This window comes from Thunnus albacares, chromosome 2 (genome assembly GCF_914725855.1).
Source record: "Thunnus albacares chromosome 2, fThuAlb1.1, whole genome shotgun sequence".
NCBI lineage: Eukaryota > Metazoa > Chordata > Actinopteri > Scombriformes > Scombridae > Thunnus > Thunnus albacares.
In genome coordinates, this window is record NC_058107.1 from 3356859 (window position 1) to 3419745 (window position 62887).

General features: G+C 38.7%; 2 protein-coding genes and 1 long non-coding RNA gene across 4 annotated transcripts; 1 reads left to right on the top strand and 2 right to left on the bottom strand.

Moving 5' to 3' along the window:
- The first annotated feature begins 2368 nt into the window (after positions 1–2368).
- On the top strand, positions 2369–5036 carry LOC122990111. Its single transcript, XR_006405270.1, has 2 exons — positions 2369–2450; positions 2558–5036. It is a non-coding gene; the product is annotated as an uncharacterized LOC122990111 (long non-coding RNA).
- On the bottom strand, positions 4180–14218 carry ppm1f (protein phosphatase, Mg2+/Mn2+ dependent, 1F). Of its 2 annotated transcripts, none has more exons than XM_044363219.1 (8): positions 14027–14218; positions 12428–12651; positions 9870–10000; positions 9501–9697; positions 9175–9363; positions 8866–9009; positions 7918–8011; positions 4180–6192 (listed from the first exon to the last, which is right to left on the bottom strand). In XM_044363219.1, the coding sequence occupies exons 2-8, from the start codon at positions 12589–12591 to the stop codon at positions 5801–5803; spliced, it is 1311 nt and encodes a 436-aa protein (XP_044219154.1). In that variant the 5' UTR covers positions 12592–12651; positions 14027–14218; the 3' UTR covers positions 4180–5800. The 2 variants fall into 2 exon arrangements, with proteins under 2 accessions (XP_044219154.1, XP_044219161.1); XM_044363226.1 differs by lacking the exon at positions 14027–14218 and adding an exon at positions 13849–13984.
- Positions 14219–14793: 575 nt separating this feature from the next.
- On the bottom strand, positions 14794–35754 carry top3b (DNA topoisomerase III beta). Its single transcript, XM_044363208.1, has 18 exons — positions 35461–35754; positions 29576–29707; positions 29232–29338; positions 29032–29106; positions 26873–27069; positions 26279–26435; positions 26077–26190; positions 25113–25203; positions 24526–24680; positions 24248–24353; positions 22540–22686; positions 21900–22073; positions 21643–21771; positions 21246–21395; positions 19942–20042; positions 16751–16952; positions 16099–16286; positions 14794–15178 (listed from the first exon to the last, which is right to left on the bottom strand). The coding sequence occupies exons 1-18, from the start codon at positions 35528–35530 to the stop codon at positions 14897–14899; spliced, it is 2577 nt and encodes an 858-aa protein (XP_044219143.1). The 5' UTR covers positions 35531–35754; the 3' UTR covers positions 14794–14896.
- Between the last annotated feature and the right edge of the window lie 27133 nt (positions 35755–62887).

Genomic DNA, 62887 nt, shown 5'->3' on the forward strand with positions numbered 1-62887 from the left:
TCAAAGCCTGGGTGCAGTGTCAGACATGTTATGTCTGGTCTGGGGGTGAAGTTGTCCACTGGGACCCAGAAAGTATCCACCTCCCTGCAGCACATACGCCCCTCAGCTGAGGCCATGGGCTGGCATTTCCCACACAAGCACCCATCAAACAAAATGTTTATCAGGAAACCTTTTTCTTTCTCCCTCTAACCTTTGTGGTAGAGCATTGCAAACACAGTGTCGAGTTTCATCCAGGGGGTCCAGGAACAAGAATTTCAACTTAGTGTCTGGAAACATATTTCATATATTTCCAACCGATCTTTGACGTGAATAGTATGTTCTCTATACATGCTACATAATAATAAAGGGTTCAAGGTTGGACATTGGCACAGGGGTGTTCTCTGCCTTTTTGTGTCAGTTTCACATCCCATTTCTCTAGAAGTCTTGATGGCAATGCTTAAAATATAAGAAAGGGAACACATGCTGACAAAGCATGACAGAAGCTCCGGTTAAATCAGCCTCAAGAAGTACAAAATACTATAATGATGTGTTTCATTTCTCCAAAAAGGTCCTAACTCATAAATTACTTCATCATAAAGGTGCTGTTGCATTTCTTAATTCAGTGCACTCAAGCATTTAGTTGCTAAAGCCTTACTTGGCCTGGTGGCTATGGTGGCTAATGGCAGCAGACTGTAGATAATGTATTGCAATGTAATTGACTTAAGTAAGTCATTTGGCTGACTTGTGCTACTTTTACTACATATTTTATTGTAAATTGTAGTGAGGGTCTTAAAGTTTCCAGTGATTCCAAATGTGTCAAGTTGAATTTTGAGAATGTGTAAAGGTAATGCACAAGACATGTCTGTCTTTGATGGAATGGTGCAGGTATAAAGTCATGATATACTGACAAGACTATGTTGTTGCATGCAAGTATAATGATTGAATTAGTATAATTAATTGAATATATTTCCTCAAATACCTCTCTTCTTCATGTATACAATATTACAAAGAAGAAGCCATTCTGTAGAATGATTCTCAGAGCCAAAGCCTCTGGATAAGAAGTGTGAGTGATCCTGTGAAACAGGCTTGTTGGAGGAAAACGTAAGAAAGAGAAAGTAAGAGGCATACTGGAAAGTGAAACCACTGTGTCATGCTGCAAGGCAGCCCTGTGTGGGTGTTATTCTGTGTATAAAAGAGAGAAATCCTTTGAGACACAGCTATGAACTCAGCTGTCATTGCCTTTCTCACCTGCCTGCTTGTCCTCTACGTACAAAGTTAGTGTTCCGTGATTGTCTTCTCCTTTGTGATGGAGCTTGTTTTAGAAATGCTATGTAATAGAATTTTAAAGCTGCACTAAACAATGTTTTTATCTTCAAATGGATCAAGTGACTAAATGTTATGTTAAAGGGTTCGCTGATAGTGATGAACTCAGCTTGACACAGCATTTTATCATCTTTGAGCTCATTGTTTTGGTTTTAACACCTTTACTGTTTTACACTACCTGCCTAGCAACAAACAGCAGAAACTAGCTGGTGAACACAGTGCAGCATTTATAAAAGAGAGTGAATGTTATGTGATGATATGTCACATATTGTGTTTATATGATGTTCCACAGCCTACATGTGGCCTCAAAGGGGCCTCAGAATTTAATAGTTCATTATATTTTTTTATAATAATCTGAATATGTAAAGCTGTCAGATAAATGTGGTTGAGAGTAAGTGCAGTACTTGATAAATATACTTCAATTCCACCACTTTAAATATTATTAAATATTACAGACAGATAAAGTTTTGTAAAACCTTTTTATTAGCAGACAGCTGAATAATTTTAACTTACCGCTCAAAGTCCTTCAAGAAAACCAAAAAGGTTTAGTACATCTATACATCTGATATTTGGATAATACAATTAAATTTAGAGGAAAAAATTGGTTTGTACTTACATCTGAGAACCTTATGGAAACCAAATACCACTTTCAAGTAAATCTAAGAAAAACCATTTATATATTTTTCTTATATAATTTCTTTCATCTTTTTCATTGTCTGCAGTCTGATTTAATATGAATTTGAAGTTAAAATATTTCCATCTCCTGCCTGCCTCTGAAGTCTGGCTTAAACTGGCTTAAAAGATGATCAGCAGCTAATGAGGTTGTGTCTTTTCTTCCTGCAGGACAATCAGACCACAGTTCTAATAAATGCAAGTGATAACATGGTTATGTTGGCCGGATCAACACAAAGCTCATCGAGGCAGTGCCAGTTGTACACCACCCAAATATCTTCTGTCCACAGACAGAGATTATGTAAATTCATGAGCTGAATTAAGCCACATTGTGGACATGTCAATCTTCCGCATTACTCAGCTTCTCTCTAATGCGCCTCTTTCTTCTCTCCCAGCATCACAACAACAGCAGATAAGAGGAAGTGTGTGAATCCACAGTCACCACTTGGAAAAACCATTCTGAAAAACATGAAAAAGTAAGATCAGCTTGACCCCACTAACTTCAGACAACAAAACAGTGTTAATGCTAATGTTTCAGATCTCTGTTGCTTTATACTCATAGTGCAATGTCATGTTGATTCAGGCACAGGAAGAAGCTGTGAGCATGACAATGACTTCCAGTCAAACTAATACTCAGAGCTCAACAACTCTCCACACAACATCCACGCTGTAGAGCTGCTGTAGAGCTGCTGTAGAGCTGCTGTAGAGATGGTATTGTGTGTATATATGAAATAAATAATTTGTATATATATTGAATACTTTTTTAGCATTAAAAATAAAACCCCTGATTATAATGTTTGTGTTGTGTGTTTTGTTACAGAAACTGAACCCGCGCTTACCTTCACCTCTCAATAGAATGTGTTCACACTGTGTTCACAAGATTACAGAAAACTAGAGCACAGTAGATGTTAGACCACCAGCTAAATGTGATGAAATCACATCTGCACTCTATATGTTCTATACTGTACATTGCCAAAAGTATGTAGACACCCAAACATTCCCTCTGTGGGTGTTAGTTGAACATGTCAACAACAGCATTGATGAGGTCCGACACTGAGGTGGGGTGATGAGGTAGGTCTGCCTCACAGTCGGTGTTGCAGTTCATCCCGAAGGTGTTGGATGGGTTGAGGTCTTCACAACAAACTGAAAGAACTATTTCTGCAAGAGTTTGTTGAATTTACAGTATGTGAGCCTACGGTAACGTGTCAGATGTTTCATCAACCTTTTATATCTTCTGTTGCTCCAATCTCATATTCAGAATGTAGCTGAGGTCACTGCTTGTTGTAGTGCTGTTTTTAAACTCATTTGCTAGCACAATAAATTGTGCAAAAAGTAAATATTAGCTGGTGCACTCCACTCATGTCACAGGCTGCCCCATTGACTTCATTGAAATAACTACATGATGTGGAAGACTAGCCTCAGTGTATCTGTGCTCCATTCTTAGGCCATTATTATTCCTTATTCATATAAAGGATTTACTAAATGGATCTAAAGAGTTCTCCATTCAGGTTTGCAGAGGGTATACTCACTGATTAAAGAAGACAACTCTGGATTGAATGTGTTGAATGGCAACAAATTCCAACTATCAGCAAATCAAACTTTATTTTCAGTGATAAAATTGAGATTAATGAAAAATCTCACCTGAGACAAGTCTCAACCACTAAATTTCTTGAAATTATCATCAATGAGAACTTGAAGGGAACACGTTATGATTACGGCGATAACACTATAACAAAATATATTAGTGTAATATATTTGTGGAAAACAGTGACTTTTTATTTGCCCTTACTTCTCATACTGTACCATAGTACTGAAAACTACATGCAAATTTCTTCACCCCATCAGCTCCTTCATTTCAGGAGACTCAGCATCTTACAGTTTACATGAACGTGTTCCAAATATGTACTTTGATATATAAGATGCAATATAGATCATTTCATTTATGTTGAAGCTAATGCACTTCTACATCTTCAGTCTTCATCTTCCCTAACACCTCACAAACAGAAAAAAAGTTTTCAAGCAGACACAGAGGTCCTAACTTACAAAACTCTTCTTTCCGTTTCTTAATGCTAAAACATTTCTGTACAGTGTAAATAAGTTTTCTGTTATTTGGGAAGTAACCTGTGCAAATCAACAAATCAACAACCCTCACTTCCTTTTATGGATTCCCTTCCATTCACTTGCCTTAAAATATGAACACACATCTTCTTTTCTATCCTCATTGCTTTTAATCCAGCGGTTGAAGCATAAAAATCATACAAAACAGCATCTTGTCAGTGAAACAGAATATTACAGTGTGTTATTACAATCCAAAAATCATTACAGCTGAAATATTGATAATGTTCTCAATAACACATGGTTAAGAATGGTTATTTGAAGATATGAAAAATCAAACACAGGACTCAGAAATACTGTCAGGTGGTTCAGTAAATAAAATGTTCCACATCAATACTACCTCACCTAAGCATACCAAGCTCGTGTTTTGGCACACTTGTGCTCCTTTAAGACTAAAATACTGACTATACAGTTGCCTCTCTGATCACTGTGTCATTTTGTTCCCGTTTCTGCATGACGCTCAGAAATAGAAAAAAAAACAAACTGTGTCATTCTCCTATTCCTTCAAAATTACAGTTTAGGACCAGTTGCAAGATTTACTGACTTCATCCAAGTCATTTCCTACAGTGTGCACAGTGTAATTCTTTTAATAGTCACAGAGCTCGGCATTACAGATAGACTGATATAAGTTCTTGAAGGCATATTTGAGAATGAAGATGAAGGCAAAAGCTCCTCTAAGGATTCAGTTTCCCTCATGAAACACTAAAACTGTCCACTGCAACCCAACAACAACAAGAGCTTTCCAAGGCGTTTCACTGAGCTGTGACTGATGGAGGCACTGTTTGAGTTACTTGGGATGTCAGTGTGAATCCAATAACACTGCAGGTCCTGAGGTACTGAGACTTGTTTTTGCATCTATAAGCTCCACGATACAGAGTGCATACCAAAAAGCACATTTAATACTGACCATGCATCGAATATATGGATTAGATGACATGGATGAGAACTGAAGCTTGACAAAAAATACTAATACAAGAGCTTAAAAAAGGTAACAGACTGTAATGACATATGACAGTATAGAGGACAAGCTTGAGTTCCTGGCACAGACGATATAGAGGCAAAGAAAGGCAAAAAGATTTGAAATCTTATAAGCAGATTAACACTGATTGTGAAACTTCATCACTACTGAATACTTAATTCTCAAATTTAAATACAGCTGAATTAATTGACTATTTTAAAAAAAAGGCATTTCAAGAATTCATAATGGTTCAAAATTACAATTATTCAGTTTCTTATGAGATTCAAATGACCTTTCTTTGCTTCCATAAGAGAATCTCACACAAACACAAAGCTCTTTAGAAAGAGTCACTATCACATGAAACAGTCAATACTAAGGTTAAAACCAGAACATCATGTCTTTGAAAAGTCACAAAAAGGAACGGAGCTGAACTCAGTGAATGAATTCAGAGAATGAGACTAGTGAGGGTTAGTTTTCCAGTGTAATACTGGCTGGTTTCTGGGTTAAGGTAACAGGTTAAGTATGGGGCTCAGCTTGGTTTATCTGTCCCTGCATCAGCACCATCACACCTTTTCAAATGGTCATAATACGGTTGGATCAATACTTTCCCTCCGAAGCAGTTTGTTCGTGTGTTCTGTTAGATTCACATGAGCTTTGTCAATCTGCAGGTTTTCTGAAAAAAAAAAAAGTATGAAAAATGATGAGTCAGGCAGTAGCTTGGCACAGTGGTGTCTTGGCAGCAGACCTCCTCCTTCACTTCTGTGCTGCATCTTGGGAAGTGGAGTCCTGAGTTGCTTGTGCAGTTCCTGTGCTGGAGTGTTGAGCCAGCAGCTGCTCCAGTGGACGCAGGAACACCAGCATCACCGTGATGTTATCGCTGGAACCGGCTGCCTTTGCGTGACTCACCAACTGTTGAGCAACTCTCAGTCCAACAGCGTCCTCCGACAGTTCCGCTGGAGCGTTATCTCCTCCCTCGGGGTCACCGGGCTGCTGAAGTGCGTCCAGAACCAGATGTGGGACCTCTGAAGGTCTGACTGCATCGAAGAAGCCGTCACATGCCAGCAGCACATAGTCCTCGTCCCCCAACAGCTGGACTGTGGAGCAGTCAGCATCTCCAGACACGTAGGGCTTCTGGTCAAAGTCACCTGGAGGTGAGATGTGGATGTGTGGTTAGCAGCTGAAGCGAAAGACCTCATCAGACTGACAGGCAATGTAGTGAACCAGTGTAGCTGGTGAGTACAGTGCCAGCATCCAGCCATCAGAGGTCCTCCAGTGGCATTCCATCAAAATGGTAAATGGTAAATGAACTGCACTTATATAGCGCCTTTCCAGTCTTCTCAAAGCACTTTTACACTACAAGCAAAATTCACCCTTTTTTTAAAAAAAAGAAATAAAAGACAGTTCAAAGAAAGTTAAAACTCTCCAATAAAAGTATGTTTTAAGAAGAGACTTAAAAGAGATCACTGACTCAGCCGACGCCCCAGCGCCCTGCCTGAAAATACTCTGTCCCATTTAGTTGCTGAGCCTCTGGAACAGATAAAAGACCTCTGCCTGAGCATCTCAAAGTACGTACCGGTGTGTGCGGTACTAAGAGGACAGAGATATAGCAGGGAGAGAGGCTGTGAAGAGCCTTAAAAGCAAATCAGTAAGATCTTAAAATATATTCTAAAACATACTGGGAGCCAGTGTAAAGAGGCTAAAACAGGAGTAATGTGATCAAATCTCTTAGTTCTGGTATAAAGCCTGGCAGCTGAGTTCTGTACAGTGTAAAATGGCCCCTGTGTCTTTTAAAGTTCAAATAGATTGTATTTTTGAAATATTTCTAAGATGATAGAAACATGGTGTCACAGACTTTGTGGTGTGCTGCTCAAAACTACTACTATGAAACCAGACGTCAAGATTCCTTGAAACAGGCTTGATATGATCCAATAGGGAACCAGCAGATGTCCTCCAAATCTGAGGCCATGGTGGTCTGCCGGAAAAAGGTGGACTACTCCCTCTGGGTTGACAGTGAGTTGCTGCCCCAAGTGAAGGAGTTTAAGTATGTCGGGATCTTGTTCACAAGTGAGGGTCAGATGAAGCGTGAGGTTGACAGGCAGACTGGTGCGACATCAGCAGTAATGCGGGCGTTCAACTGGACTTCTGCGGTAAAGAAAGAGCCGAGTCAGAAGGCAAAGCTCTCAATCTACCAGTTGGTCTATGTTCCAACCTATGGTCATGAGCTTTGGGTAGAGACTGAAAGAATAAGATTACGGATACAAGCGGCCAAAATGAGTTTCCTCCAGAGAGTGTCTGGGCTCAGCCTTGGAAATAAGGTGAGAAGTTCGGACATCCGGGGAAAACTCAGAGTAGAGCCAGCTGAGGCGGTCTGGGCACCTGGTTAGGATGCCACCTGTATGCCTCCCTCTGGAGCTGTTCCGGGCAAGTCCAATTGGTAGGAGACCCCAGGGCAGACCCAAAACACGCTGGAGGGACCACATATCTCTCTTGGCCTGGGAACACCTTGGAGGATCACCCAGGAGGAGCTCAGTCTGATGCCACCACGACTGAGTCCCGGATAAGTGGCCAAAAACGGATGAATGGATTGAATTACCAGTTAAATATGTCCTCCTGCATGCATGGATCGCAAGTACGATGTTTCATGAGAGGAGTTAGTTAACATGTGAGGAAATTGTCATGAGAGGAAATTGCCTCATGTTGCAAGTCGCAGCTTGTATATGGAATTTTGGTGAAACAGGCCGCTGGTTGTCTCTGTATTTGAAGTAAATGAAGATCAGTATTTGAGAAATTCCTGTATTAACCCCAAAATGAAAATGGAAATACCTACACAGATGCATTGGCTCTCTTGTCGTTGGTTGAGATACACTTACCTATAGCTCTAGATACAGCATACGTGCCATTAACACGCCAGCAACCCATGAAGGTGATGCAGCCACCAAGATCCTCAATTCTCTGCTTCTCATCCTGGACAGATAAGGACAAAGGAGACGGTTACCATCTGACTGTCTTTAGCTCTCATCACACACAAATTCATATTATCTTGACATGTGCAGTAATTTGTTGTAACTGTAGTACTTTTTCCACTCCACATGTTATTCTCAGGAGACATAAATAAGCAACTATGTTCATGACAATCTGGCCAAAAATTCTTGCAATGTGTCACTTTGGACTTAAATGTTGCAAGAGCCCCGCAGGTCCCAAAAGTTTAGACCTTTTAATTTTTTATTGCGCAGGGCCGCGTTGGTGGGGTTGAGGGTGTGTTGCTTCAGGTACGGATGGGAAATGAAATACACTCCAGCAAGTCCAGTCTGAGAGGCTAATCAGACATAACAGTGCACCACGGTTTACCAATCTTTTATCTTAAGACACAGCAAAATTATGTTGATTTGTAATCCAGGCAAAAGTTAAGGCACGATGGTAGTGGTCTCAAATGAACAAGGACGCTGTGTTTGTTCTCACAGTCTGAACGCAGCCTCTGTGATGTAGTAACTAACTGCAGGTAAGGAAACATGTTACATCTTTGTTGTAGAGCAGTTCATACTCCAGCACAGCAGGGTGACCTAAGTCAGCAGCACCATTATGGATGGCTGACTGATGCCAAATTTCAGCATCTATCAAAGTCTATCAAGGTTTATCTCACCTTAATCTCCAGTGTTGCTGGGCTGAACCAGTCTAATGCAATAAATGTGTCAAACATGTTGGAAAATACATTCTGCTACATTTCTGAGTAATCCTTGTTTATATTCTCTGACCTTACCTTTCTGTATGTGTGTATGTGTGTGTGCATGTGTGTGTATGTGTGTGTGTGATATCCCTACCTCTCTGTCTGGTTTATGGGGTTCCATGAGAGTTACAGCTTGTCCCTCTCTAACCAGTATTGCTTGAGAGTCTCCCAGCCAGGACACTGTCAGCTCCTGACCCTGGATCAGCACCGCGACACCAGTAGTGCCACTCCGCAGACGCTGACAACACAAACAATTGCAATTCCATTTTAAAACTCAATTCATAATTCATCATTTAAAGACAGAATAAGTAAATAAAATAATTATTTGGTAAATTTAAGGGTCTTTTTTGTAGTTATAATGCAATAAAAAGATGAGAGCTGCGTGTTGAGGATGCTTCAGTACCTCTCTCTTGGCTTTGTCTCTGAACATGTCATCAGTGCATTTGAAGGCACTTTTAAAGGCAGTGGCTGCATCACTCTGCAGTGTCTGCTGTTTACTCAGAGCAACATGGAGGTGAGCGGCAGCGTAGGTGGCGGCATCCATCCCCCCATGGCCGTCAAATACAGCATAGTAGGCACGCTCCAACCCATCCTGGAGCATTGTGGAGAGACAGGAAGTGTTTGGTACATTTGAATCACTTTGACAGTGTTGTGATTTCTGGGTTTTCGGAACCATGAATAACAGGACAAAAACCTGATGAGCAGTGTTTGGGTTTACACTCGAGGTACCTTGATTCCAAAGAGCTGGTTGAACTCAGCCAGGGCCAGGTGTTTGTCCTCCATCTTCCTCCTCGTGTTCTTGATGGCGTGAACGGAGCAGCGGAGGAACCGGGAGGGAGGAAGCTCGGGGAGGTTTTCGTGCCATACCAGCGCTAAGTCTATCAGCTTGTTGAGGAAGAGACGTTGGACTGCGTCTGACTGAAGTACTGATGGTGACATACAGAAGAAATAAACAAGAAGTCAATCAGAGCCTTTTACTATTACTACTGATGCTACTGGAAATGAAGAAGACCAGAGTTTTCATAGCAGTAGGTTAAAACATCACAATACAATTCAACCTAACCAGCCTCCTACATGAGTGTGAAGTCAAACACTTACAGACTACTTGCTGTTCATCTTCCTGGTTGGCCTCAGCTTCCTGGGGACAGTGGAAAGGTGAAAGGTCGATGTGCAGCAGCTGGGACAGCGCCGCCTGGCACAGGAGGGCACTGAGGCCTGCAGGAGCACCCCTACACCAACAAACACAAGTAGGAATACACCATGAGTGGCTTATCAAGATCTGAGCCAGACAATGCAACCAAATAATAGACAACTGTACAGGCAGACCCGTGGACCATGCCCTGGATGGCTGAGGATCTTCACAGACCAGAGGTGACTGATCCACCTCAGCGCAGTAATGAGCAAGTCAACTCTAGCAAACACAAGCAGGTAAAATAAGACCGTGATCAGTGCTCATTTAATGAGTGCAGCTGGTACATGTGGGTTTAAATGTAACATCAAAACAACCCTTTACAGAATTATATTTCTGCTGCAGAGAGGACTTGGTTTAGGAATCAGGAAGTGGGGAGAACAATGATGTTTTTGCAGACAGGATGAGAGGACTTCCTGATGGGGCATGCCTCTGGAGAAAAACGTGAGCAGAAAAGAGAGCACATAAACCAATGATTCTTCATTACATTTGTAATGCTCCTCCTCTAAGTTTAGCTGATCGGTTCTAAGGCTCTTCACTGCAAGAAAGGGAGACAAATGATCTCAGACAATCACACATACTGTATGTGTAAACGTAAGCATTGTCAGCGTTCATCAAAACAAAAAGGATGAGACGTCCACATCCCGGTAGTCTCACCACACTCCATGACAAAAACATGTTCATCCTTCCTGGTTTGTAACGGTTTCCTCTGCATCTGGGCTGCAAATCACCTCACATCATGAATGTGTCATCTTCTAAAATACAAATCTCATTGTGTTCACTCACTGCCTGCCTGGATAGAGTTCCTCTGTCTGGAATAGATCTGCAATTGTATTATCAATTAATCTGATTATGAATACTCTGATTAATTATCTAGATAATAAAAATTAGTGAATTGCACATCAGAACTTCCTCGAGCCCAAGGTGGCAAACCAAAACATATGTGATATAATTACACATAATTACCCTTTATGATAATTACAGAGTAAAACTAACAATGTTAGTCCGTCTCTCTATGTTTTCAGACTTCTCTATTCTGTCTGTGGCTCTCAGCCCCTGAGCCCACTACTTCCTACTGAAGACTAAGCTTCACAAATATAGAATTTCAGTTTTTTAAAGGCTCAGTTATTTCCTAAAACAGCTGGTTGCTGTAGTTTTTAGCAAACATTACTCAGACAGCAGGAAATAGTGCATTTTGCTGGGGACTATTTTTACCAACCGGACCCTGTTCAGAACTGAAGCCTTTCAGATGAGAGGCCGAATATCTTCAAGAATCTACAAGTCCAGTTACTCAGTGAGCTCTATGACACAGAGGATGAAGATACAGTATATGAGGCTTTGACACTCACACATAGAACTATTAGATCAATTATTAGATCAATTCATTGTTGGGTCTTTTTTTTTGCCAGATTTATCCTTTAAAATTATATAAAGAGAAAAAGTGAATCCTCACATTCGAGAACTTGGAAACAGGTAAATGTCTGACATTTTTCTTGATCAATTACCAGCATTGCTGTGATTGAATGTTCAGTCAATGGATTCATTGACTAATTGTTTCAACACTAGCCAGGATTTCCATTAATGATGAAAACTTTGTCCGGCACCATTCTTACGCAAGTCTTAAAATCATCTGAAAATAAAAAAAAAACAGTAACTCTTGCAAATGATCGTTTGTAATAACAGCAGAGTGAGATGTGAGGGTTCAGTACTGTTGTTATGTTACAGCTCCCCGGTTTACTTTTATACTGTGCATCAGCAGCTTTTATTCTGTCCACCCCTGCAGAGTGAAGCTAACTGCAAAGCCAACCTCTGCATAGTGAATGAGCAGGGCAAGAGCAGAGCTGTCAGGAATGTGAGGAATGCACCCACACATGCACAAGTGTGCACGCACGCAAGATGGGCGGATAGTGCAAATACAACAAGTACTCTTGCACTAACTACACTAACAGTACAGCTCACTGTGTGATATATCAAATATGCTGTGATACAGAAAATACAATGATGTGAAAACAAACAAAAAACATGACTAGTGGAAGTGTTACAGCAATACAGTATCATTAGCTGCAGTCAGGTAAGACTGCTGTAGTTACTTTGAAGTAGAAATCACTAGAACGTTTATGTAACAAGGTGCAGAATGAATAAAGCCATAATGAACATTTGTGTAATGGACGCCTATGTCTGAATGATAAAAATACATGACTTTAATAGATAAATGAAATCAGCAATGTGACATATTTCATGTGTGAATAGGGTTATGTCCCCTGACTTCCTATGAGAACTGATAAAACTTATTATTTAGTTGGACTGCGATGAGATGTGATCAGATGGAAACAGCAATTTTAAGGCACACCGGAGTTTTCTAATATACATACAGCTTTCTCTTGATTCAATGTTTCTTACCCTAATTTATTGTGGCAATCCTTCAAACATGTAATACATTTTGTGAACTTCACCCTCCCAGTCATACCTGGCAGCCAGCAGCCTCAGGCCTAGTTCCAGGCTCTCTCCATGCAGCTCCTCCAGGGAGACTCTGCGGCTCAGAGGACTGACAGGCAGCGGACTGCCTTCCTCCAGAGCAGCTGGGAACTCCTCCACAAACCTCCCCAGGAAGCACCTCGCCTCCTCCTCCATCCTGCGGACTCTGGCTGTAGTAAGCTCTCAGGTGAAGACGGGGTCAGGGCCGACAGGTCACTAGTGGAGACATGAAGGGCAGAGAATGTCACTTTGAAAGCATGTGATGGGAAACGAACGGAGCGTTCAAATCACAGATGGAAAATTTGAATTGAACGCCTCTGAAGTTCTCTTCACAAATCGATAATATCATAGATAATATTGTTATAACCTGTCATAACAGCACACAATGAAATACCAGTAACCAAATCTATGACTTATGAGTCAAAAATATTATATAGGCCCACTAAGATAATTATGAGATAGTAAGTCAACAGTTTTACTATAATAATAAGCAAGTTGAAATTTTGGTTACTAGGCTATCTCATAATTTTGACTTACCATGAATATTATATGTAGCATAGCTAACTTTTCATGCTTCTTGTAATGTTATTTTTTAAGCGGAAATGGGCTTCCTTAAAGATCCCCTCCACATGTATTATGACATATAAAATACTCTACTTTTACCATGTAAAATCCTTAAAATGTCATCTACTCCTCTGAACTCATTAAAAATTCCAGAATCTATGAATATGTAAGTATATTTCATTTCAGAAGTTGAACTGCTGCACACATGATGTCTCCTGCTGATCTATAAAGTCCATTCACAGTATCTGTGCGGTGGAGGCTTCAAGTTTCCACATCACACTTGTGGAAGCTGCAAACTGGACCACTATCGGCTCTTAACTGGTTATGATGTCTCTTTCAATGGGTCTACTCTGATTATGGTTACAGGCCCATCCCTTCAAATCTGATTTTCAATGAACACAGGAACTTTCCACTTTCAGCAGATGAATGTGAAAACAGCCTTCTAGTGTCAAACTCTGCATATACATCATTCTGTACAGTGAAGGCCAAACATCCAACTGAAGGAACAAGAATAAAAACAGTTTTGAGTGGAGGGGGACCAGCTATCAACTTTGAAGTTAAAATACTGCTGAAACGACATTTCATACAAATAAAAACAACCAGAACGACATAGAAAGCAGTTAAGTAACTGTAGCTATAACAGCGAACATGTAGCCATTGTGTACATCATGAATTGTGCCTCATTATTTCTACATCAGAAGGAGGGAGAGGTATGTGCCAAAGCTATCTAGACATGCTATTTAACGTCACAATATGCTACTCAACTTTCTTAAAAACAGTTACTTTGTATTTTACTGCCTACAAACGGGCAGCGACACAGGTTAGCCGAACATGAGAAACTCGCTTTACTTTCCGTGTTGTGACATTGTTCACATGGTGTGCTCCACGTTACCATCCCTAGTGTTGACGGTACGACTGTCACAATGCAAGCATTAACGATACTGTATCATGTATGCAATCAGCGTAGTTAAATTGACCGAAATAACGCTAGTTTGTAACTTATAACGGTCCCGTTTGTTCATCTTACCTTGGGCTAGCTAAGTAGGAACAGTCCCTTCGTACGCCCACACAGACTACAGACCGACAGCTGAGGGAAAACACGCCCTTTAGCGACAAACAAAAGAGATTCATTGGGCTCATACATAAAACTGCGCTAGCACAGCTAATGGTAAAGAGACTGTTGGCGACGTCACCACCGTGATTTACACTATCAGCAGCGTATAGAGATCTGCGGTCAAACTCCTATTGGGCCACTTTCCTGTACGTCAACACGCACTTCCCGCTGTAGATTTAAAGGGCCATACCACTTCCATTCATTTAGCCATACCACTATAGATTATCACGCTATAGATAAATGTTAGAAGAAAACGGAAAAAAAGACATTTAATATCACAATGACAGTATTGTGAAGTGGTAATTTGAAAATGGAAAGCGAAAATGAAAAACCTGATATGGAAAAACCTCAGTGGAAATGATTCAATAAAATACTTAAATAGTAGAGCTTATACTGACATTTATCCTAAAAATGTAAAACAAAACTTCATGCTAACAGGCTAAAAGTTACTAGCTCAATGAACAACAGCATTATAGGATGCTAACACTGTAAATGGTACAATTGTTAATGACTTGTTAACTGTTAGTGTATTAGCATGTTAAGTTCAAAGCTCAAACTGTTGAAATTTCAAGTGTGTCATGGACACAATTTGGACATTATTTTCTATAATATTTCCTGGAAAATGCAGTTTTCAAGTTGGACATATTTCATGACAGTGAACAAACACACTTATAGCAAACTGTTTTTGCAAGACATATTTTACTTAGTGTAATTAAACACATGTAAAAACAGGAGTCAATTGAATGACATAGACACTACATACTAAGTAAATAATAGGACACACTACACAAAGTAAGCTGCTAAAGCAGCCATTTTGTCTTTAGGTTTTTTAGGATTGCCTCGACGTCCCCTGCCTCGCCCCCGTCCTCCTCGTCTTGCACCCCCACCCCGGTGCATGGGGTGCCTCATGGTGGCATGTTTAAGCTCCACAAGATCCTGGAAGACTGGATCACAGAAAACACAGCCAGTGTGTTGCGTCTCACCGGCAGGAAGTGGGGTGCGAGTCTTGTTGAAATCCACTGCAACCAGAGAGGCGTCACAGGCGTCACAGCTCTCCTGAGCAACCTGAGGAAAGAGAGAAGAACGTTATAGAGGCTGCATAAAGAGAGATCGCCAGAGTTGAAATGATAAAACCTTCAGGAAAACACAAGTCATACACAGAAAGATGGTGAACTAATGACCTAAATTCAAATCACTCCACAATTGATCTTTTGTCATACATGCTGTCTCTCACATTTGTGCTATAAGAAAGAGAATACCATTGAGTGCATTTCTTTGTTGTGTCTTCAGATAGCTGAAACATGGCCGAAACAAAAAAGAAGCTGCAACTTTATCAAACAAGTCTCAGGACTTCTGGGGCTAGGTGTTTTAATCTATTACAATACTTTATATTTTATAAGATCATCATATGTTTGAACTGTGTGTAAAATCTTCATTTGTAAAGGGACTACTAACTATAGCTGTATATGCTGTAGGTACTGTATTATAGAAGTACCGTATCTCACATTCATCACAGAGTAACCATGCCGGCACTGTCTCATAGCTCTAAGAAGTCAGAACAATCAAAAATGATCACTGCTACATTAGGTTTTTTTTTAGGTTTTTTTTACTTGTTATTGACAATTCCTATGAAAAGACCCAAACTAACAATGAATTTATCCTACTTACAAGTATTGTCTATGTTGCCAGAGCTCAAGTTAACCCCTCCTCCCCATCACCACCATGACCTTCATGATATCAACCACCACCAGTGTATAGAATTAACTTATTAGTACTTCATCTCTGGTTGATTAATATGAAATGTTTGATGCTACTCAAATGTTTGGGTGGAATGAAAACTTGCAGACTCTTGGATATTAAGGTCACTATGTGTTTGTTGTTCCATGCCTGTAAAGCATCATATAGGCCATGTATGAGATACTGGGCCGTATAAATAAGATAATGTCAACACAGGGCATTGTGTTGATGTAGGGCCGTTTTCTTACCTGCACTCTATGTGCATGTTCAAAGAAGTGCACCACCACGTTGCATTTATTACACGCCATCCTCCATTTTGGTCCAGAGGTGGGATCCAGCACCAAAACCCCACTATCACACTCCACACACTGTCCAATGCCCAAAGAGTTGAGAGAGTGCTGGCAGGACGGATGGGTACATTCATTGCATCCCATACCTGGAAAAACAGACATGAAGTAAAAGGAGTTGAGCGTAATCATGAGGATAGATATATCTCATGGTGAGCCATTTGTACGATGAAGAACAGAGCATTATCTAGTACTCTAAAAAAAAAAAGGCTCCAGCTACTCTCAGAAATGAATACAACACTTTTCTAAATATCTGGCAACTCTGTTTGACCTATATGGACACCTTGCCAACACCTCTATCAGATTTGATATAAAAATGTTATCAGAATTGATGCACCATTGGTCATCTATGAATAAGTCAGGATTGTTTACATTGTCTCTCTTTATTCTGTTTTATTTATTTTTTACTACTTTTACTAGCCACTCATTTTGAGTAAGCCATGTTTGTGTATGTATTTTGCATGTCTTATTATATCTAAAATTTGAATATTAAAAAAAAAGGCTCCAGCTCATTAATCACTATCCAAACACAAGAGTTAAGGTGTTGTCTTACCTTTCTTCATGTCCCGGAAAGGCGGGTTGCTGAAGCAGTAGGGGCACAGGGGGTAACTCTTGCCCCGGGCCCCAGACGTCCACAGCACCAGCTCAAAGTCATCCAGCGGACAGCGGAGCTCCTTGTACAGCTTGATGGCTCCGTTCTGGGGAAGACTGTACGTCTCGTCACAGTGGGAGCAGTGGAGTCTGCTGGGTTTGGCCTGCAGATACACAATAGGATCAGTGACGTGATGTCAGGATTATTCACTTTCATCGAGTTTAAATCTTCAATTTTTAAAGTGTACTTGTGATCACTCTATTTATTTGTACTTTAATACACTATGTGCACTGAATTAGATTGATACTTTTTACCAGTTATACTGTTACTGATATCATCTTGTACATCATTAGGGCCCTTTCTACTACAGGAACTTAATGACCTGTAACCTGGAGCCTCCCATAACCTGAACATGTGAGAACCCGTAAGCTCTTCTTTCTAGCTTCTGTCTTGTGTTTCCACTGTGGACATTTTGGATATACAGTAAGTCAATGAAAAGGCAACACTACAGCAAACAATGTCACTGTCAAGCACTGTTTGGTAGGCAAGTACAGTCATACAACAGACAACGACAGATGAAGTGTAGCTAATATTCTTTCATGTTTATAATTAATGACCCTTTAAACATCAGCGTCATTCATTTAATGGCAGTAGGAGGTGGACAGCATGGATCCATCCCATCAAACCAACATGCTGCTTGAGTCTCTCCTGAATCACAAGACATTGAGGTGATGCAGAAGAATCTGCTGGAGAGCATACTGCAAAAAATTAAATATAGCTTATTTGCTACTTAGTGGGAAAAAAATGTTTACTTCTGAAAATGTTACATGTTTTTGAAAATACTAGTGCAAAGGAAATGTAGTTAAAGTGGCCGTATTATGAAAAACTCACTTTTTCAGTGATTGTGTGTATATATGTGGCTACTAACACACAAGCTGTGAAATAAGACCCAGTCAGTTTGGTTCGGGCTGGCTTGCTCTGTACTCTTGTGATTTAAGCCATTCAGATTTGATGCCCCTTCTTACATCACTACGGGCTTCACTGAAATTCTACCACCCCCCCATCCATGTCTCTATCTGAGTCTCCACTCACTTAACTTCCTGAGGTCCAGCATGTTTTTCTCACATGCACCGGCCAGGACCCGACTAAACTAAGCAAAGCTAAGCTAAGCTAAGCTAAGCTAAGCTAAGCTAAGCTAAGCAAAGCTAAGCAAAGCTAAGCTAAGCTAAGCTGAGCTAAGGGTGAAAAATCTGCACACATTTATTTTGGGTTCATTCAGGCTGAGCTTCAGTAACATGATGGCTGTGTGGGGCGAATAAACACAAATAATCCTGTGGTCAAACTCGTGCGGGTTGGTGTGTTTGCTACATTCCTATGTTTCCTCTGGCAGCCATGTTTCTGTGGGGTTCACGCTCAACAGTTGTCACGGTAGCCGGCACACCCCACAGAAGAGGGGTTGAGGTGCGCGGGACAGACGCTCTGTTCTGTACACGGCTGTTTAGGCAGGATGAGAAGGCTGCTGTGGTGCATCAATATATCCTTGTTCTCATTTATAAGGCATTATGGGTTATCCATCTTAAATGAACTCTTAAACACAAAGCAGAGCGCAAAAAGTGAAGGGGTGTGCATACTTTCCAAAGAAAAGAAAATTCATTTTATCAAAGTCGCTGACAAAGTTCCCTGATATACTGTAATGAGGTGAAACAGACCAAACGTATATCCTCATTGTACACGGAGCAATACAAACACGTGACTTCCTAATCTTACATCACACACGACCCACTACACATATATTCAGATGCAATGGCAATGACCAAAATATCTGCAGCCTAATGATTCATTCATGAATTTCAAAGTGCTTCTGTCGTCAGATGGAAATGCTAATGAAGGGGACATGTCAGCATTTGCATTTTAAAGCTGAACTCTGAAGGCCGCACATCAAGTCAACCAGAAGGGAACATAAACGGTGACTTGATCATTTCAAAGTAAAAACCTGTTGTTAATATCTGTAACGACACAAAGCAACAACACCTGTAAAAAAAAGTGTTTGAGGGCTAAACAAGCACAAACTGATGATAATGTTTATGCAAGACGTCAATAAGGTTGCTGATCATCTATTGGCTGAGATTGCAAGATACCAAAACTCGCTCTCCAAGCTTTTGGAAGAAGAATGCAAGCAAAATATATATCAAAAGTTACAACTTCAAGACACCCTTTATCCTTTTACCCCTCCCTGCTGGGATTTTCAGCAACATAACAACATGCCAAATTATATTCTCAAACAGTAATCACTAAAATCACACTGGATCCTCTTCGGTGTGGGTTTTGGGTCAGGTTCAGGCCGTTTTGTTGCAAAAAACTAAAGATGAACCTACATACTCAAACAATGTCCAGACCTCATTAGTGCTATCAAGCTAAATGGTCCAGCTTTGAAAAGTAGTCATTTTCTTATCATGCTCATTTACTTTTCATGCTAAAATGGCTGCTTTAAGTCTAAAAATGAGGCAAAATATGTTCTAAAATATCATTTTTTGAGTATGTCAGTGAAGCTGAATTACACTGAACCACCTTCAAATACTATTTTAAGAAGAACTGTAGTTCAACTAAGAATATTACCACATAATCTCCTGTATATCGTAAAAGAACATCCGAAAAGTTTGATCAATTATCTGCAGTTCTCTGTTTGAACTCAAACTTCATAGTCAATAGTTGACAGATATAACTTCCCAGAAAGTAATAATTTAAAAAACCTTAAACCTTAATTCCTACTGGATGCAGAAGGAAGCTGATCAATATATCTGTTCCTTCATTTCTCTGTAAGATAACAGAATTAACTCATAGTTGGTGATGGAAACAAAGATAAATACATTATTTTAAGAAAATACATAGCTCACTTCCTGTCATATTATACAAAACCGAATAATAATATATAATAAAATCAATTAGTGGAGATGAATTTTGTCAGAGTGGGGGACATGACCATGATTCATTTTTTTTGTCTTTCACGTCATTCAGGCTTTCAGCTGCTGGATGCTGAGTTGCTTCACTAAGTGGACTCATTCATTCTAGACAGGTCATGGTCAGCTCATGATGGTTAAAGATGCATGGAAACGGAAGAGCGGTTGATCAATGGTACTTCTGACTGTGCTGACCTGGATGTACTTCATGAAGCGGTGGCACTTGCCACAACGAGACAGGGGCTTCCCGGTGGCAGCGATGGGGGAAAAGGAGACTTCCATCAACTCATCCATGCCTGTAAAACACAATAGAGAGTTACTGTCTTCTGGACTTGAACATGTCGAAATGATATTTCCTTTAAAACTTCAACTCTGTATCTCCTCTTGAATGCACTTCCACCTTCAAATCACTGCACACTGTCCTGTCATGTAGCCCCTGCTTTGGTTAAAAATTGAAAAGGAGATGCTTTATTTATTTATGATTTAAGCTGTTGCAATACACTCAGGTCAGTCAGTCTATGTCCTTCCATAAGTCAGTCTTAGAATCAACAAGGGAAAGCTTGAAAATGGTACACGGACCAAGATTTGAATAGCTTCAGGACGGACCATTCTGCTGCTACCAGCAGTTTTACGTAGGGTTCTTATGTTTGAAAGACCTATACAACGACGGTCACATGGTTAATTTTGATTATTTAAAACAAAATTATGTAATCTGGTAAACTCAGATTTCTATCCCAATTACTAAAATCCAGCAAGGTCAAAGTCTTAATTAAATATGCCTCTGAAAAAGACAATGGAGAAGATACCAAAGAGCAAAGTAAAGTCTATCATGTTGGAGTACCTCTGCTGGATATAATTAATCAATTATACATAAAATACATTAAAAGGACAAGCTCACATTAAGAAATCAAGATTTATGTTGGCGCTGTCATAACCAGGTTGGAACCATGGTGCACATGTCATATATCTGAAATCTTTTGTAAATGAGTTGTTTATCATTGTAAGACGATGAAAACCATTAACACCTCCATCATTTGAACAGCGGATAGAACTCCAACATAGCAAGTTATACCTAAGTTTTATTTAGACTCTCAGTGGTCAATTCACAAAGAATGTATTGTGGCCACTGATAGCACCAGGATGCAGCTGAGTGCAATTTCCACTGTTTTGCGTCTGAGTGCAATTATGCATATGGCAAAGTATACATTTTGCCTTTGTGCTAAGAACACAGTAGGAGGGACAATGGAAAAGAGAAAGAGAAAAATTTAATTTTCAGACCATAAGCTACAAGTCCTGAGCAGTCCTGTCTTCTGGTGACCACATTAACAACAGATAGTGACTGCACTCATAGTACCTGTCTAATAAAATCTTGTTCTAAGCAATGTTTATATTTCAGTTGTGACTGAATTGTTACAGCCCATCTTCTCTGGGATTAACATAATGTTCAGGCCCTTGAAAGAGCTTATCTCACAGTCCTTCTCTGGGTGCAGCAAACTTACTGGTGATGGAATCCACAAAATAGTGAAACTTCCTCTTGAAGATATCCAGTGCATGCTGCAGGACCTGCTGGAAGTTGGCTTTACCCTGTGCGATAAGGTTAAGCTGCTTCTCAACAGCGCTGCGTATGGTGGGCAGCACCAGCTCTGCATCTGCAACACACACACAGACTCAAGCATTAGTAATTTGACTGTAATAAAGTTACTCAGAAATTTTAATTGTGGAATGTGGCTGATGCATTTTAATGAGCTGGACCATTCTCACTGGTCCCTATCTAAAGGGACTGGTTATAAGGGACTGTTTGCAATAGAGTGTGCTACGATTATTTAGCATGTTCTAGAAATATGTACAAATCCATTATAAATGTAAGATAATGTGCAATAATATGAGGCAAATGACCTGTTTTGTAGTAGCCATGTACCAGGACAATGCCCAGATTGGTTGGCTTCAACTTGCGTCCGTTCTCTACTGTCACATAGTTCCTCTGGCAGATGTTGTTGATGTGGACGGGGATACTGGCATCAGTACCTGGAGAACGGAGGAAAGAAGACATGAAACATGAAGCTACAGCTTGAGGTAACACTATGCACACGGTGTTTCTTCTAGTTAGAAGATATAAACAGCCATTGTGTCCAGCAGGCAGCGCTGAGGTATACCGATGCCATGTTTCTCCATGAGAGTGATGAGCTCGGCCTCGGTCAGGTAGTCCGGGGGGCTGGTCTGCTTTTCCACTAGCTTGATCTCGTCTACTGTGAAAGTGTCTCCACGTTCACAAACTGGCATAGCCTCTTCCAGAGGGATGCCCTGCCACGGCATCACCTCTGTGTAACCTGGGAACGGAATAAACATTTAGCCAGGTCATTACAACGACACGGACGGACAAGTTCTCAAACCACCTCAAGAAACTTTTGCAAAGGAATTTTCATTGGCTCAAAAGTTTATATAAATACTGTAAATGTCTGTAGAAGACTGTGATGTAAAGAAGTTTACATCACACCCACCCAGAGATGGCCCAAGCCTCAATCTTTGCAGGCAATCCCTTACAAGCAAATCAGCTCTAACAACTGAGATGCTGGCAGTTAAACATATGACAAATCAATCATTGCTATCAACCAAGTAGATTAAAAAGAGCTTTACTCAACTCACAGTAACCTGAGCTCTTGGAAGCTTTTCTTGAGACTGAGATCCGACTTTCAAACTACTTCCTATAATTCTCGCTGTGCTACAAATGTGCAGAGTGCCAACTGCAGCTTGGCCCTCCAGAAGCCAGCTGAAGATGTGTCCAATAGGCTTTACCTGGTGATATCAGGGTTTTGCCACTACATGAGAAGGCCTCGCTGCCAATGCTGAAGTCAATGGTGGTCTGTAGGTACTTGCAGTCCTGACTGACAGTGGCGATGAAATGCCGTGTGATGTACTCGTATAGCCGCCAGCCATCACTTCCTGTGTAAAAAGCAGAAGAGGAAGAACCTGGGTTGGAAGCTGAATATGGAGAGGTCTGTGTAAAATTCTACAAATACTGTCATGTGTGTCCCAGTGGCCTGCAGGGAGACAAAAATAACTGATTTCTTGTTGTCCCCTCTTGCTGATTCCAAGTGAGTATAAGTACCTGTGTGATGGGGGCACAAGAAAGAAAACTAAAAATCTAATTCCACACCCAAGGTCTATTCAATCTAAGTTGATCTGTTTTATAATATATACAGGTTTCAGTACAGAAAAATTGCAATCAATGCTTGGTGGTTTTAACAAACAGATTAAAACACAAGTCACAAACTTGGAAGTGACTTTAGACTCCACTTTAAATTGTAATTCTCCTTTTTTCATGTCAGAAATATGTCCAAAGTCAGACCTTTTTGAACTCAGAAAGATGCTGAAATGCTCATTCACACCTGTATTACTTGCCATTTAGACTATTGCAGTTCCCTTTCTACTGGATTACCTAAAAACTCTATGAGAAAGCTACAGCTGGTTCAGAATGCTGCAGCCAGAGTCTTAACTAAAACACTGTACTGGCTACCTGTATCTTTCAGAATTGATTCTAAAGGTCTTTTACTTGTTTATAAAGCTTTAAATAACCTTGCTTGTCCTCCAAACAGAGATCTTTCATTGTAAGGTCCTCCACCGCTTTTCTTTTCAATGTTTTTCATGTGTCTGATAAAAGTACCGATGAGGCTGCCTTCTGGATATCAGAACGGAAAGCTATCTCTGTGTTTTTAAAAGGAAATTAAACACCTATCTCTCTTATCTGGCTTTTCATTTGCAGTAATGTTTTAGCCTTGTTTTTCAGTTTTAATCGTTGTTTTTAATATTATTTTTATCCATGGTGTTTGACTTATTTTATTGGCTTTTATTTATCTATTTTCAACATTGTATTGTTTAATTGTAGTAATTTAGTCATTTTATTTGAACATATAAACATATATACACATTTTATTTGTTGTATATTTTTTTATGTTCGTTTAATCGTGCTATGGGCTGCATGTTTGTATGAAAGGTGCTATACAAATAAAGTTGAGTTGTCCTGTTGAAGTCCTCCAATCCAAAGACTGTTGATATTCTATATTTACATCCTGCTTCCTGTTAATATCAAACAATTCTGAAATCAATGAATGACTGTTCATTCGAAAAAAAACAATGGCTAAATGGCTGAAGAGGTTAGCGCAGATGCTGCTATAGCGTCAGTTATATCAGAACTGGAGAGTATTTATATAACTACATAGCTAACTACACTGACTTGCTTGCTAGCTTGCAAAGTTCCTCAGATTGCAGCTTGTTGTTGTGTTTTCTCTTCAGCGCTCTCATTGATCTGATTGGCTGAAGTTAGCTGTGATAGACATGTGATAGACAGACGGTTCATCCAATCGCCTGCCAAGTATTTTTTGAACGTGCCCGCCCTTTTCCAAACAGTTTCCAAGGACGACTTCTCAGATGGTTCTGTGTAACAAACCATCTGGCGCGTTAGGTTACCTTGATACAAGACTGACTAATTAGCTGTATGACCCACCCAGTTCTCCTTCTGAGGCTGCACGCATAGGAGTGATAGGAGGATGGTCTCCAGCATCAGTTCCTTTCCTGGGTCGGTTTATTCCATCTGAAAGCAGAGCCTTCACCTGATGGAGAGGGAAAACATTTATGTTCATCTACATTCAAGCATCATACTCTTCCTGCCTGTCTATGAGCAGAAACACAATGAATCTACTTTTGTATGCGTGCACTGCTGGCGCTTGAATGAATCAGGCCCTTCATCTGTTTGTGTATCCTCGGCCCCATGGTGGCCCTCACCTCCGCTGCCCAGATGGGATTGTTGGCCTGCTGCTTCAGTGTTCCCTTCAGGTCAAAGTTTTCTGGATAGTGGGTCGTCTCTGTACGTGGGTAGCTGATGTAGCCCTGTGTATACAGGCGCTCTGCAATCTGCATGGTGTGCTGGGGACCCATGCCTGAGACATCGAAAACATCACAATCATTCATTTCTTTCATCCCCAAAAAACTGCTAAAAACTACAGTGACTAGCTGTTTTAGGAGATTACTAAGAAAAACCCAAAAAACTATATATTTGAGCTGTTTTTAAAGATTTATGTAATCATAAGACCCAATGAGCTTGAAGCTGAGAGTCACAGACAGGGTAGGGAAGTCAGAAAGTATTGAGAGACGAACTAAGATATTGCTGTTTTGGGTCCGCATGTGGAATTAGTTGACAATAAGAAAATATAGAATAACACCAGCATTATTGCTTAAGTAATGATGAACATCACAAACTGATTCCATTCCTAAATTCCCACATATTCCCTCTCATTAATTCCATCATTAAGAGGAGAACTAATAGTTAAATAACAAGAAATGTAGAGATGCTTATGTGAATGTGAACGTACCGAGGGCAGAGCTGGCCACTCTCAACATCTCCACTGTGTTCAAGGCCTGAGGCCTCTGCTTGCTCTTCTCTTTCTTACTCACTGACTCCACCTGTATTAAAGGAAGGATTACACAGTTTATATTAGATGTTCACTACGATGACTCGGGTGAATCCATCAGGTAGTGGAAGAAGACACACTGATGGAGACTCTCTTGTCAATGATTGACAGTTTAAATTGCCCTAATCTAGTCTATTGTATCAAAATTTACTAAATCTTCATCAGGATTTTTGAGTCCAATGCTGATATTTTAGAGTTTACAAAAAATCTGATGACAATATATTTGACTGATTTTGGATCATTTTTTTATGGGGTCTGTGTTGAGCTTAAACTTATCATTTGTGTTCTGACATTTCTTAATCATCTCAATCATTATTTTCTTAATCAAATTTAAAGGATCTTCTCTCTACTAAAGGCAGGAATCTCTGTCTGTCTGTCTGTATTTATGTATGTATGTATGTCTTTTGCATATCTCAAGAACCGTTCGTCCAATCGACCTCACACTTGGCAGGTGTATCGCTGAGGACCCAAGGACATGCAGTGTCGATGGACACATGACACATTTAATATTAATAAACTTTGAATAAGTACACAAACAGCAATTCCTTATTGTTTTAATTGATATGTTTGTCAATTGATACATATATATGTGGTTCTCGAGAAATAATAAGCGATTGGCCTGTTCTGAAGAGGCATGTTTTGAACAAGCACTGTACCAGTTATCAGTAATGATGTGTTGTGTGTATGTATGTTGTGATGGTGTTTTCTTATCTCAAATACCCAGTATTAGTCCAGCTATACTTTCCATATTTGCAACCTACTGTAAAAACTTACTGTAGACATGTTATGTTATTAAATAATCATTACAGTCAAATACATTCTAATACACAGAATATACTGAACATAGTGAGGTTTGAGCTCTTACCTTAGCCTCCCTGGATGTTTTGGCCAGGTTGACGAACATCTGACCCACCTCTCTGTCGAAGACCCTTACCCTGTTCCAGTCCAGCGTCAGTGGGCTGTCCTTTCCTTTGAACACCTGATCATAACACAGCATGTCTGTCAGTTTACCATTAAAGGATGAGATCATTGATACTTTGTCAGGGGGAGAGGCTCTGGGGATCTACCTTTGCCTGGAGGACCCAGTAAGTCTCTGGTTTGAAGGACTGGATCTTGTCATGTCGTTCTACACAGAAGCCCAGCGTCGGGGTCTGGCATGGTCCAAATGAGATCAAAGAGGAGTCCAGATTGCCGTATTTGCCCTGGAAATATTTGGTCTGGAACCTAAAATATATTTAATCGGCAGAAGACAAGCATATTAGCATGCTATCGCGTGACATTCAAAACCTAAGATTAGCTGTAATCAAACTAGTGGTCTGTGTGAACACAGCATTTGCTGCAATTTAGATTTTTTACATGTAGTTCTAACTACATAAACTTAAAGCTTGAGATGAGAGTGCAATCACATTCATTTTAGATTCAATTAATTCCAGGCAAAGAAGTTTGTACTGCTCGTTTCCCTGACAGGAATTCAGTCAAAACTAGACTAAAACAACATATGATGGAGAGATCCAAAGAAAAACATACTTGGTGTAGGACAAGACTAAATACTTGCACAGAAATGGGTCAGAAATGACTGAGCAACCGAGCCCTGCTGCTATCAGGACAAACTTATGTGACAGAAAGCTACAGGTACTTAGCAGCTGTGTCTGGCAGCGTACCGGGTGAAGGCACAGCCGATGCGCAGATCCAGCTCCTGCCGTGCATCCACTGACAAGGCTTCATTGCGGTTGGGCTCTCCCAGGCGGTTCATGGCGTTCCAGATGTCAGTGTCAGTAATGGAGCTGAATTTGGCACGGTAAACAGTCCGCTCCCTGCCGCCTCCCTTGTTCATCACTGGTTGGATGGCATCAAGGACCTGGGAGGCAACAGAAATAGTGAATGAGCATGTTAAAGACCCCTCCAGACATGTCGCAAGACATAAAAAATACTCCACTTTGAATAATAAATTGTGCCTGACAAACATCTCCTCCTTCCCCTGCATTGAAAAATCTGGAATGAATGAAGATGCAAATATTTTTTATTTTTAAAGTTGAACTGCTGGACACAAGATGTCTCTTTTTTCACAATAAGGTCCATTCTCAGTGTATGTACACTGGAGGTTTCAAATTTCAAAAGTTGCATATTGAACCATAACTGGCATAAAACTTGTTGTGATGTCACAAATCATGCTCATAGGCACACCCCTTAAATTCAGATTTAACTTTCCACTTCCTGCAGATGAATGTGAAAACAAACTCTGCACATACATCATTCTACACAGTGAAGAGAAAAATATTTAGCTGAAGAAACAAGAAAAAAAAACACATTTTTGAGTGGAGGGAGACATTCTCACAGTATTACACAGTATTGCTTTTAGTATGATCTAATTATTATTGACATAACAACAATAGATCACATGAGTATGTGTAATGTGAAAGCTTTTGCTTGTGGTGACAAACCCACAGAGAATTATTGCCAACATTGTAGTTCCACTCAGCTCTAGAAAACATTTGAACCTCTTTCAGCTCATTGTTTGGCTTTTCAGCCCACAACTTTACCGTTTTGGTTCAGTCTCAGTGTTTACAGTGAAAAAGCTCTGATAAACCCATTGTACACTACCTGCCCTGCACCAAACAACATACACACGCAGTCATAGACTAGCTGGTGAACGTAGTAAAGCTTTTATTTTTCTCAGGACTTGATGGAGACCAAACCAGAGCTAACAGCGACTCACAGCCGCGGTCACATCCTGGATCTGGTTTGCTCTACTGGTCTTACAAGGCATCAACTGTCCTGTCTCAACCTCAGTATCTCTGACCACACGGCAATCACCATGGATACCGAGATCCCAATCCCGAAAGATAAACACAGAATATCCTTCCTCCTCTCCTTGGAGGAAGGATACAAACAACCACACCCTTCTCCTCTCCTCCCTCGACATCATGGTGCTGCCCTCTAATGGCTAAAGTCATATCTCACAGACAGTTCAGTAAAAACTTCATCAAAACTCACCTTTTAAGACCTGCTTTCTTTGTGATTAATGTCCTGTGCTACCTTGTCTTTTTTCACTTGTTTAGTAGATTGTCTTTGAGTATCTTGAATAGCCCTCTGTAAATTCAGTGTATTATTCTTATTATTATTATTAAAGAGAGTGAATATTGGACTTACAGCCATTAGATGAACACAAACATGTAAATGAATACTAATGTAGCTCTTTGTCAGCTGGATGTGTACACATCCAGACAACTAGATAACAGATAGAAAACTGTTTGCTAATAAGTTTTTATGAAGTGTTAACATCTCAGTGTTGTTTTCAGCTGGTTGCTGCCCTCTAAGTGGCCAAAAAAAAATTTTTTAAAAAATAAATCAATGAATGTAGCTTTAATGGTCAGTTCACAGAAATGACAAAACACATATTCTCTCATCTACCTCTAATAGTTTCTACAGCAACAGTCAAAAGTTTGGATAAACTTTCCCATTCACTTGAATAAGAAGTGTGTCCAAACCTTTGACTGGTACTGTATGCAGATAGTTTGTGTTTTATTTGTTCATTTTAAAATGAAATTTCTGTCTGAGTTGAACAGAGTTTCTTCTGTGGTGATCGCATCAAAGTATCTGAATTTGCTGTAGATGTCTAAAAGATGTTGCATCTCTCATCCGAAAAGCTTCATCAGTTTAAAATAAGAGAATGTTGATAGGAGGCAAAGTGTCATCTTAACTCTTATTACTATTACCTTCTTTAAGTTGTAAGAGAGCAAAGCCAAAGCATTTTATAACTAATAATCTCAGACATCACACAACATCAGGGTTTGAGAAAAACAGAATCAGCTTGGATTACCTCAAAACAGATGTTCTCGCCTTCTTTATCGCAGTCCAACCATAAAACCACATAGTCGCAGCCTCTGGCTTCAACCTGACATGACACCAGAAATTTGGGGTAAGTTTCAAAGATATAACACGTGACACGCTGACCTCCAGCTGTTTAGAAAGAATGCAGTCAGCTGAGTCGACCTCTAATTAATTGGGCATAAAACCTACCTGGAGGAACTTGACCATGTTGAGTTTAGGGTTGGCCTCCTTCTTCTCTGTGGGAGCTTTGCTAAAGAGCTCTGCAGGGTCCACCTTGTCCCAGTTGTTGTACTTACCTTGAAAAAAAAAAGGACCAGGTTGTTAAATACAAATTTCAAGGATTCTGCGTAGGGAGGAAGTGGGGGGGGGGAGGGGGGGGGGGCTCAGGCTGACTGAAAGGTGTCAAATCTGCTGTAGAATAAGTTGAGGTTGTTTGCAAGTTGATAATTGTCCAAGTGTTGAGCGGTTTTTAAACACTGCAAAGAAACGCCATCAATGAAAGTCAGTAACAGGGTGAACGGGATGATACCCACCGATGAAATCCAGACTCATCACATGTCCACAAACAGAGGTCATCTTAAAGCGAACAGTTTGACCCTGGAAGCTGCCGGTGTATTCATGCACTGAACACGCTCCATTGAGCCCCTTTCGACTTGTACAATTTCCTAAAGGCAGAGAAGAAGAGATGAGCGGTAATTAGTCAATCAGTCATTTAAAGGTGCAGGATTTTATAATGAGTACAAGGGAATTTAAAATATTTTAATATGTACCACAGATTAAATCAAATAGAATGAATTCAACAGAAGTGGTCGGTAACACATATGTTTAATATTATTAAAACTCTCATGAAAAAGAACCAAACCAACAATAAAGAGGACTGACTTTAATCTCACTGAAACGCAACTTTCCCTCAGAGCTTTGGTGTTCCAGAGTTCAAATATTTATCCAGTCATATTGCCAAAGCAAAGTAAACATGATTTGTACTAAGCATTTAACAAGATGTATCCTAAAGAAAAGTTTACAAAAAACTCAAAATATGGATCTTAAGTGCTCAAAAACTTTAATTCAATGAATTTTCTTTTTCTAAAACTAAGGCCTATACTTGGTTGCATGAGTCAGACGTGGAGTTTGGCGGGAGGTCAGGTCTCTTTTCCGGTGAGTGAGGGTCCTCCCTTTGTTACCTGGGCTCAATGCTACATGATGACGTCCTCTCTGATTAAAATGATTCTCTCAAGGTTAAATGCTAATGACAGGAACATGGACACACACACACACACCCACACGCCACTCCAGACTCATTGACATGGACAACCCAATCACCAATAACTCTACCAACCCAAATTATGCTCTCTCTCTCTCTCTTACACACACGACAGTAGAAATCCTGACAAGAACAGGGTGTATAAATAAAGGTTTCCAGTGTCTCCAAGGCAAAGAAACAGAAGCGCCATCACTCCAGTCTCCTCTCATAAACTTGGAAGTCAGCCATGGAACAGCTCCTGGTAAGAAACCCTCCTTTCTACTGATGGATGATGATGTTTGAGGGATGTTTCTGGCATTACTTTGAACCCTACAGGGTGGAGAAGGTTGATTTTTTTTTTCTTATTTTGTTTTGGTTTATATATTCTGTAACATCTCCACATGTTGTTTCTTTGGTTAGAGTTTCTATCATTCTAATTCCAAAAGGTACACAATTTTTCCAGAACTTCCTTGACAGGTTTGAGGATTCAGCTTTTCACATCATTTACACAAATAGCCAAAATGCATTGTGAAGAAAAAATTATATATGGATATATATTTTTTTTTTTAAAAAAAAACTGTTTTTATACTACTTACATTACTTCTGCCTCTCGAAGTATTTCAATCTGCTTCAAATATGGATATATTGCACATTTTTCAGGATGGCCATTTTAAGATAGAGAAATATTTTATTTATAATGTAAATTTAGGATTACAAAGAAACATCCAATTAGAAAATATATGTATTAGAATTCTAATTAAAACAACAAACCTTTACTCAAGTCAAGCTATTTCACTGACCTTTCTGAGGGTCAACACCTAGACTGTCAATTATTCACAAAAATATCATACAAATTAAAAACATAGGAAAATAACAGACACTGTGAGCTTCTTCACACATTTCAAGGTGGGACTCAATAAAATGTGATGCTCACATATTGCTTGGATTGCCATATTAACACACAATGACTATTGATATGACTGACAGCATGACATATCAATAAGTTCACATGCCTCACATAAACACTGGGTGGAACGCTGGTGTTCAAAAGGGACTGATAGGATTAGTTAAATCTGATCAGTTATGAAAGTGGCGATTAGAAGTCATACATTAATACCGAGAACTGTCTAAACTGCTGACTGAGAATGTTGTCCCACTCCATGTTTAAACTACGGTTTGCTGGTCAACTGGGGTGTCAGGAAAACGCTACTCCGTCTTCATGAAGACATGAGTCTGATTTTATGTGGACAAAGATAAAGTCATACAGGGAGATGAGCTTGGTTAGGGTGACAGGGTGAGATTATCTCGTCTCTTTTTTTGTTGCCTTTTCCCTTTATGTATTTCCCTCTGTTTATTGTGTTGTTATTACTGTTCCTGTGTTTTCCACTTACTGCTTGAATGTCAGTTGATACTTTTATAACACATCCATTAGATTTAGAATTGTTAAACTGTGCAACAATTGAATCATAGTTTTCTGTATGATGAAAAAAAAAGCTGCTAAATAAAAACATGATTGAACTAAATTCAAAAAGATATGATTCAAAGCAAGAAGTAACCAAATTCAGAATGTGACCAGAAATTTGAGGCCAGTTTTTGGTATGGACACATTTCAGTCTGATCAAAAAACATTGAAGACTACAAACATTAGCTTAGACTGGTCTTATTATTAGGGCTGTAGTCGTCCAAAGAAAACCTTGGTCGACTGAAATCGTACATAATCTTCAACTAATCAATTAGTCGCGGGTGGGTTGGGGGGGGGGGGGGGGTGATGTAATGGGACAGAGTGCACAGTGAACTCACATTTCTCCGTTTTGCCTCTTCAGGTTAGGCTAACCTATTGTTGCTAACTTTGGAGCAAACGGGGGTTGTTTTGAATACACCCTCGTTTTTACAGGTAATTTGTTAGTTTGTCCCTCCAGCCGCAGGAAATAATGGATTAATCCTGGAAGGCTACTGATGTAGCACTTTTCTTCTTGTGAAAGTAACACGGAGATTATTGGACCAATGAGAATTTAGTCAGACGAGAGCATATCAACCAACTAATCGACCAGTCGACCAGAAGCCTACAGCTTATTATAGTATTATTATAATATTAGATAGCTGCCATTCAGTATTATCTGCTGATGACTTGATGAAGGAGCCCAACATATCATGATAAATGCTAGAACACTGTGACTGGAGACACATTCTTCATTCAGTGTGGTCTGATCTGCAGTAACACAGCTGTGTTCATCTAACTGTGAGCAAGTGTCTCATTATGTCCACACATTTAAATTTGACACCTCATACCAGCTCTGTGAGAGGACACACACACACACACACACACACACACACACACACACACACACACACACACACACAAACACACACACACACACACACACACACACACACACACACACACACACACACACAGGACGTCTCCAACTAACTGTCACAGAGAAATCTGTCCACACTAATACAATCCTGGTTTTTCTCTGTGTCCAGCTGCTGCGTGTCTTTCTGCTGTGCCTGCTGGCCCTCCACCAGTGCCTGGCCATGCCACTGGGCAGCCAGTGTGTGGATGAATCCTTCTGTACATACAACCTGCAGGACTACCACAGCCAGCTAGTCAACCTGCCCAGCCGCATCAACGAGCGCAGCATTGCCACCTGGAGCTATGTGTGAGTGCTGCCTCAGCATGCAGGAAATTTCAACAATATGATTATAGAAATAATAGTATTGATTATTGATTTTCAGTAGTGATTGTAATTAAACACTAACAAAACGACTTATTGAAGTTTTAGTTTGACACAGTTCTAATGTACATTACAGTAATACAATGGAACACAGTTCATTGCATCGAACATCAGTTTGACCTTTATAAGATTTACATTGCTGCTTTTTTGCAATATAAATTGATGTATCACGAAAATTATTATCAAAGTTGTTGATTTGTTTTCATTCGTTTCAGCACTAGACTTTTACATGAAATTGAAAAAATCAGCTTTTGTCATATAGATAGTTCTCAGAAAGATATTCTATTAATATTGTGATATCGATTTCAACTATTATCACCCAACCATAATACAAACATACATATAATGAAGGAAATATGAGGATAAAAGACAAGACGGAAAAAGAAAGGAAAGAAAAACAGCTTGTTCTGCTCTACAAAAGTAAAATTAGAAATACATACTAATGAATTAATAAATAACTATACTAATCTAGGATGGATTTCTATTTTTGGATTTCCTGTTTTCAAGTGACATGCAGGGGATCACATTCAACACGGTTGCATGTGAATACTGTAAATGACAATGTTTCATGTTTTGTTTGGTTTGTTTTGGTTTTTTAGCCATTAGTCACTACCGAAAAATGACTTCTCAAGCATCGCCATAATATTCACAGATTTGATGTTTGATAAGCATGGGATCTAAAGAGATCCTTCTGTATGACTGAACTCATCTGCTGAATGCCGACACACAGTCAAGGAACCATTCAGTGAACCAGATTGATTAAATAATTGGTGAGATGAAGGAATTCTATGACTGCCAGGGGATACAGGATATAGATCAGACATTTCTTTAGCAGAGGAAAGTTCTACAGCTATACATAAGGCTGCTTGCCGACCACATAAACTGTCAGAAAACAGACTAAACGCTGACTGAAAGCAACTCTGACCTGCTCCTCATCTCTCACCAGGGAGAACATCGACTTGAACCGTGTGCCTCAGGTCATCCATGAGGCCAGCTGCCACACCAGCCACTCCTGCAGAGGGCTGGACACGGCTTTCGGTCTGGAGACCATACCCGTGTCCCTGAAGATGCCTGTCCTCAAGAAGAACCCCAGCTGCTTCCCCACATCCAGCTACTCTCTGGAGTTTGAGCTCATCACCATAGCTTGTATATGTGCCATCTCCAGACACAGCTGAACAGGACTGACTGCTCCAATGTCAAACCAGGACCTTGGTGAACGCCAAGAACGCCATTTCATTCAGTTATATTGTTTTCCAGTAGACATTGAAAACGTCACCATTCAATACATGCCTGTTAAGAGCTCATCATAGTAATTAAAAACATTTTACATTAACTGCTATCCTTATTGTGTCCTTTTGTAGGCTTGTAACAGCCTGGTTGGGATCACGTTTTCTGGTTCACTCAAAACACACTAGAAAGTAATTACAGTTCAGTCTGAAAGAATAAAATTCAGTGAAATAAAGTCTTGTTTCAAGATTATGAGCAAGCCGAATTTTATAGGCCTCTTATCAATTTGGTTAGATAAAAAATAACGGTCAGTGATGTGTTTAAACCCTTACCAACATGGAAGACTACATTTTTTAAAGTTATGTTTACGTTATGTCACCTTGACACAATACCGAGCCAGGCATTCAGGCACTGATGCTGTAGTTAGCTGACAGAGCTGATATCGTTGCTGTTAGCCAGTGGTCGTGTTAACTGTTGACTTTCAGCGGTATGTGTCAGTGTCTTGGTGAAAACACGAACAGAGCACGTAGGTGTCTTCGTAAAAGCCTAAAATTCTCTTAAATTGAATGTTCAATACGGTCTACATTCGTCAGGTCATTTTTGTTTTACATTATGTAAATTAAATGGTGTCACCTACAAGAAGCGTTCACATTTCTTCACTTATTTCATTGAATTTAATCATTTTCAATGTTAGCTTGTTGTTGCAGTAACGTTATCACAAAGATGGTCACAACTTAAAACAGAAGGTAGGCTGCTGGTCAAAACGGGTGGCTACACAGTTTACACAATATTTAATACTTTTACTGTGAACACAATGACAAAGCAGGTTAATTTGTTGAATATGGGCCACTTTCCGATTGAAGGTAACAGTTTGAAAGATAGGTAACTTAAAAGTTAGCGGTACTGCCAACTAATAGCGTAGTTAGTTTGTTTCCCACATTATAAGAAACGTTACGAGAGCTGAATGCTTCCTGCTGAGCACAGTTTAAGTGGCTTACATGTTTAGCGTAGATAATAAACACAGGTGAGAGTTAATTAAAGTAAAATTGTTGAGGCTTTTAAGAGGTAGTTCTGTTTAGTTTCTGTTCGTGTTTTCAACCGCTGCCGTCACCATGGTCACTGGTTAAACCGAAAGACCGCTGTTGTCCTTTAGTGCTAAATTCGTATATCAAATTGTGGCATATTAAGTGACCTGGCAATAATGTGCACCCACCTTTCGAGAGGATTTTGGCGATCGATTGAGCCAAGGAGGGTTTCTCTGCCACCATCAAAACAGTTCTCATTGTGAATGAAGTGCTGACGGATCTTCTATCAGCTCACACGCAGCTCAAAGTTACTGTTGTTGTCTAACTAACGTTAGTTCAAGCTTGAGCAATGGCTGCTGGCAATAACAACTCGTCTAGTGTTTCACACACAACAAAATATTCATTTCACAAAATTGTTTGCTACCAAGCTAAAGTATGTTATGCGCTACGAGAGCGGCCATGACAGTTGAATTGATTCACTTCCGGTGTCAGTGAATACATTTTTGTGAATTTTCTCCGGTTGATGCTGTGTGTGCGATTCCCGACTTCACAGTTCATTCTCTCACATTATACGCATTCCTTGTTGCTCGACCCAGCGATGCATTGATTTGGCCTTTATGACCAAAGTAACTGCTTTTCTTATATTTGTTTTTACTGTCAATCAAAGTTCTTACTGTGTAGATTCTTACATGTAAAATATCGCACCCAAACATCAGTGTTTCACTTTTTTTTTAGACTAACATTGTAATAAAGACTCAAAAAATGATAACTGGTGATAGCCTGAAGTTTGTCAGGTGGTGGGGTGTTGGGGGGGATTTACATTTTCATTTCTAAATAGTGCACTATGTACATTAATTTGCCCTATGGCGTTGTTTCATTTTAATAGTGTTTCATATGTAGGCCTGTTCACTATGAACAGGGACCAGAGAGGCCAGTGTGAGCAGACTGTTGAAACCTTCACGTGAGTTTAGCTATAGATAATTTATTTATTATTGGGCTAATGAGAAATGATTAAAAAAAAATAAACAAATGATATTGACCATTAGTCATACTGGCACAATGTCTTAGACATTTGACAGCCTTGGGGGGAACGTGCCATTTGTAGTCAACAGAGAACTACAACAGTGTTTCAGAAAATGTGGTTAATGTGAGAAAACATGTAAATCATTTAAAATCATGAAAAACACGTAGTATCAAACTATAATAAATAAAGAAACAGGTTTATATTTTTAAACAACAACAACTGCTTTTCATAGAAGACAAAAATCATGAAGCATATATGCTAATACAGATATTTATACTGAATATTATAATAAGTATTATTTCACACTCTGTTATACAAACAGTATGACTAAGTAATACATTCCAATAAGCAGCTGCAATATGTTCAAGAGACTACAAGTGATCATGTGACCTCCACCAGCATATCTTTTCCTTCATGCACCTGTTAAACGGCTGCAGTAATTAGTGCTTGATAGTCCTGCAGAGACAACTGGGAGGTGAAGAGAAAAGAATGAGTCCAAACCATCAGAAATCTATTACAGAAAGGATTATAAAATGATTTATTGTGGTCAGAGTTACAGACAATAACTCCACATTCTTCAAGTAATTATACAGATAATTATTATTATTTAAAGGTAGCAATAAAATAATGAATAATCTGTGTAATATTTTGTTATCAGACACTACCCCCCAACTATGTAATATATTCCAATAAACACTGTATATGTTTTGTCCATCTCCACCTTCATGTTTCCATATAGATCTACTCTACAGAATATTAGACACTGCTTTTTTCTCTTTTTTTCAGTTGATATAAAAGATATTTCATCTCTTTTATGTATTTAAGTCCCACATTTTGAACTCTTGTTTGACATTAATCCAACACAAAATCAAGACTTTGAGTGTCTCTTTGGTATTACTGTAAAAACAGTTTACCAGCATTACCAGTGTAATAGACCAACCTTCTGATCCCCAAGGCAGTTTGGGGCATTAGTCAATCACTTCACATTTTCACTCACTTTGGTCACATTTCTGACTGTAATATAGTGCTTTATGTCAAATTTGTGTTTTCACATTTAATATTTTTCAATCAAACATCAGCCAAACAGAGAGAGGAGCTGATTTACTCATTCCCCAGTTCATCATATAGGCTCTGTTGTAGTCTGCAGAGATAATATGTTCTTATATTAATATATTGTTTTCACACTGTAAATACGTGTAGATGATCAGAAGCAGGTCATGTTTGAATGGTTTATATAGAGATCATAAAGTGAAAATTAGCCATCAATCAAATGTTGAGTGGATGAATGATGGCCTTCATTTTCTCCTCCCTCCTTCCACCTTTCATTCATATTTATCTAGCTTTTATGGCAGGATTTCATTGATTTTTAACTTCCACCTTTAACCTGAACATAAAACAAATGATGAAAACGTGTAAAACATCCAAATCCACCACTAAAGCTCACATAAAGCAACCTGTAGTACATCCAGGCCTCATCATCCAATCCAATCATCAGCCCTTAGAACAACACCAACCAAAATTTGTTTTTTGTTTTTTTTTTAATTTTGTGACAATCATCATAACACTAAAGAGACAAAATGCACTCACACGAGGAACATAATTAAGTACTTGCATACAATATCATCAAAAACGCAGAACAGATTAATCAACACCTCAGAGAGTACTATGAATAATATTACTGCTATTATAATAAACAATCATTGCACTATAAGTTAATTCAAAGATGTTAACTAACACCAAGAAAAAGATGCCAATTATGAATTACTCAAAATCCCCTAAGTACCTTATGTATTCACAAATCAATTTGCATTTACATACATACAGTGTGGGCATGCTGAAAAGAGTACTTCCATCCTCTGTAAATGATGAATCAACCTTAAATCTATCTTTATATAAGAAGAGAGGGTTTTTTTTTTTGCAGGATTAACAGCAGCAAAAAAAGTCTGGCTAGGAGATGGAAACCTCCCTGGAGTATTTCACCATGAAGCACTTATTTTACTGCGTCTTGTCATTTGAAGCTTTTGTGCCCTCTTAAAATCTGTTGCTGTAGCACTTGTGTAGGAGGACTGTGGATTCCAAGATTTCATATAATTAACAACAGTCGACATCTGCAATATATATTGTAAATATGTTTGTCTACATGATATTGTAAGCTTAGCAGCTACAGAAAACTCCCTTTTTGGTTTTTGTTGAGTTTAGTTTGAAACACATGATGTTGATTTGATAATGGTTTCATTTTTTCTTATATTATTTATGTTTACTTATTTGTTCTTTATTTTCTGCTGCCAAGGAGAGCACAATATGAAGCACTATCTTATATATAGTGCCCTATACATACCCTGTGCATTTAACAGTTTGATGGCATGAGAGACAAAAGAATATATCACCATGTAAGTTAGACCTGGTGTATGGAATCTTCATCCAGAAGTGAAAAGCCGAGGCTTTAAATATACAGGATGAAGAGAACACTCACTTTAAATTAGATCCGGCAATTTGACACCAATGCTAGCTACTGTAAAGTATAGGTTCACAAATTGTCAAGTCTGTCTTAAAACAGGAGTCAGGTGCTTCAGCAGTGTGAGTTAGTCATATCAAGTGGATATCTGCAACATTTACAGTCTTTTTAGCATCAAATTCCCTCTTTATGTTTCCTCGGACAGTGTTTCCCTGTAGAGCTGTGGTGGAAGTATAGTAACAAAAAGAGGGACTTTGGCACTAAAAAGACTGTAACGTTGAAAGATATCTACTTGATATTAGCTTCAGATAAACTTTTAAATGCATTTTTGCACAGGAGGACTGTGGATTTTGTCCTCCATCACTTCCATTGTAAGTGCATTATGAAGGGATCTTCTAATGGTCAGTATGAACAGGAGGAATGATTACAGCAAGAAATACAGGTTTCAATGTTGATTTGGGCTCCTGACTGTTGTTTTAAGAGAGACTTGAAAAATTGTTAACCAGTCCTTTAACGTTGTGATACAGCCTGTTGTTGTCACCTGATAAACGAATTAATAACTGAAAAGGATGTGTGTTGTGTAACATGCCGTTAGGGGGGTGAGTCTGCAAGACTGCAGCTAGACCCTTCTCGATTCCAGAAGTTCTACTTACATCCTTAATTCTCTGGTGTGCCTTCCAGTGACATGCAAAGTACATAGGGAAGTACTACACATGAACAATTACATTCAAGATGAATATGTGGTAGAAAAGCAAGTATATCTTCAGCCTTAGTTACACAAAACATCTTGACTTAACTGTGATTCAGAAAACTTACAAACATTTGAAGTAAATTTCCACCACAGCTTTGCACTAGAAGACACTAGAAAGCTGTTTTCACATTTGTCTTCTGAAAGTGGAAAGTTTCTCTGTGCTCACCTTAAATTTAAAGATCCCCTCCAGACATGTTTTAAGATGTATGTAATATACTCTACTTTGAATAATAATTTGTGTATTTTGTTTCTACAAAAAAAAAGTCAAATTCTCTTGTTAAAATCCTTAAAATGACACCTCATTAAAGACTCCAGGGTCAAGAAATATGCGAATATATTTCATCTCAAAAGTTGAACTGCTGGAAACAAGATGTCTCCTACTTCACTGTTAAGTCCATTCGTAGTGTTTGTGCACTGGGGGCTTCAAGTGTCCACAAATTGAATAGTGGATCAAGATTGGCTTCCAAACTATTTGTGATGACACAAATCATGCTTCTAAGCCCACTCCTTAAAATTGTATTTTCTTTGAGTACAGAGAAACTTTCAACTTTCAGCAGATGAATGTGAAAACAAACTCTGCACATCCATCATCCTGCACAGTGAAGCTCAAACATCCAACTGAAGGAACAAAGAGGAAAAACATATTTTTGAGTGGAGGGAGACTTTAACTACAAACATGATTTGTGACATCACAACTAGTTTGGACTTTGGAGCCAGTCATTGTCCAGTATGCACAAAGCATACTGGCCATTTTTATTTTTTTATTTATGGTCCCTGTCGGACAATATAATGATCCCTACACCTACACCTGTCAGAAGAAGGGCTGACTGGAGACTGTTCTTTAATTGACCACTAGATGGCAATAGAGGACATGGAATGGTGCGGTTGATTTCAAGCTTTCCTTTTGCTGTTATCTAATACTGCTTAGTTCATATTTCATCTCTTATGAACATTGAGAGCCTGGATTCTGTTGAGCTGACAGGGAAGAAAAGTGGAAAAATCACCAGCATGCTTGCATGATCATGTACAGCACTGCCATGCTGTCAGCTCTGTGTTGTTACCATTTACAGTCACTAAAATCACAGCTGTGTGGACATCCATCCATCCATCCATCCATCCATCCATCCATCCATCCATCCTCTCTATATTCCTCTCTGGCTTATGGCTAGGTCACTGAGGGCAGAGGGGGAGAGCTGGAAAAGATGGAGAGAGCCGTGTGTGAGACTGAGGGGGGTGAGGAGGCTTGTCTGTGCCTCGTCTTTTGGGATGGTGATGGGGTGTTGACCCCAGGACAGATGGTTGGAGGAGAGAACTGCGTGTGTGGCTGAGTGTGTGTGTGGCTACATCCATCCCCTCCTCCACACTTCAAAGTGGGTAATCAATTAAATGCATCCTAACCCCTCCTACCCCTCCCTGCAGTCCATTGAGTCAGCAGATCCCCCTGAGAAAGGGGCTCATACTGGAGAGCAGATGCAGGTCTATGGATATGACTCACTGGGGCTGTTCTGAATAACCTGGGGTGGAGGGACTTGAGCTGTGATTTGAGGCTGGTCGGTATAGATTGGCCTCAGGGTCTCAGCATGCACTATATGAATATATACGAATGCCTGTGTACGTTTGATTATTTTATTACGTTTGGGAAAACCTCCAAAAGAACATAAACTAGTATGTGACACTGAACTGCCCATTGGCTGAGTTACTGTTGCTATACCTTCTGTTCTAGCACAGCACATACACAGTTTACAACGATCATAATGGTAGACCTACCACTGAACAGTCTTAATAGTGTTTTAAGCAATTGGTCCTTGATTGCAGACAGAAGCTGAAATGACAACTGTCAGATTAGATCAGCTCACAAATTAGTATGAGCTCAGTGAAATGGTTGATAACACTGTCTCTGGCTGACTCTTTAAAATGAGAGGCTGTAAATACACATTTGATTGCTACATACATCATTCTAAATGAGTGAGGCTAAAACTACATGTTCCAGACAAAAAGTCAGCCTCCTGTTTGGATGATAATGATGGAAAAACTCATCAAATTTGTAGGCTACTTTATTGTTTGTACTATCAAATGTATGTTTCACTACAAAAGAGTGTGAACTTCCACAAATCCAATAAAGAGCAGGACTGAGCCGCTAACATCACCCTAAACTCTGTTAGTAATAGTTATAGTGGTGTCCTGGAACGGCTCCCACACAGCGGAAAAATACTAAAGTGTATCTGTCAGTCTCTGATGTAGTTAAATAAGCAAATGTCCAGGGTCCACAGGCCTAATATGGCCCAAAGGCTCCAGGTTCACCATGTGTGTTAGTTTGTGGTCATTTAATTTATATTACACATGCAACACAAAAGCACTTTCTATACTTAAATAATGGGAGCCATAAGGTAACACTTGCATTATTAACTGATCTTGAGGGCCCATCTTAGTTTTTGAAAGACTGTATTTGTTGAGGTTACATTTTGCTTACATCATACATTTAAATTATTTTCTTCTTAATATGTAAATAATACACACATGCCTTTTAATGACATGATCCAGCCTTGCTTGGAACCACCGCAAGCTTCTTACTGTGTGCAGTAAGCTAGTAAGCTGGACATGTTTAGCACATTTTTGCTCTTGTGTCTCTGGTTTTACTAAAAAAAAAAAAAAAGAAGAAGAAAAGACCAGGCTGTTTTAAAAAGACAAATCACTTCTTTTTCACCATATAGGGCACTATATTTATTATTTATGCACACATCCGTGCCCTCCAGTGTTCCCACAATGGAACAAAAAAAGTAGTGTCCATGGCACCTACATTACTTTCTGCTAACAATCCCACAATGCAATATGTTGCATTTTATAGATGCAGAGATTACAGCCTGTGATTGATAATCATTCAAAATCTAAAATTACTGCTCACTATAGAGTAAACTGTTGAGTGTCTGTCGTATTGAGAATAGTGAACTTGTGAATGAGGGAGGGATTTCAGACACAGTCTGTGCCTAGTTACTGTTGCTAAGCTATGACTGGACAATTTCTGTTCAGGGGAGGGGCTTAGCCAACAGTCAGTTGTCCAGTGAACCCAAAACAGCGACTTTGATAACAAATATATCCATCCATATATATTTTGAATTGGGATTAGGATTTTTGATCAATTCTACTGGAAATTAATAATCAGTCATGGTAAAAGTCCATCTTATATGATGTGGCCCACACTCACCAGATTTTTTTTTTTTGTTCCAATTTCTGCAACACATTACCCACATGTCTGCATATGCTTGCAAACATACATGCAGAAAATGCTAAGTTGAAGATGAATAGGTTAGGTGTGATGCTAATTTATGCATCTTTTGATTTGTGATTGTGTGTGTCAGTCATCTGCTGTTTCTAAATTTGTATGAGTCATCCGCTGACCACAGTTTGTGTGTGTGTGTGTGTGTGTGTGTGTGTTCATATGTGTACATATGTGTGTTGCCTGCCATGAGTCCCAGTGGAACCAACCCATCATGATGGACTGCTATATGTTCATATCTAGCCACTAACAGAGGAGCCTCCTCCATATTTGGCAAACCTCAAGTGTTCAAACGACGGAAACCGTCAGTGGGGGACGGAGGGGAAAAAAGATATAAGGAAAAAGGTTGGAGGTGAGGAGACAAACAATGGTGAGGGACAGATTCAAATAAGATGACATCACACTCAGAGGGGAGTGACATCCCATACTTGCCACTGTTCAACACTGTATGGTCTTTTCTCTAGATACAGGTGATATTCAAAAAATGTATTCCTATGTGCCGACCCAAACCAACAATGAATTGAATACTAGCAAGTATTGTGTTTTCTTATTCTTCTGTGCCTTAGAGCTCCATTGTTCTTCAAAAACTATTAAAAACACATCAGTGACACTGATGCATTGGGTGACATGTTCCTTCATTACCATGAACACACACACTGTATCACACTTACACTTTCGGTATTTGGTATGTCATATACAAAATGTGTTATTCACCACTGAAAATAATTCCCAACAAATTCACTGCTTCCTCCTGTTGAGTTGAGGGTGAGATATAGTAAATGGACTGCGTTTATATAGCACCTTTCTAGTCTTTTCTTTTACAATACAAGCCATATTCACCCATTCACATGCTGGTGGCAGCGGCTGCCATGCAAGGTACCAACCTGCACATCAGTAGGATCTAATCATTCACATATGCATTCCACAATGTGGGGTTCAGTATCTTGCCCACGGGCAGTTTGACATGTGGACCGGAGGAGCCAGAAATCAAACTGCCAATCTTCCGATTAGTGGATGACCCGCCCTACCTCCTGAGCCACAGCCGCCCCAAAATAAAATGATTTGAAGCATTTTGTTGAGTTCACTCCAAAGATTTGTAGTCATGGATTTTGTATTTATTTACTTTTTTCTTAGCTAAGCAACAGTATTGCTCAGGGCCGTGCAGAGACCTTCAGAGGGGCAGGTGCTCAAAATTAAAAAGGGGCACATGAAACAAGATTTTAAAACACCAACATAATTTATAGCATAACCTGTTGAATTATAGCAAGCCATGTTCAAACAGAATGTAACATGGAATCTTACAACAAACCACATCGTACTATATCATTGTCCCCCACCTGATGAAATCAGAGGGATACTATGATTCGCTGTCTATTGTGCGTGTGTGTGTGTCCTGTTGGCACCTATTAAACTTCACACAGCCAAAGGCAACGTTCTGTGCAGGCTGGACAGGCACACTGAGAGCTAAGAAACATAATGGCCACAGTATAGATCATAAACTTATTGTAAGAGTAAATGAATGGCAGGATTAACCCAAGGCTTCAAGTATTTTTGTCTGAAGGACTCAGTTTATAATGTTTAAAAACCCGTGATTGGTGTAAAAGGCTGCTCCTTTAAAGACATTTAGCATATACATATTGTTTCATGCTTTGATATGGAGACAATCTCTGATCCAGAGCATAACATGTAGCTCTTCAAATGCCATAATTACAAAGAAATTGTAAAAATCTATAAGGCATACAACAACTGGGATGAAAAGGGGAGAATATTTAAAGACTAGAAAATACGACTAAAATAATGAAGAGACAAAAGTAGTGCAAGAGACAGTTAGACACAAGCACACAGCTATAAAGTCTTATCTTAAAAAAACACAAGTTTGGTGCAAGCACCACATGACTGCCATTTCATTATTTATTTGAATTTAGATCTGTGTTTCTGCAAAAGTAATAAAACACATTTGTCTTGTAAAATACACCAAACAATGCGGAGCTGAATAATATAAATATAATGTGGTGATGGACTGAGTGATTTTAAACATCACTGCTGATCATCATGTGACATGAACTGACTGATGCCAGCCGGGGCAGTGTACTTATAGCTAAATTATTAATAATTGTTAAATGTTCTTCTTGATAAGGGCCATGGGCAGACCTTCACAGAAAAAAACAACAACAAACATAAAATACACTGACAAGAGGACATCAATGGACAAAGGGGCAGGTGCTCAGGCATCCTCAAATTAAATTAAAATTAAAATTAAATGACATAAAATTTAATTATACAAAAATGGATGCCATCCTTTTGTGACTGTTTACAGTCAACAAATGTTTTTTTTCACATTAGACTAAATGAAGATATAACTTTAACCTAATGTGAAAACCTGACTGAAACCATAACCCTGTAACCCTGACACCTAACCAAACTCAACTTACACTCAGTCCTAAACACCTGGATCAAAAGTTCAATAAATAGATGATTTATGATGTTGTAGAATATGTGCAGAAAAGATTCAGTCTGTCAAATAAAAATCTAGCTTCTCAACCACTTGCTATAGGTGAAAAAAACTAAGGAGTGATGGACTGATGACTCTTTTGTTCATCCATTCACACCATCCATGTTTCCCTGGTTGGTTGATTGTGTAGAATAATTGATTTTTGCTGATATGTTCAAATGATTCAAAATATAAACACATTATGTGTTAATAGCGTAAAACATGTGGCCCAGGACATTTGTAACATGTCACCCAATCACTTCTCCATCCATGTGTCTAAAAATGTATAATAATCTTGAAAAGGCATTGGTTAATCATGTAAACATGTTCCTACACCTACAGTCGACCCACAGATACAGTAGATACAGTATGATGACCGTTTTGTGCTAAAGAGCACATTCAGACTCCTTCACAGCTAACTGAAGGAGCAGCTCAGAGTGAGTGAACATCACAGACCGAGTGTATGTTAGCCTGCACCACTCCTCTCTCCCTATACCATGCGAATGTCTGTGGCAGGTGGCGTTGCTATGGCAACACACTCCCATTTTCCTCCCTGATGCCGGATCCATCCGGAATGGTGCTCAGATCACAAGCTCAGATCCGGAGCTGCAGGAGGATGGGAGTATTATGGTATGGATCCCATGCAGATGGAGGCGGGGAGGTCTGTAGTGACGGTGCAGTGCAGGGAGGCGAGCATTGATTTCTATGCAACATACGTACACGTGCTAGATAACACAGAAAAATCTTTACAGCAGTATGCATAAGAGAGAAATATCAGGAGACATTCACCTGAGTGACAGACAAAGGTTTGAACTGAAGCTCCTCTCTATTATCATCATTTTTTTATATATAGTTTTTCACTCCTATCAGCAATAACAACATTGTTGCTCAACAAGTTAATTACTGACACACACTCTGGGGTGACCATATTGTTATAATAGCACATTTTACCGTAACAGTGAGCTAAACCGTGTCGGTTTTCATAATTAAAGCTGCTCTAATTAATATATGACATATATGAACAATAGATTCAATGATTACGTATGATATGAAAGGTGTCGCCAATAGTGACAAACCCCCAGAGAATTATCATGTGACTCTGCAGTTCCCCCCCCCAGCTCCTTGTGTTTTAGCCTCTTTAAGCTCATTGTTTTGGTTTCCAGCCACAGTAGCAACAAAGTTAGTGACTAGCTGATGATATCTCTCTCAGGAGTTGGTGGGGGCCACACAGAGCTGAGAGGAGAGGGAATATTGGATTTACATTCATCAGATGAACACAAACACAACTCCAAATAAATGATAATGTTGCCTACAAGGGAAAAAAACAACAATGAATGCTGGTTTATCTTTGTTAGTGTGGTCTGACTTTTCTATAGAGTGGATTCATACACTGCATCATTTTGCATCACCTTAGTGAACTGGCTGTCTGACCTATAGCTCTGTGGGGAATGACACAAAATATACATTAACAACCAGACCTTTTGAAAACCAACTGTAGTACAATTACAAGGGACAACTGTGAGTGAGACTATATGCAAAAATGTGCTTTTTGATTTATTGCATCACTATTGTATCTTATTTAAATAGCCTGTAATGTACTGATCCAGCCTCTGTAAGTTGCCGCTGCCTGGCTATACATATGTTCACTAAAACTCACTCACTCAATCTTGTTTTGGGGCTTATTATTTTCTTTGGTATTTATTTGACTTGGCTGGTAATTATTTGGTTAACCACATGAGGTGGTCGGGGTGGTGAACTGTTGACTCATCTTTTGGGGAGGACTGGTTGTCAGCTCTTTCCCTCTATGGATGTGTATGGAAGAGAGAGGTAACCGGAGAGTTACAGTGAGTGTAGCTCGAGCAGAATCCAAATCTTACAGGTCAAGAATATCTAGTTAACCTGAGTCAAGTGGCTAAAGGTGTCTTTGTCTTTCTGTCTTTTTTCTTTGTTTTTGATGCACTCATATTGCAAGATCATATATCAGGGCATCCCGGGGGCCAAACCAACGGCACAGCACATAATCAGTCAGGAAGCAACATTTAGAGAATAAATAAAATGTGCAAGAAAATTTTTTTTCACCAACATTTAGCAGATAAAAAACTTGGGACAGAAACTCACAGTAAGGGATATCAATCCAGTGAAAGACCATATAAGGACGGCTGTTTGCATGAAGCCACCACTTTCTCTCAAGTTACATTTCAACAACATAGATTCAATTTGATTAAAGGACAAATCTTGGCGAGGAAAAATATGGTGATTGTACATTGTATTAAATTAGAATTACCATTTAAATTTGGTGGGTTATGTGAGAAATCTTTTCTTCAAATATGATGTTCCTCTTCCTCCATGTGTGCTGTGCAGAGCTAGCTGTATTCATACCAGTTCTGTCTGGATCGGGACACCTGACTGAGAGGAAAGCTGAGCACAAGAACAACAAGGAGAGAGAGAAACAATCAGACCTCTCAGTTTTTCCCACGCCATCTTCACAGGGAATTCCCCAGTTTGTTTTCTTATTTAATCGGCTGTGGAACAAAGGAAAACCTGCAAATGATAGTTGGTTATACCAGTATTATCTCCTCATTGTGAAAAACAAACCTGACAAAACACTGACATTTAAAGCCAGCGCCCGTCAGCAGCTGGACTTTTCCTACTTCATGGATTCATTTCAGTTTAAAACCAAATCTATGAAATCATTCACTCATCGTGACCTTTTATAGTCTTTCATTGAGGAAAAATATACTCTCATAGCATTTTTTAAAATAATGCACCCTGTCTAAACGGTTTATAAGCTGCAACTACTTGTTTTGTACTTGTCAACTAATGAATTAATTGCCAACTATTTTGATAATTGATTAATTGTTTGTAATCATATTTTAGGAAAAAAAAGTTTTAAGTTTGAATAAATGTGACTATTTTCTTGTTTCTTTAGTCATTTATGTTTTGTGGATAAAACAAGAAATTTGAGGATGTTGTCTTGGGCGAGAGAGAAAACAGTGATCCACATTTTTCACCATTTTCTGACATTTTATGTACCAAACAACTAAATGATTAATCATGAGAATAGTTGACAGAACAATCAATGATGAAAATAATCAGTAGTTGCAGCTTTAATCTGAATAGATTTGAATAGATTTTAAAATAGAACAGATAGATTAACAGATTTTTTTTTACAATGTTTATTATATTGAATGAATTAGCACATCTTAAATTATACATTAATGAACTCAAATAAAACAGTATTAAAATGAACAAATAATCATTTTATTCCATCTCACAGTTCAGTTGTTTCCTGCCTCAGCAACATTACAAATAAAGCCTCATTTCTGTAGATACTATTGTACCTCACTTAACAACAACAATGAGTAATTCATCTGGAATTTGAATGTTAATAAGTTATTAATTAAGGGCTCTTACAACAGTCTGTCAGGTCTGCAGTACATGTCAATAAGTTGTTCATAGCTGGATTTTGGTTCTCTCTTTGGTTACACAGCCCAGGCCTCCCTGATCTACTTAAAGTAAACTTCTGCTCAAAAATGTGTTTTGCTTATCGTTCCTACGGTTGGATGTTTGATCTTCATTGTGCAGAATGATTTACGAGCAGAGTTTTCACGTTCATCCGCTGAGGAAGAAAGTTTCTCCGTGCTCACTGAAAATGTGAGTTAAAGGGGTGCACCGACGCACAACATTTATGACATCACAACTAGTTCGGAGCCAATCGTGGTCCAGTATGCAACTTACACAGGTGTGATGTGGAAACTTGACTTCACAGCAAAATAAAATCAGTACAGTAAAGTCTCGTCTCAAGCAGTAACATTTTTGAAATCAAAAATATTTGCATATTAATCAATTCTGGAACTTTTAATGAGGGAGAAGGAGTATACTGCATGTCATTTTAAGAATTTTAACAAAATAATTGAACTTTTTTTGTGGAAAAATTATATTGGACACAAATTAATATTCAAAGTAGAGTATTTTAAATACATCTTAAAACATATCTGGAGAGGATCTTTAAGAGGAATAAAAAGAAAAGACAAAAGCCATGTGGGAGGAACTTCTCACACCATCATGTTATTGTGACAGTAAGCGAAGTAAGTATCAGTGACAAACTCCTGCAACATATATACTGTGGCCTTCACAGAATAGTGTTCGTCCCTCCAGAAGAGTTCCAGAGACTTGTAGAATCAATGTCAAGGCTGAGAAACACCATTCTTCTAAAAAATATTCCCTCATCTGGTGTTTTGATGATGTTGGTGGAGAGCGCTGTCTAACACATGAGTTCAAAATCTCCTATAGGTGTTCAGTTGGTTTGAGATCTGGTGACTGTGAAGGTCATAGTATATGATTCACATCATTTTCATACTCATCAAATCATTCAGTGACCCCTCGTGTCCTGTGAATTGGGGCATTGTCATCCTGGAAGGGACCGCTCCCATCAGGATAGAAATGTTTCATCATAGGATAAAGGTGATGACTCAGAACAACTTTGTATTGGTCTGCAGTGACTCTTCCCTCTAAGGAGACAAGTGGACTCAAACCATGCCAGCAAAATGCCCCCCAACACTTGGGACCAATACTTTGGTTACTGGATTGGATTATTGTTTATTCAAGAAGCAATGAAGTCTCAGCCCCCAGCCTGTAAGACAATGCTTCAGAGAGGAGCTGTGATGTGTGACACACTGTACTGGAGACTTTTCTTTATGCCTATTGTGCGTTTTTAGGTCTAGTTGTTTATTCTTTGTATGTTGTAAATGAGGACTGCAGGAAACTTTACGTGTTTAAACTCAACAGATGCATACAGTATATGTGTCTTTCTATATGATGATATATTTATAAAGTGAAATGTGGATCATTGGAAGACATAAATATAATGTTTCTTCCCCCTCTTTTGCTCCTGAAGGTCACATATGGGGCAGCAGAGATCAGTGCCATCCCTCTCACTTATTAGAGTATTGCTAAAGCATTGGAACGGTGACAGGATGTGTGTGTGTATGTGTTTGTATGTGTGTTTGCGTTGCTATTGCTCCTCATCACCCATCACCCCTCTTAGCCGCCTCCCATTATTGCTGTGTTCCAGTTCCTCTCTCTTCCCCTGCCTTCCTCCTCCTCCCTGCCTGGAATTCCAGGGTTGTTTGAACAGAGTTCTCCCACTATTGTGACAGACGACCTCTGACCTTTTGGCCTGGGGTGAGCGAGGTATGCAGGCATGATGGCTGAACACTGGAATTCTCTACACCTCCGAGCTGTAAACTCTGCTCTGCTCTGCTTCACACACTCACAAAATCAAAAGCGAGGATATATATTTGCGGATATGACTTGACTGTACCTGTACATCTTTTGAATGAGTGGGTGGGATTACCCTCCACTACACCCCTGCACTCTCTCTCTCTCTCTCTCTCTCTCTCTCTCTCACACACACACACACACACACACACACACACACACACACACACACACACACACTCATATAGAAAGCCATGCTGCTCTATGCAGCTGTGGAATTGAACAAAGTACAGTCACTCAAGTGCTGCACTTAAGTACTTATACTTACTTAAGCATATATATTTGATGCTACTTTATTTTTCTGCTGCACTACTTTGCAGAGGAAACATTATACTTTTTACTCCATTATTTGGGAGTTATAGCAATAACTACAACAGCACATAACTACATTGTTACATTTCAGTTTTGTACAGTTTCATACATTTATCTGGTGGCTTTACTGATGGTGTTACTTCACAGATATCAAGTTTTGCATGCACATTATAAACAAATATTCTGTTGAAAGTATCCAACAGGTTTTATGCAGAAACTGTTTCTCTGAAGAGGAATAAGTAGTTTTTAATGACTGCTATAAGATCAAATAAATCAAAGTGTAATTCTGATTGTGGGACTTTTAAACGCAGTGAAACAGACTGGTGACATTTTTATTAGCGGTTTCTTTGTTAAGCTTTTGTATTCTTATCAGTGTCAGTGGGGTGTTTCTAAAACATATTTCTCTATTCTCGAGCATCTTAGATAACCTATAGTTATATTTAGTTCACATTGTGTTTTTTTTTTTAAATAGAAATAACTGTGTTTATTACCAGAGCAGATCTTAGTGTTTTCTATCCTTTAATCGTATAAGTAAAAAATAGAAATGACTCCTCAGTGGGTATGTAGACACATTTGGAGGCTCTGGTGTGTGTGTGACCTGATGTTAGAATAATTCTTCTAATAAAATCTGTTAAAATATAAAATTTGAGTTTATACATTTGGTCACTTGTTTCTAAATGTATCTAACAGTCCTTGTTTAAACGGAGCAGGTAACGTAGCTCATATGTGGCTGTTAAAATAAAACAAATGGAGGAATGTTTCTCTCTTATTTATCTATAAATTTAATCGATGTAAGGATTGGTTTTATTTGTCTGTTATTTATCTTTATTTTATTCTCTTGTTTGACACAGACTACATAGACAATGAAGGTCCACTGATCAACTTTTTTTTTTTTTGAATTTACAGATTTTTGCTGCCATTTCAAAAAAATATAAAAAGTAAAAGTAACATTTCTGTCATCAAAAAAGCATATTTGAAATGTTATTTCCTCCTGGTGAGGCTGTAATAAATTGTTTTATGTACAGGCCCACCAAAACAGGATTATTAAACAATAATAAATCAATTATTCCTTCACTTTCACGAGACTAAAAGCAACAGAAACATCTTCATTACACAGTGTAAACAATTTAGAATAAATCTGATTATTGCAAAAAGACACGTTTTCACACGAGAATCCAGAATAAGAAATAGTCTTTTTGTCTTGGATTTATTCGCTCTCAGAGGTTGAAAGAATAGGCCTAAAATTAGAAAATGATCTAAATGATTTCCACAAGGCTAGTGGTGTTTTGAAATTCGTTAAAAATAATTTAATCGGACATATTGACACTAAAATCCCCCGCTGCGGAAGCTGTATAGGAATTATTTTTGACCTTTTATAGTTTTATTCACGGCGTTAATCCTGTCAAGTCCATTAGTTTGGCCTGTCTGAGTTAAATGAAGCTCTGGCTGATCTAAACAGGTTTGGTCAGTGCTCAGCTCCTTCCAGCATGTGTGGTCCACTGGCTTCCCAGTTTAACCCTTTCACTGGCGGCTTGTACGGCGGCTCTTGCTCTGCTCCGCCTCCAAAAGAAAAGCTATTATTGTTTAGTCACTCACCGACAGAGACGAGCAAAACTCTTCCAATCAAGCAATTTGACTACAAGATTCAACGCGCCAACGTTGGCCGTGAAGTGTACTTAAGGCCATGACACACAGTAGCCTATGCAGTACTGTCGAATCCCGACCTCGCTTTAGTCTATCACTCCGCCGAGAAATATAGTCCCTCGGCGGCACAGAGATAGGTCATTTTGTCATGTTGCTATGGTTACGAGCTCCCTATACGTCTGTAATTGAGCTAGAATGTACACAGCGCGGACTGATATGTTTTTGTGGTTAGGTCTTCATGGGTTAATGTTGCCTTCACGTAATACGGGACTAATCCCTGAAATTTGAAATTAAAAATGAGCAATTAAGAAGATGTTGATGTGTTTTAAAACATGGAGTAATTCTGACTCCTCACTTAAGCGGACTGATTGGCGCTTTTACATTCAGACAGATAACCTGACTGTGGTTGGCTACCAGCCTACTATTGTTTTCAAGCAAAATAACTGATCTGACCTCAACCACAAAACAGTAGATAATACATATACAGCTGATGATTGTGTCCTATCACGTGGTATTTTGTAATCACAAAATGTCTTAGGCTATTATTTGTTATGAAAATGTTCCTTTTTTATGACTGCTGAATAATAATAATAATAATAATAATAATAATAACAATAATAATAATAATAATAATAATAATAATAATAATAATAATAATAATAATGATAATAACCTAATACATTTTATTTATAGAGCACGTTTCAGGGTACTCAAAGAACACTTTACATAAGTTACAGTTTTTCTTGATTGCTAAGAGACATTTCTAGAAATTATGCTCCATTTCCCAAAACTCAAAATACAAATGTTTAACCGTACACTCATCTTCACAAACTTCCATGTCAAAACCAAACTCTCAACTCAAAACCATGTAATCCTACATTGAAACCAAACTTTGCCCTCAGACATCACACAAAAGCCATCAAATACACAAACACTACAGAACAGCCGTTTCACACTAGTGAGATCAATTCAAAACACTACTGTAAAAACCTCATACTGCAATGAATGATGGTGCTCGCGGTTTTCCAACAGAACAACCTATTTACATGATGAACACAATATAAAGATACAACACATGTATACATTTTCAAAATGTTTAATTCCTCAATGTACTGTAGTAAAATAAACTGAAATTGAGTGAAAAACGAAGTGTACGGTAAAAATATGCAACTGATAAAGAATGTAGAATACAGTAAAATAATGTTCATGTATTTACCAACATAAACCTATGAAAAAACAAACAGTTTTATTCTGCCTCATGGATCCTTTGTTCCAAAACAAGTGAACTGACCCACGGCCCTTTTACTGTATCTATCCATCCTGAGGTTCTGATGTGTGTGAATAATTTTGACTCTCAGTGTTTCCACCCGGGGAATCATGTGTTAATTGGGTTCCAGCTGAGATGACTTGAGTTAATGATATTGAATGCTGGTTTGTCATGGTTTGAGATGTTGATAGGCCCAGTTACAGTGTGTAAGCGATCTAGAAAAACTGTAAAAAGATCATAAAAAACACATTAAAAGCACAACGCAACACACAACATCATAATCACATGTTAAAAGGTGAGTTCTGATTAGTGATTTGAACACGGACAGGTCGGTGCAGTCTCGGATGTGTTTGGTGAGAAAGTTCCAGAGGGTTGGTCCCGTGCTCGGTCCTGGATGATGGAGACAGGAGGTTGGCATCGGAGGAGCTGAGGGTGCAGGGAGTGAAGAGAAGGACGGGGAGCCGGTGGAGGTTCTGGAGGACAGGGGGTGATGTGGTCGTGGGGGAGTGAGTGGGTGAGCAGGCAAACAGCAGAGTTCTGGATGTACTGGAGTTGCAGTAGTGAATTCTGGATGTGATGAAAGCATAACTACAAGCAAGTAAATGACCAAATAAAAGCCGAGAGCTGCAGTGTTTTATCGTAGGCTATTATTTTATTCACTAACTGGGAGCAGTTTTCATGTATAGTAGTGAATCAATAAGGTTGTGTTGAGCAGAGGCTGGACAGGCCAGAGCCAGTATTTACACTAAGCTGAAAGGCATTTTCTCTTATGTACTAGATTTCCTACCGTTCCTATATAACATGAATGCAGCACAGGGCACCAATAAAAAGCCCCACCCCCTGGAATGCCAGCAGGCCGAGCACCGCCCCTCTGTAGAAACACCGTTCAAACACACTGGGAGGCAGGCATGAGTAAAACTTGCCAGCACAAGGCCTACAGCTCGACCAACAGGAATAATAAACGTCCACAGATGAAGTATGTTTCTGAAATGGCTCTACACAGATACCATAGTAGTTATATTACATACATATTTAACGGTAATAAAAGTCCAATACATTTTAAACAGGTGATCAATAGGCAAACAACCCAATAAAAACAATATGTCTTTTAATTAATAAATATGAAATAATTATCCAGAAGGTTTGAAAAATCTTGCCGAAACCTAAACTTTGTTTTTTCCTCCCTGCCTTTTTCATCGGCCTGTTCTTGTGACCAGTTGCTGTTCTGGTGACTTCAGAGGGGCTGGTGAGGTGATAGTGAGGTTAGTAAAGTTTGTCTAATACAGGGTGTAGATACTAACTACATACTTTATTGTGTTCTTCAGTCCTCAGGCCATGGCTGAAGCTCATTGGCTGTGAAACAAATAGCCAGTGAAGAGGAAGGCTGACCATGTAAATGACATCCACAGCATTGATGGTCTGTTATAAATGATTGATCTGTGAATAATCTGTGATCAGTGTATGCAATCAATTAGACACACATACTGACACTACATCACTTTCAGTCACACACTCCAGACTACTGTCAAGTTAAATAGTAAAATGTCAAATATTTCTTTGGTCTTGTTATTTAATTGGCTGTTTTTAAACACAATTTGTTGTACTTCTACATGCTGGGAATAAAAGCTTGAATTTATAGTCAAATCACATTTTCATGTGCGTTATTAAAATATTTGAAGTAGGCTATGTAAAAAAACGTATTTTGATTGTATTCAAAATTGTGCTTTGCTGTTTGTACTTCAACACTTTTTGGCATACTAACATTACAACTTAAATTAACAAAAGATAATTAGTTCAGTTTCAAATATGCTGAACTACACTTAAGTGCACTCGACTGTTATTTTGAGAAACCATTGAGTTGCATTTTAGTATCTAAAATTCATTCATATTGAATTGCTAATGTTTCTTTTTTCATTTATTGTTGACATATTTGAATCATATTATAAATGTATTTATTGTATGTTAAAAGTCTATTTAAAATAACCCTAAAAGTGAACTAAAATATACTTTGAGTTTAATCAAAGTACATTTTAAAAAGATGTACTTAAGCACACAACTTAAAGGTTCTCAGAGTAGCTCAGTCAAGCGCACAAAAGTGTATTAAAGTATATTTTTAACTGCACTTATTATATATCATTAGTATGTAAAGTACATAGTTAGTATGTCACATGGAAGCATACTAACTACTTAAATTAAGTTCACTTCAGTGTATTTTTTTACTGAAGTTTTTCAAAAAATTTTATTGTGTCACAGAATACTGTGGTTTTTGTTTTTAAACAAAAAGTCCAAATATAAAGAAAACCTATTTGAATAGTTTTTCTAATCAGATTTCTTAGACAAAAAGTCACAAATCACCAACAAGACGTTCGACAGGAGAAACTGCAATTAAACAGCTCGCCCTGCCTTCTTAAACAGGCTTTTTTTGACAAGGTTAACAAACTAATACACTAATACACAACATCTAAACTCAACAACTTTTTTTTGATCACCTGTCAAACCATTTCATGAAAAATTGGAAAACTGAAATCATTGTCGTACGTACAGTAGAAAACAAAATCTAAAATAAATTCTTCTGTCCGTTAGAGCCTTAGTTGAAACTTAGTATGTTGTGAATTATTAATGTCATACAGCTTAGTGAGTATGATAATAATCATTAACGTTGTATTTTCAGAAGATATAATTGTTTCTCACAGCCTTCTCTGGTTTGTTCACGTCTTCATATTGTAGGTTAAATGACCTTACATCACAAACATGTACATCAGGCTCTGAACCTGTTCCACCAGAAAAACATGAGCTGCTGCTCTGGTGACATGTTGACATATTCTGTCTCTGCAGTATGTATGTATGTCAGTATGTTAACTGTATGGTCCTGAATGAAACCATTTACTGTTAAAATACCTCTGACCTGCTTCAAATACATTTTACAGGAGGCGCGGCAATTTATAATTTAGCTAATTAACAAATTGTTATGTTAAAGCAATGGTTCCCAACCTGAGGATCAGGACCCTGCTGAGGAGTCTCAAGAGAAAACTGAGGGGTCACCAGATGATTACAGGAATTACAGGAATTATTCACTTTTTCTGACTTTTTCTCTACTTTTGCTTTTTTCTTGTGAAACACTGAAAACATTCACTTCTCCAGTCCTCTAAAAAGCCTTCAATTAAGAAAAAACTACACCTATAACCTGTGATAAGGGGTCACAAATAGATATTGCCTCATTTTTAGGGATTTAGATGTTTGGAACCACTGAGTTAAAGGTTGATATTGACTTTCTCACTGTTGACAAGAAAATTTGAGTGTAATTACAGTGGAATCATTCATTAAAACCTAAGTAGAACTGAATGAACTTGATATGTTACTAATTTTCCCCTTTAAATAATTGTTTGACACCTATGGAGGTAGTATCAAAATGCTTCAAAAAATTTGAGAAAAGGCCAAACAATCAATACAAGTTTGTAGCTTATTCCTTCTCCCTTTTCATGCTGTCATGTGTCATGTAGCTCATGGGTATATTACTGTGTTGACTTGAGAGGCTGGTGGTTTAAGTGACAAAGAGAGGCTAAACTGCCTGAATGAACAGTGGCCATCCAGGATCTGGTCATCCTGCTGGAGTTATGAGCTGAGGCTGAGAACTATTATGTAAATCTTGGGAGAGTTTTTGGTTTAAAACCTGCTCTGATGTCAGGAGTCAGTTTGGGGGGCATCAGCAAGTGGACTAGATTAATGATAATGCCAAGGTTACTAATGGAAAACGATCAATCAGAAAAGAAGAAGATAATGTCAAAGATGCACTTTCACCCATCTAAAAACAAGGCTTCTTTTTAGCTCTGGAAAAAGCGGACACTTGAAAAAACTCCATTTTCTAGACACATCAACAGAGCTGCTTCAATGGTTGAGTACGACCATCTTTCCTAGTATCTTTCTTTAAATCCCTCTTCCATGTAAAACAGATAACCAAGATGGTGTACATGATTCTCTCCTGGGTCCTTTCTGCAGTGTGTTCACCATGTCGCTCTCCTTTGCTTCCTGTCTTGCATTTCCTTTCCCTTTCTTTCTTTCATCTCTCTCTCTCTTTCTCTCTCTCCAGGATTGGCGCCATGCTGCCCAGAGTAACCCGAGTCGCCTAACGCCCACTCCCCCGTCCTGACATCTGGCTTCTCCATGGCTGCTGACCCTTGGAGGTCACAGGTCAGATGGTGTGGGAGGGGCCGGGCTGGGGGTGGGGGTGGGGGGAGGTGATTGCTTGTAGTTTCCTTTTCAGCTGAGAGCCTCTTTAAAGGAGAGAGAGGGGTGCAGGAATAGGAAGAAAGCTCTATTTGAAACTGATACAGATGCTAATATTCTTGGACAGAAGCTGATATTGTTGATAATAAATACATTTTTCATGTTTTAGTGTTTTATACTTCTGAGTTTGGAAAAACATATACACAGCTCTGCCCCCAGAAACACTACTACTCTGTTTCCTTTATGTTTTATATAATGGTAAAGTTTTTCCTGACAGTACCAACTGTGAATCATCTCTAAATGCGGTGTATATATTAAATGAATGGTTCCAGTCATTAATACTATAAGTAAATAAATAATGCCACCTCTGCTATTACCATGACTACTACTACTGCTACTGCTACCTTAACCAACACACACATTCACCCATTCATACACACACACACACACACACACACACGCAAAGCAGAAAGTGGTAACCGAGGAGGTGTCTCAGGAGGTAGAATTGGTGGTTCCTACTGTCCTCGAGCAGCTACTGAACCCCAAATTGCTCCAGATAGCCAGTATTGAGTGCTCAACCACCACTTGTGTGTGTGTGTGTGTGTGTGTGTGTGTGTGTGTGTGTGTGTGTGTGTATGTGTGTTTGTGTGTTGAATGAAGGCAAACACTGTATCCACTAAGGTAGAAAAGCTTTATAAGCGCAGTCCTTACCATTTACTGCCACTACTACAATTATTGATACTACTGCAACTGCTACTACTATTGCTAATGCAATTTCTAAATACCCGCTACTGTACTACTTTTGTACAACTGCTACAATAAACTCAAACTAGGTGACCACATTCACCCATGAATCTGACTTTACCAAGGTTGGACCACCATTAGGTATGGCTGTGATATTGGTTGTATGGGTGATGTACTGTTATATTCAGGACAGCCAAACAGCTTTCCATCAAATCAGGTGAGTTAGAGTAATGTGGGAATTTTTTGTAATTGGCACTTCAACAATATATTTCAATATGAAGCCAATATATTATATCTGTACCCAATAGCATTCTGAAATCCCTGAGGTGTTTTCTAATGATATCAGAAAAGAGAATGCAGATATCATGCTCAGAGAAGAAATGAAATATAAAAGTGTTCCTTCTGCCAAATTTCCTAATGTGGGATAACTTCAGGCTGAAATCTGAGACACTCACTGTGAGGCTGAGAAGCCTGCACTGAAAGCTCTAAATCACCTTAATTCATACAATTAAAATGTCTCTGGTCAATAACACAGAAAATACATGCCCATGTTTGGTCATTTCAATAATTACAATGTTTTTGCTATTACAAATAATGTAGTAATGCCTTTTATTGTGTATTATGTATTAATATTAGTAATAACATAATTTGAAATCTGCCTAAAAATAACAAAAAATGAAGCATTATAAGACTCGTAAATAACTATTGGTATTGTACTTAAATGCATATTTCAATTTCAATTTAACAACATATATGTCTGTCCCACATTACCTCCTATTGGAAGATTACCCCACCCTGATCTATGACATCATCAATTACCCCAGGTTTAATTTGACAGCAGTCCTACAGCATTTGTTAGAAGAAGAGACTGATGCATTTGAGCTTAGGTGTCCCACACTAATTCATTAATTCTTTTATACTAATTCAGCCTCTATATCCTAATCTAAAGAATCCTGGTATAGTGATAACATGGAGCATGCTATCATTTATTTTATGTTTTATATTTTATATCTATATATTTTTTATTTCTATGTTAAAAACAAATAATAATGAAATTACATTGATAAAATACAATGGGCTGAAATGAATCACTTAGAAATAAAATGTCAGAGTCGTATTTGCTTGGCCAGCTGTTACAATGTGTGTTGTTACACCTCTATTTTTTGTAGCTGATGAAAAATATCCTTAGTTATACTGTACTCGTATTGAACAAACTGTCATATTTTAATCTCAGGTTTGAAAGTGCAAAAGGGTGCTTTGAGGTGTTGAGATTCCTCAAATTCATCCCTGGGGGAAGATGTCCCAGGGCCCCCTGAACTGGGATCAGCCTCTAATGTTTATTCATCCAGGAAACCCTGACTGTTGGGAAGTGTTAGCACAGAGCAGCAGATCATTTACTCGGAAGAGAGCCCAATTTTGAGATTTCTATATTGTTGTAATTTTTGTCAGTGGTACTAGGGAGATTCCAGACAGGTGTGAGGAGATACTAGACTGTAGAGTAACTTCTGACACTGTCGACTCTGCAGTCTAATCACTCATATGGCACCAGACACAGAGAGACAAACTGAACAGCATGGTCTGAGATAAACAAGGCCATACTTGGGCATAGTGAGAAGCTTATTCCTTAATTGAAAAGCAAACAGAAGGGCATCGCCACAGCAGATAAACCAAACAAGGGACCTGACTCTTTTTCAATTAATTAACCAGAGTGACAGTACAGCTGAGCAGGAGAGCGGGAAAGTTGTTTAATAATTAGATCACAATATTAGACCTACTTCCCAAAAATGATCAATATTGAGGTTGTTACCAGGCTGTTTCAGGCTGAGAACAGCCCTGTGTAAGGGGCTGTGTAGGTGGGAGTGTTGCTTTGTGTTCTGGTATCAGGATGTCCAGTTGGAATGGCTGAGTCCAAAAATTTCTGTAACTTGCTGAAACTGACAATCTGACATTCACACCTACACTTTGAGCAGTGATTTGCCAGGTATGTGGAGATGAGAAAGTAAGCGTACACAAATAAGGCATGGAGTCGCTGGCCAAATAACACACAGAACAGTCAGGTATAGTTGTAGAAGCATGATGAGAAGACAAAAACTAAATACTAAAAGCTCTAAATACCAAAAATAATATGAAAAGTATATTGCACAAGAAGAAAAATTGTAGGTGTTTGAAGGCAGCGGTTAAACAGTTTAAAAGTCTGATGGCTTGGATGATGTATTTGACGACAGATTTCTGTTGCTCATTGACATCACTGTGTTTCTGTGATCTGCATGTTTTATGCCTGCAAACCACATTTCCTGCAGTACAATAAAACTGAAGTTAAAATATGATCTATTGTTATTGATTAAACTAAATAACAGTGAAATTCTTAATTAGCACCAACTTGACCACCTAATGTAACCTGCTGCTCATACATACATTAGTATATTAGTAATAATAATAATCCAAAATTTTAATTTGCAGTCCCTAAAATTAAGTGGCCTTTCTGTATGGTGAGTACTTTCACTTTTGATAAGGCAATGATATATTTATCTTTGCTCGTAATGGAGTACTCTTATACTGTGATATTGCTGCTTTTACCTGAGTAAGGATCTGAATTGTTGTTCCACCATTAGAGTTTGGTGACTCCTGGTAATTCCCAGCAGAACTACTCCCAATTTTAAACTGAGCAGGGGGCTAATTGCACAGAATAACTGAGAAGACTGAGAAAAGGAGTTCAGGGCTTTTAATACTACAATACATAGCAACAAATACATTATTTGAATAAACAAGTTTATTTTTGTTTGAGTGGGAAAACACTGAAACAGCATATGGAGTGTCATGGACCTCTGATACGCCATTTGCTTACATTAAAATCTAATTTGTATCTGACCTGGATGAGAAAAACTGCATGTTGTTAGTGTGCTGTAAAACTCTTCATACTCCCAGACTAATGAAAGTCTTTCAGGATTAGCAGCCCTTGGTAAGGAATCACTGCGATACATCAGGAATAGCGATATGCAGATGTGGCTTGTACAAAAAAAATTTCATCGCAGGTTTTCAAGACTGTGTTCTTTACATTATTGACCTCTATCAAAGGTATTACTGACCAGCCAATAAACATATTAACAACAACAATGTATCTGACCAGAGTTTATACATTAGTGTCACTATTTGGCAGTAAATGGCTACTTATCCTACAGTTTTTTGTATCGTTCTGTTTCCTAATTCAACCAGATTTTCAAATGAACAACATTATGTTTCTGTGAATGTAGGAGAGACTCTTCAAATATCTGGATCTGGATCCTTAAAGACCGACACTATCAAGGATATAGACTGAAGTTGCCAGCAGGTAATATTTCTTTGTCATTCATCGTCAGTGGTGTCAATGTAACTAAATACATTTACTTAAGTACAAATCTGAGCTAATTGTAGTTTACTTGAGTATTTCCACTCTACTTTATATTGCTTCTTATTTTCTGAGGGAAATATTGTAATTTTTACTTCACCGCATTTATTTAACAGGACAGTTACTTTGCAGATTAAGATTTTACATATAAAATTTAGAATGAAAATACAATACAATGAACTGTTACAGAGTAAACTACTCAACAGTATGAAGTAGTAAAAGTTACTTTTACCAACTACAACAGTAAAATGATACAAATGTCTTTGAGTACCTTTGAAAGCACTCTATGAATAAAATGTATTCTTATTCTTATTTTGTTATGAATTAATCAGTAATATTGTTTATAATATAACACTCACTTTTTTTGCATAATGAGCACTTTTACTTTTTGAGCAATTTTCCTTATAATACACATAAGATTAAATAATTTTATCTTCTTGTACTTTTACTCACACAAGCATCTGTCGAGATTCACACAGTAAAACAGAAAATAAGTCATTTATTAACATATGATGACAAAAAAGAAGAAGAAATCAAAAAGAAAGTGTTATTTTGGAATGTTACTGTCTTCTGACCATAAATCTTTACATGGTTACGATGCATGAAATATATGCAACAATCTAAGCATCAATCAGTAGGAAACCAAGCTGTTTTATTACAGTTTGATACGTGCTTCCTTCTTTAAAATGAATACTGAAACTTACATTTATACTCACACTTATACTTATACATGTTTAATACTGAAAGTTTGCTACTATTTTCAG

What these genes read in the sequence shown, in the direction of transcription:
- ppm1f (XM_044363219.1), bottom strand. Translation starts at nt 12,591, where the DNA reads ATGGAGGAGGAGGCGAGGTGCTTCCTGGGGAGGTTTGTGGAGGAGTTC. An exon ending in CTGAGGCTGCTGGCTGCCAG is followed by an intron (nt 10,001 to 12,427) that starts GTATGACTGGGA and finishes TTGTTGGTGTAG; the next exon opens with GGGTGCTCCTGCAGGCCTCA. An exon ending in GAGACAAAGCCAAGAGAGAG is followed by an intron (nt 9,010 to 9,174) that starts GTACTGAAGCAT and finishes TTGTGTTGTCAG; the next exon opens with CGTCTGCGGAGTGGCACTAC.
- top3b (XM_044363208.1), bottom strand. Translation starts at nt 35,530, where the DNA reads ATGAGAACTGTTTTGATGGTGGCAGAGAAACCCTCCTTGGCTCAATCG. An exon ending in CGCCAAAATCCTCTCGAAAG is followed by an intron (nt 29,708 to 35,460) that starts GTGGGTGCACAT and finishes CTCTGCCTTTAG; the next exon opens with GAAATTGTACAAGTCGAAAG. An exon ending in GCTTCATGAAGTACATCCAG is followed by an intron (nt 16,953 to 19,941) that starts GTCAGCACAGTC and finishes GTGTATCTGCAG; the next exon opens with GCCAAACCCAGCAGACTCCA.